The 70,449-nt window shown below is 54.7% G+C and overlaps 2 protein-coding genes across 4 annotated transcripts; both read right to left on the bottom strand.

Annotated features, from left to right (window-relative positions):
• Nucleotides 1-15,285: 15,285 nt before the first annotated feature.
• UBE2G2 (ubiquitin conjugating enzyme E2 G2) lies at nucleotides 15,286-55,193 on the bottom strand. 3 transcript variants are annotated; one of them, XM_042998675.1, is made up of 6 exons: nucleotides 55,054-55,182; nucleotides 38,183-38,218; nucleotides 38,043-38,088; nucleotides 23,003-23,121; nucleotides 19,322-19,462; nucleotides 15,286-16,928 (listed from the first exon to the last, which is right to left on the bottom strand). In XM_042998675.1, the coding sequence occupies exons 1-6, from the start codon at nucleotides 55,094-55,096 to the stop codon at nucleotides 16,816-16,818; spliced, it is 498 nt and encodes a 165-aa protein (XP_042854609.1). In that variant the 5' UTR covers nucleotides 55,097-55,182; the 3' UTR covers nucleotides 15,286-16,815. The 3 variants fall into 3 exon arrangements, with proteins under 3 accessions (XP_042854609.1, XP_042854610.1, XP_042854611.1); XM_042998676.1 differs by lacking the exon at nucleotides 55,054-55,182 and adding an exon at nucleotides 54,167-54,416; XM_042998677.1 differs by lacking the exons at nucleotides 38,043-38,088; nucleotides 38,183-38,218 and having other exon boundaries at nucleotides 55,054-55,193.
• Nucleotides 55,194-57,243: 2,050 nt separating this feature from the next.
• Nucleotides 57,244-68,887, bottom strand: SUMO3 (small ubiquitin like modifier 3). Its single transcript, XM_042998678.1, has 4 exons — nucleotides 68,787-68,887; nucleotides 64,067-64,195; nucleotides 60,541-60,612; nucleotides 57,244-58,608 (listed from the first exon to the last, which is right to left on the bottom strand). The coding sequence occupies exons 1-4, from the start codon at nucleotides 68,805-68,807 to the stop codon at nucleotides 58,531-58,533; spliced, it is 300 nt and encodes a 99-aa protein (XP_042854612.1). The 5' UTR covers nucleotides 68,808-68,887; the 3' UTR covers nucleotides 57,244-58,530.
• Between the last annotated feature and the right edge of the window lie 1,562 nt (nucleotides 68,888-70,449).

Here is a 70,449-nt window from a genome sequence, read left to right as displayed (position 1 = left end):
TAGAGGCTTCTAGAGGCGCCCCATCCCTCGTAGCAGCTCCCCGGCCCCCGTCACGTCTCCTCTGACGCGGACCCTCCGCCCACTCTTATGAGGACCCGGTGATGCATGGGACCCACCTGGATAATCCAGGGTCACCTCCCAGCTTGAGACCCCTAAGTGAATCGCACTCGTGTGAGATGTGAAGACAGGGGAGGCGGCACGTTCAACAGGGCTCGGCTGGGGCGTGGACATCTTTCGGAGACATTGCCCTGCCCGCCTCAGCTTCCCCCTCACTCAGTCACAGGACAGGGACTTGACGGATGGGTCTGACAGCGAGTTTAAATCACAGCTGAAAAGACACGTAGCAGAGTAGGAAATAGATGAGAAGAAAACACGTCCAGAAAGACGTGCGGACGAAGAAGGGACGGAAGGCACCAGGCAGAAAGAGACAGAGGGCACCGTGCGGCGGCTTCTGTAGAGTCCAGGAGGAAAGAGGGAGAGGTGCACTGATCCACAAGCCCCAGAAACGCACGGCTGGGAGCACGGGTCCCCGGGGCCGAGCTCCCGCCCGCCCGCCGCTGGTGCCCTGGACGACTTTCTCCCTCGTGAGGCAGCTGGCTCGGAAAGCGGGGACCCCGAGATGCCGTCACCCGAGGGCACCACTCCCTCCACGAACACGCACACAGCAGCGGCTCCAAGCCGGGCACCTGTGTCAAGGCGGGTGAGACGCCGTGGGGCCTGAATGCTCGTGTCCCCCGAAGCCCCACGCCCAGCACGTGGGTTTAGATGCAGTCATGAAGGAGGGGCCCCCGTGATGGGACTAGTGTCCTTACAGAAAAGAAGAGATTCTGGGTCTGCTTCTCTCTGTGCCGCGTGAGGACACAGTGAGCAGGAGGCCGCCGGCGAGCCCGGGACGGAGGCCTCACCAGAAGCCAACGTGCGGCGTCCTGATCTCGGCCTTGCTGCCGCCGGTCTGTGAGCTCCGTATGCAGCCTGAGCTAAGACACGTGTCCCCTGTTCACGTAGCTGAGTCAGACAAACAAGACAAATGGGGGCTGCTGGGGAGGGTCCGATCTAGGAGTGGTGAGGTCAGACAGCCCGCAACGACACTGGAGGGAAGGAGGCGAGGGAGCGACCACTGGGTGTGCAGAGAAGACAGGCTCAGCGGGCAAACAGCAAAGGTCCTGGGGTGCGCTGCGTCCTGAAAATCAGCCAGGCTCCCGAGGAAGAGGCAGGATGGTTTTCAGTATTTTGCAATGGATTAGAACTACCATGTTGACTTGCCCGTCGTTTCTTTGAGATTCCCCAACCAAAATACAAGTTACTTTTTTAATTTTTAAACTTTACAGTTTTTTCAAAGCTTTTTTTGAGAGAGAGAGAGCAAGCATGCACATGTGCACATGGGTGGGGGAGGGGCAGAGAGCGGAGCGGGGGGGGGGGGTGGGCAGTGGGGAGTGGAGAGAGAGAGAATCCCAAGCAGGCTCCATGCTGCCAGTGCAGAGCCTGACTCGGGGCTTGAACTCATGAACCGTGAGATCGTGACCTGAGCCGAAACCAAGAGTCAGGCGCTTTAACCGACAGCCCCCCAGGCGCCCCTCAAACTTCACGTTTAAATGAGCAGGACTGGAGTGACGGAGAAGAGGGGTGGGCATTCCTACTGCAGCTCAGAAGTGTGGGAAAGTTCTAGATGGCCAATGGCCGGAGTATGCAAGCCCCTGGACGAGTAGGGAGGTCCTGGATGCCAGCCAAGGCCCAGGCACCCACGATCATCTCCCCAGGGCCTCAAGACCCGTTTCCCACCGGGGCGTCTAGGCGAGGTCTCAGGGGCCTCGGCCTCCGAGCTGCCCGCGGCACGGCCCATTCACCCTAGGTACGATCAGGACTGCGAACAAAGGTGTCATTTCCCCCCGGGTTTTGTGGGAGCAGAGGCCGGGGCTCCACGGGGAGGCCTGGCCGAGCGGCGGTGGTGTCTCTGGGGCGGGAGGGCTCTCTTGGAAGGGCGCAGGTGCAGCGCCCTGAGGGCAGTGCCCCCGCTTGCTGCAGACGGGGCTCCCCTGGAGGGGGACCGTGCACTTGCCTGAACTAAAGTGTGAGTGCAGGGACCAGCGCAGGGCAGGCCAGGAGGCGAGAGCCTGGACGGGGGGTGGGTTTACTGCAGCTCCCGCTCTGTGCTAACCTTCACCTTTCCCGGTCGCTCAAACTGGGTTTCCAAAATGAACACAAACTGATTTTGCATTAAGCATTTTAAACTTTTTTCACTTTTTTTTTTTTTTCTAGAGGCCACGGTCACGGTCCAGGAGAGGGAGGGCGAGGTAGGGAGGGAGTGGAGTGGTCTGAGTACACAGGGCGCGTGTGAGAGGTGGCAGGCTCCGAGGCCGCAGGGGCTGCTCCTGGCTCGCAGGTTTGGGGCAGAAGAGCTGGAGGCGGGCAGCTGGAGGGCAGGTGCCCGGGGAGCAGGTGGCCACGGGAGCCAGGCTGGACCCGGGGAGGCGGTGGCGGGGGAGTCTGAGAAGGCCCGATGCCCAGGAGGGCAGGGCGGCTGCAAAACCAATCGGCCTCCTCCGTGCGTCCGAGGCCGACCCCTGGGCGGGAGCCCCAGGCCGTCGGGGAGAGGAGGCGAAACCCCGCTGGCTCCTGAGGGCTTCTGGGCTCCGGGCCTGGCCGAGCCCACCAGACAGAAGGCGGGTCCCAGGGCCCCCGCGACGGGATGTCCCCTACATCCCACGCCCCGGCGAGCTGGGATGCCCCGAGGGCGACGCGTCTTCACGGCCACAGCCCCAACGGCGGGCGGCGCCTGGGAAAGCGGCCCCTGCACTGAGCAGAGCCGGGGGAGCCTGGGGGAGCGGCCAGCAGAGCGGGTGTGCCACACACGCATCCTCTGGGTGATCAGAACCAAACCTGTCCAAGCCGAAACGGGCCGGCAGGGGCACCGAGGCTCGTCTGAGGAGGAACAGAGCCAGTGGTGTGCCCGCACCCACAGAAGCAAAGGCGAGCACGGGCCAGAGGAACAGGCCTCCGGGGAGCACTCGGGACACCGCGCGCGCGGGGAGGCCTCTCGAACCAGGACCCGCAGAGACGACGGCCGGCGGGGTGGAGGCCGACCGGCCTAGACCTGGGACACAGAACCGCCGGACTCACCCTGTAACCCGCCGGGCTTGCTGTGTTCGAAAAGTGGCTGGGAAACCACTCTTCACTTCCTGACGGCCCCCAGGGAGGGCGGCCCACGCCTCTTCCACATGGACCTCTGACCTCCTGGGCAGGGGGAGGGGACATGGGACTGGTCCAAAGAGCCACGTTTGTCACGTGCGTTTGCAAAATTTAAAAGGCAACGATAGGGTTTGTTTGGTTGTTTTTTTTTTTTTTTAACGTTTATTTATTTTTGAGACAGAGAGAGACAGAGCATGAACGGGGGAGGGTCAGAGACAGAGAGGGAGACACAGAATCGGAAGCAGGCTCCAGGCCCTGAGCTGTCGGCACAGAGCCCAACGCGGGGCTCGAACCCACGGACCGCGAGATCGTGACCTGAGCCGAAGTCGGACACCCAACCGACTGAGCCCCCCAGGCGCCCCCGTTTGGTTTTTAAGTACAGCTGAGCAAAATCCGGGCTGGCGGACTCCGAGCTGGAAGACACCCCGATTGCAGGTGCGCCCGCACCCCGCGAGTAGGGGTGTCACGGCCAGGCGAGGGGGGCCCTGAGAGGTGAGCCCCGGTCTAAGACCCGTGTGGGCACCACTGGTCCCCAAGCCTTCCAGGCCCAGGGAGGCTACGCCCTGGCACCAAGCTCCAGTGCGATCGCTCCTGGCCGCAGGCCGTGCTCGAAGTGACCCCCATCCCAGAAGCCCACACGTCAGACTGCAGGTCACAAACAACACGCCGACTGCAGGGCAGGGTGGGGACCCATCACAGGGACTGGCTGCCGCGCCCGCCCCGAGGCCCTCTGCGGCATTCTCCGCACGGCTACCGCCCAGGTCCCGGGGCCACAGGCCGTGTCGGAGCCGCTTGATGGAGGGTCGTGCGGAGTTGTGCGCAGGTGACGAATCGGCACGGGGCCACCGTATCTCGGCTCCACTTAGCATTCTAGCCCGTGGCCTCGAGGGTCCTCAGGGGCGGACCTCAGGTCACCCTGGGCACACTCACATCCTGAAACCCCCGGGACCGGCTCGCACGACAGCCGGTGACACCCTCACGCAGAACATTCAGATCACACGTGGTCTCTTTAAAGCACCTCCAAGTCATTTTCAAAAACTTAAGAGTATCAAAAGGTTACATTTAATAATTTTTATTTACATTTTATATTCATTAATGTAATCTGTGTTTTACAAATTATAATTTGCATTTTTAATCTCAGGATATACATTTAAATGGTTTAGCAGAAAATAACTTTGAAAACACTGAAAAATACTTTTTAATTTTTATATCTAACTTTAATTTACATAGTACATGGAAACGTATTCACATTTGGTATACTTTGGACATAATTATAGTTTTTAAACATATTTTAATTTTTTAAGTTTTATTTGTTTTGAGAGAGAGAGAACAAAGGTGGGGAGGAGCAAAGAGAAGGGGACAGAGGACCTGAAGCAGGCTCCATGCTGACAGCACAGAGCCCGACGCGGCGCTCGAACTCACAAAATGCGAGATCGTGACCTGAGCCAAAGGGGGACGCTCATCCGACTGAGCCGCCCAGGCGCCCCAAGATATTTTAGAGCAACACTGTTAATAGATATTTAATGAAATTCTTAAATAATATAATTAATGATTGTGTTGAAATAAGGGTAAGGAATATAAATTTTATGGGATAAATATATAACATGTAAATAATGCTCATCTACACACAGAAAACCAGACGCGCACGGTAACAGTTAAACTCCGTGTGTTTTCACGTTTTGCTGTCAGGTCCGGGAGTATCTCCGTCAAGATGGGGGATGGGGGGGGGCGCCTGGGTGGCTCAGTTGGTTAAGCGTCCGACTTCGGCTCAGGTCATGATCTCACGGTCTGCGAGTTCGAGCCCCGCGTCGGGCTCTGTGCTGACAGCTCGGAGCCTGGAGCCTGTTTCACATTCTGTGTCTCCCTCTCTCTCTGTCCCTTCCCTGCTCATGCTCTATCTCTGTCTCAAAAATAAACAAACATTAAAAAAAAAAAATTAAAAAAAAAAAGATGGGGGATGGGAACTTATTTCATAGTTTGTTAGCCCAGCGTTTTGGTCTCCCCACGTGCCCCTGCGGTAGCCCCCTTGTGCGCTGCCTCTGAGCCCTCTGCTGTCTCCCTGGAGGGCCACGTGGAGCGAGGGGCTCCACCAGCCGGTCCACGTGGTCCTGTGGGACCCCCGCCCCGGCACAAAGCCCTGAGGTTTGGGGGTGCCTCCGCACGGCACCAGGCCACCCTGGCTGACAGAAGCAGGTCCCGCTGTGGACGCCCCACCAAGTCACACGCAGTCTGGGGACACCCAACGGCAGCACGAGTGGCCACCGAGGCTGGGCCCCGAGACACCCTCACCCCCCCGCCAGGTTCTACACCAGAGGATCCCCTTCCTGGAATGCAGGCTCCTTGGGCCACACTGGCCGGGCGGAGGGCTGGCCCGTGCCCAAGGCAGACCCCCTGTCGTGCGGGAGCTCCGGGCAGGAGCCTCGGGTGTGACCCCTGTGCCGCCCGCGGTCTGCCGAGATGCAGGCAGGTGTGCGCAGGGGTCCGCCTCCCCCGATGGAGGCGGCAGGGCCTCTCCCCTGCGGTGACATTCCCCTGGAAGTCGAGCGTGTGCAGGCTGGCACGCTGCACATGATTCATGTGGCTGATTTATTACGACAAGCAGGCTAAATTTAGGTTAATTACTTTTTAATCATTCTCTCGAGGGTACGTGGAAACACCTGAAGGCGGTCAGGCCCTACCTGGGGGACTGGACACCAAGCCAGGCGCGGTGGTGGCGGGCACAGGGGCGGCCGGCCGGCTGGCCGGAGGCAGCCTCCATCGTGCGTCTCTCGTCCGGCACGCAAAGTGGTGGCCTCCGCGCGGGCCTTTCGGACGCTCAGACGTGAATCCGTGCACAGGGAGCTTGCCTGCTTGTCCAGCCTCCTTGTCCAGCCACCTTGGGGTGGCCTCTCCCGTGGCACCAGCTGGCCCCTGGGCCCCCTCGCCCCTGCCCGGGTGCTCTCTGAGCTCCCTCTCTCCGGCCCCTCCTCCCACCCACCTTTCCACTCAGCAGCACGAGGGAACTTTCCAGAAGGTGGATCTGGGAACGCTGGGACAGGGCACACCCACCCTGGACTGCCAGCGCAGTCTCCCAACCCCTTCTGCACCCCAGCCCCTCACCTGGCCCCTGTGAGGAGGCTTCAGCACCACCCCTCCCCCTGCCCCCCACCCCCACCCCACACTGGCTCAGCCCAGCTCCCTGCAGAGCAGCTCTGAGGGGCACACACAGCCAGGGCCTGCACGCCCTCTGTGCTCCAATCTATCCCCTCCCCCAGCCATGCCGGCAGAGTGGCCGGAAACCCCGTGCCGCTCCCCAGGACCGCACCTCCCGGGGGGCCTGGCCCGGATGGCGGACAACCCCTTTGTGCAGTCCACTAACCACGCCCCCCATGGTCCAGCGGGCCAGGCACAGGCACTCAGTGGCCTTGCCATGTTGGGGCTCGGGTCCTCTTTGCCTCTTTGAATACGTCTGTGTGAGGCCCCAGAACAGCGTGAGTTCATACAGACGACAGTCTAAGCCAAAAATTTGTGTGAAATATACTTCAAAAGTGATCTCAGGGGCACCTGGGTGGCTCAGTCAGTTGAGCGTCCGACTTCGGCTCAGGTCATGATCTCTCCGTCTGTGGGCTCGAGCCCCGCGTCGGGCTCTGTGCCGACGGCTCGGAGCCTGGAGCCTGCTTCGGATTCTGTGTCTCCCTCTCTCTCTGCCCCTCCCCCGTGCATGCTCTGTCTCTCTCTCTCAAAAATAAACATTAAAAAAAAAAAGTGATCTCTACAGGGTGAAAAACTGGAATCAAAACCGTATTTAGGGCGCCGGGGAGGTGGGGGACTCCGACAGCTGAGCATCTGCCTCTTGATTTCAGCTCAGGTCACAACCCCAGGGTCATGGGATCAAGCCCCCGGTCAGGCTCCACACGGAGTGAAGAGCCTGTTGGGGTTCTCACTCGCTCTCTCTCGTCCTCTGCCCCTCTCCCCCACTCACATGCCCTCTCTCTCAAAATAAAGATTTTAAACTTAAAAACAAGTAAGAAAACAAAGCTGCATCTACTTCGGTACCCCCTTCCCAGACCCAGTCTGCGAGGAGGCGCGTGAGCCGGCCCAGCAGCCTGGAACCCGGGCAGAGATGCCCCAGCACAGGGCAGGCAGCAGCTCCACCAAGGCCTGGATCCTGTGTCTGTCCAACTATGAAGACAACACGCATCCGCCACAACAAGCCAAGACGACCGTCCCCGGGGTTCCCGCCACGGTTGTGACGGCGACCGGTCCCGGGCCAGTGCCTGTGCCCCAAACCCCTGGCACACGGGGCGGGCACCGGGCACGAGGGGCCCGGGCACAGCGGACGAGGTCTGGAGGCCGTGAGCCCCAGAGACGGGAGCGTGAGGCTGCGGGTGCCCGGGTCCCTTCCCAGGGAGCTGGACTCCAGGCTGAGCGCGGCAGGCAGGGGTCGGGGCAGAGTGAGTGCGGAGGGCACTGGAGAACGAGCTGCAGGGCGACGGGGCCCCAGGTCCTCGGCTGAGGACGAGTTCCGGCCAACGGGGACACGCGTGATGGAGCGTCAACACCCATCAGGGGAGGAGATCCCAGGGCCGGCACCGTCTCAGCAGCAAGTTCAGGGCACGCGTGTGGAGGGAGCGTCCCGGCGACGGAGGGGTGGGCGAGAGGCACCCCCAGATGGCACAGGTGCAGGAAGACCGGAAGCAGGTGCTGAGGACGGTCAGATAACGAACGGAAAGGAGAAGCATTAAGACAAAGGCGAGCAATCTCGGCAGAGAAAGAGAAGCTAAAACAACGAAAATTCCACTTCTCGGGTCCGGAATACCCGAAATGAAGAACTCACGGGGTGGGCCTGACCAGCACACAGGTGAACACAAATGAGCCAACTGAGGAAGAGGAAACCAGGCCGGTGACAAGTAAGCAGCCTGGGGACCCGGACGATCCTGAACGTCGCATCCCTCGTGTGGCTGGTGGGGCCTAAGGAGAAGGGAATACGAATGGACAGAGAAATACTGAGATCGTGAACAAAACCTCCCCAGTTTGATGGAGAACTTAATGAAGGCACCAGGAGAGAGGGGGGCACGGGGAGGACCCTGCGAGGTGCTGACAACTGGCGGGCACAGCGCGGGTCCCGCAGCAAGGCTGACTGGTGGGACGAGGGCGCCGCTCAGAAGCCGGAGGCCGGGAGGGTGCGCACGGGAGGCACCCGCACGGAGCCGCCACGGCCTCTCCCCCGATGACAACCCCAACCTCACACAGACAGAACGGGAGAAGCGGCCTTGGACCCACGAAGCAGAGCCGGGTGGACGGACCAGGACGGAGTCGGGCTCAGCCGGGACCCACTCACTCACGGGCCCGGCTCCCTCCCGCTCCCCCCGCACCAGGCACGCCCCAGCAGGACTGCGGGCGGGGTGGGCAGGTCAGCAAATCCCCCAAGACAAACCCTCTTTCCAGGCAGAGGTCCAGGCAAAGTCGGCCACGGGCCAAGGAACGAGGGGAACCCTCTCCTCTCCTCTCCTTCCTCGTCCCACCCCACCCTGCCCCGGGGCGGCCCCCCTGCAGCCCCAGCAGCCCAGAACCCAGGAGAACACCCACATCTCTGGCCACAGGGACTAGGAGAAAGGGCTGCGGCTGCCCAAGCTTGTGAGGGAGCTGCTGTTTCCCTCGCCCCCTCCACTCCCTGGCCTGACGGCCGCTCCAGCAAGCTGGCCGCCCGGAACTTCGGATTGTGCCAGGAGGGCGCGGGGGGCCCCGTAGAGGGTGTGGGGACGGCAGAGAGGGCGCCGGAGCAGGGGGTCTGCTGGACCAGGCCCTGCCCCCCCACCCCGACGCCACGCACAGAGCGGGCCTGAAGCACAGAAAATCTTGCGAGCCCTAACGTGGGATGCCAGCCACCCCCCCAGGCCCCTTCTGCCCCCGACACGGCCGGGCCGCACAGCCAAGGCCGTGGGACCCGGGCTGGCCCCGGAGCCAGTGCCCAGAGGCTGGGGGGACTTCAGGGCGCACCTGCGGGGCCGACTCCCCACCTTGGAGCAGCAGACCCCCAGACACCCTGACCGAACCAGAGTCAGCAAACACGACGCTCAGAACATCCTCATACGACTGAAACCTTCCCGCCAGCAGGACACGTAATGCTCCACGTTCCGGCCACTCAAGGGGACATGCTGAGCGGGGCCGAGAGAGATGTTCTCGCCGCACACACATACACACCCCTAATGCTAGAGCAAAAGAGAACACAACACGTGAAACAAAGATTTTACCCTGAGGACTCGACGGCTGAGTGGAGACGGCACGGAGGAGCGTCAGCAGACTCAAGACGGTTGGGATGAAGCATCCGTCCTGAAGGATGAGAAGAGGCTTCCAGGCGACAGGCCTGGCGTCCACGCACAGGGGCCCCAGGCGAACAGAAAAGATCTGTGCAGAAACAACCGTTGAAGAAACGATGGCTGAACACTCCCCAAACTTGGCAAACACAGAAGCCTATGTACTGACACAGCCCAGCGGAACCTCAAGAGGACAAAGTCACCGAGAGCCACGACCAGAAACATCATCCAACTCCTGAAACCCAAAGCAAGGAAGGCGGCCTGCAAGCGGTCGGCGGGCAGGGTGATTACACCGAGGGGGCAGCCGCCGGAGTCCGCGGGCGTCTCTCATCCGAAACCAGCTGAGTGCGGGCAGCGGGCTGCAGCACCGCGGTAGGAAGGCGGGCAGCCCCAGTCCCGGAGGGAGACACCTGCAGGAAGAAAGGCAAACGAGCCCCGTCCCAGTCGACGAAGCACAGAGAATCTGCGCTGGCAGCTTGTTCCCATGCTGAAGGCGCTCGGCAGGCCCAGCACGGGGGGCCCAGCACAGCGACCCCGGCACAGGGACCCCGGCACGATGACCCCAGCACAAGGATCCCAGCACAGGGACCTTGGCACAGAGACTCCAGCATAGAGATCCCAGCACAGGGACCCCGGCACGGTGACCCTAGCACAGGGATCCTAGGACAGGGACCCCAACACAGGGATCCCAGGACAGGGACCCCGGCACGGTGACTCCAGCACAGTGACCCCAGCATAGGGATCCCAGCAGAGGCGCCTTAGCACAAGGACCCCAGCGCAGGGACCCCGACACAGTGACCCCAGCACAGGGACCCCAGCAGAGGGACCTTGGCACAGGGACCCTGGCAAGGCGACCCCAGCACAGGAACCTTGGCACAGGGATCCCAGCAGAGGGACCTTGGCACAGGGACCCTGGCAAGGCGACCCCGGCACAGGGACCTCAGCACGGGGACCCCAGCACAGCGACCCCAGCATGGTGACCCCGCTGGAGTGTTGGCCTTCGGACACACATGAAGAAAACAAATCACAAATATCTCAGTGAGTGTAATATGCTCCTTCCTCCCTCAGATTCTTTAAAATAATCACTGAGAGGGAAAGCCAGAGCATCCTCTGGGGTGGCCCGGTGGGCGCAGATGTGACAAATCCAAAGGCAGGAAAGGGTCCTGTGTGGCTGGAAGGGTCCTAGGTTTTACTTAAACTGGTAAAATAGCGACTCTATATGGACTGTGAAAAATTTCTCTAATCCCTCCAGCAACCGCTACAAGATCAATACAACACCCAATAAAACACTATTTATTTACTAATACAAATAAGTTACATTTAAAAAACAAATAAGCTAAATGGAATACTAACAATTATTCAAATAGTCCAAAAGAGAGTAAGAAAGGCAGAACAAAGTAACAAACAGAAAGCAAAGAATAAAACAGTAGACCAAATCCAAACATCTCAATAGTTACATTAAACATAATTACACTGGTTACAAGATGGAGATTGTCAGATTGCAAAAAAGTAATAAAAACTGGTGTCCCACTGGCTCAGTCGGTGGAGCATGTGACTCCTGATCTCAGGGCTGTGAGTTCGAGACCCACGTTGGGTATGGATTTTACTTAAAAAATACATCTTAAAAATTCAAAGAAAAAAATGAAAGATTTTTAGTACTTTTTAATGTTTATTTTCGAGAGAGACAGAGACAGAGACAGAGCGTGAGCAGGGGAGGGTCAGAGAGAGAGGGAGACACAGAATGCGAAGCGGGCTCCAGGCTCTGAGCTGTCGGCACAGAGCCCCATGAGGGGCTTGAACTCACAGACCGTGAGATCATGACCTGAGCCGAAGTCGGACGCTTAACCGACGGAGCCCCCCAGGCGTCCCAAAACAAAAGAGCTTTAAAAGACCCAAATTTACGCTATCTATAAGAAATCCACTTTAACTATAAGGCTATAGATGCTTTAAGTGTTAAGGAGTTTTTCCCCAAAGAGAGCAGAGCCGAGAGGGTTCACACCTGAGTCCTATAAACTCTCCGGGAACGGGTTGTCCTGCAGGAGCAAAGAACGAACGTCACTCCCCGAGGCCCGTGCCACTCCGGTGCCAAAACCAAGACACGACAAGCCGGAAAGAGCCGAGTCCACACTCACCGGTGCGGACGGACACAGCCACGCGACAGGACACGAGCCGGCCCACGTGGGTCGCGTGCTCCAGGGAGGACGCACCCCAAGCAAGCTGGACGACCCCAGAAACAGGAGGACGGCTTGCACACAGAACACCCGCAGGTGTAACCAACCCACTGGTAGGTTAACCAGGAGGACGAGGGGCTGCGGGACGCGGGCGGGGGAGGCTGGCAGGACGGCACGCGTCACAGAGCCACGTCTCAGACGCTCCCCAGGAACGACCAGGAGCGGGGGTACCCGGGACTCGCCCGGGGGTGAGCGAGGCGGCTCCCTGTGGCTCCTGGGAGGGTGGGGTGAGGCAGCGGGGCTTGTGCTTTATGGGGCCACTTAGATTGCCTACAGCCCCCTCTGCACGTGTCCCCTCAGCCCCGGGCAGCCCCGGCCGCTCCCTGAGGGGCAGCAGCGTCGCAGAAGGCGGTGGCCACGCTCCCTGCGGCACTGGGACAGGGTCCTGCTGCGTGTCTGCTGTGACCCGACACCAGATGTACGTAGCTACGCAACCAGGTCTGCACGTGTGCGAGCGTGCAGGTGTGAGTGTGCACGTGTGAGGGGGTGTGCGTGTGTGTGCACGGTGCATGTGTGCACACGAAGCCCCCTGGGCCCGGGGCCCACCTGTCAAGCACAGCCCTGTCTCTGCCTGCCCCGCCCCCCTCCTGGCCCACTGCCCCTCCCCCATCTGTTCCACAGCAGGGGGAGGGAGGGAGAGAGGGAGGGGTCGTGCCTGAGGCAGTTGAGCCGCACCCCTACCTCTGCCGATGGAATCCGCGGCGCACACACCTGCCCGTTGTGACAGCCAGCCGCGTCCGCGGGCCGTGTCCAGCGGGTGCCGGGGGCCAGGCTCCCCGACCACACCGAACGGGGGTTGTGCCTGCCAGTCTCTCGCCAGAAGCCCCGAGAAGGTGGGCTGACTGCAGGGTCTCTGGCCGGGAGGCCGCTGGCTGTGACGCCCCGTCCTGCTCCCAGGGCGCGGCACGTCGACCCGGACCGAGCCCACCTCTAGTGGTTCTGCTGAGCCTGCCGGGTGCCGACAGACGGTCAGGACCCGTGCCACAGGTGGGGGGGGGGGGCCGGCCCACCGCAGAGACATGACCACCCCTGCCCCCATGCTGGAGCCAGGAACACAGCTCCCCAGGCCCCCGGGGCCACAGCATCGCTACCCAGCCCCGCGGCCTCTGCAGGCAGGCTCGCGATGAGGAAACGCTAAGGGCACGAGTCGTCATGACCCAGCCCCGCGGGTCGCAGGGGTGGTGTTCTTGCCACAGGTGCGTCCCAGCTGCCGCCACGGCAGCAAACAGCACCACGGTCCGGCAGCGGGCGCCGGGTTCTGCTGCTCTGGGGTCCCAGATGGGCGGACCCCCGGCGGGACCCCCGGGCGGGCGCGGCCTCTGCCATCCCTCCGGGGACCGTGCTTCCTGGGAAATGGCTGGGAACCAGCCCCCACAGCTCCAGGGGCTGCTTGCCGTGGAGGAGCGGTGGGTGAGCGCGTGTGCAGGAACGAGTCTTGATGGAGGTCTTGATGGAGACGGGGGCACGCTCGGGGAGGAGGTGCCCAGGGCCCAGCGGGCGGGAACTGGTCCAAGGGAGAAACCCGGGAGAGTCCCCGAGTGGGCTGTGCTCCAGTCCGTTCGCCCATTACCCGGGGTTTCAAGAGCCGTCAGCAGGGGACGGGCCCTCAGTCTCTCGTGTCCAGCGCAATGGGTTCCAACAGCAGGTCCGCTGCCAGAAAGGTGAACCCGAGCACACGCACGCCACGGAAGGAACCTGTCAGCACTGCCTGTCTGCAGCAAGCAGGAGTCCGGGGACCACGGCGGGCACACACAGCTCACCACGGGGGCCGGAGGGGCAGGCCCCGAGCACCCGCCACTGGAGCGTGGGAGACCCTTCCCCTCTGCCCCGCGTGGGCGAGCCTGCGCCGTCACCCTGGCGGGGCCCTGGCAGCTTCCAGGGCCACGACCCCCAGCCGGCAGGGCCCAGCCCCTCTGAGACCCGCTGGCCCCGCTCCCCGCCTTGACAAGGCAGGTGGCCCCACAGCTGCGCAAACTGCCTGCCCACGGCGGGGCCGGCGCGACACAGGGGCTCAGCACCTCCCGAGGCCAGCACGCAGGTCGACGGCTATGGCAGCAGCAGCCGCCTCAAGAGAGACAGCACGGTCCCGCCATCTCCCACCAACTGAGACCCCCGCCCTCCCCAGGCCGTGGCCCAGCCTCTCCCAGCCCCAAGCACTGAGCCCCTTCTGAGCAGGACCCAACGCCCTGGGACTCCAGGGGAGAAGCCAGAACTACAGGGGCCCCCTCGTGTGCGGCTAAGGCAGGGGATCCATGACCTGTGCATCCACTGGGTGGGGGGGGGCACGCGGGGCTGCTGCCCACGAGGGTCCCCAGGCCCAGCCCCCCTCACCGTGCCAGGAGACCCGACTCCACTGGGAATCGGTGCGTTTCGTTCCCTTCGTGTTTTAAACACCGGTTCCTTTCACTTAGAGTGTCCCAGTGTGAGATGATACACTTCAGTCAAAAGGGAAAGTGAGGGCACAAGAGCCTTGCCACACGTGTCCCACGTCCAGCACAGCCACCTGCCACATGCACGAGCTTCCGTGGAGTCCCGGTGTTGACCCCGCCCCCCACCCCAGCCCCAGACATCAGTATCTCCTGGTTCAGGTGAGGAGGCCCGGGGGGAGGGGGGGGCAGGTCAGTGAGGGCTCCCGGGCCCCCCCTCGAAAGCAGGAGAAGCAGGAGCCAGAGGGAGAGGGGCCACAGACACTCCGAGTAGCTTAGCCAGAGGCAGCAGGGGCTGGCGGGCGGGAGGAGGTGGAGGTGAGGGCCCGGCACCCACCTGGGGTCCAGGAGACGAGGCTGGCTGGGTTGCACGGGGCGCTGCGGGCGGCCGCCGTGGGACTCCCTCTCCGAACTGAGGGTCGGCAGGACTCCACACCCAGTGGAGGACACAGCAGGGCTTCTGGCCGCCAGTGAGGCAACTGGGAGGGCAGCACCAGAGCAGAAGCCGGCCAGTGACCAGCCTCCCAACAGGCCTCTGTGCCCTCCACTCACCAGGTAAGTAACCAGATTCGAGGGCCAGCTCGACAGCGACGGTCACCGCAGGCTCGGGCCAGAGTCGCCTGCCTTCTGATGTCTGCAGAACTCGTGTGGTCTCAACGTCACCCCGGCTTCTCCTCACCGCCCAGTGGCAGGAAGCACCGGGCTCCAGGGAGAGGCTGGAGACAGCGTGTCCCCGCACATCCCCCATGTGCCCCAATTCCCCCATGCACCCCCACATGCCCACAGTGCACCCCCCTGTGTCCCACGCACCCCCATGTCCCCGCACACCCCCACTCACCCCCACGTGCCCCCGCACATCCGCACACATCCCCCATGCCCCACGCACACCCCCGTGCCCCCACCAACCACACACCCGGGCCCCTTAGGGAACCCAGAACTCCCGCAAAGGAGCACAGCAGGGGGAGGAGAGGAAGAAGGGCACGGGTCCCCAGAATAAAGGGGCGCTCCGAAGGGCTCCAGCTGCGGCCACGCCTCGCTACGAGGCCTCTGGCACCGACCCCGGGCACAAACAGTTTCGGTTTTCTAGGATTACACAAAATTCTGGAGCGTTACATAAAAGTCCACAAGGAAAAATACGGTACAGAATAGGGGGAAAATATATAACTTTATTTTTAACATAGTAATTAAACTCCACCACAAAGTAAGGACATGAGATTCTCTTTGTTTCCATTTAATAAATACAAGTGAATAAAAATATTTTGCTTGCAAAGAGATCGCCTCTCTCCCTTCTCCAGATTTCATGGAAACCCCGTGGCCACAGCGCCTGCACACCAGCCGTGTCCACGGACCACATCCCCCCACGGACCAGTCCTTCCCTCTCCATGGAGAGGGCCGCGTCTCATTTCATACGCCCGCAAATACTATTCAGGTACAACCCCTCTCCCTTCCTGATCCCCTTCCAAATACAAGTTCTCGTACTGAGTTCCAAATCTGAAATGGTTCCCTTCTGAGAAAGAAAGAATCTGCTTTCCTTACAGAGCCAGCATGGACGGAGCCCCGTCCACCAGTCTCGTGAACACCAAGCAACCCTGTGTCAGGTGTCAGTGAGACAGATTCCCGCCCACTGGACAGCGACTGAGGAGAGAAGGATGAGAAGTAAAACCCACCGTATGTCCTGTAGACTGTCCCCCATTTCAAAAATAGAAATTCCTATTTAGATGTAACCTGTCTGACAGGCCAAATCCTTGATTCTGCAACAGATCTGTTATTGCTTAGAACGGAGCCCCTGGTGCCAGGGCAGGGACATCACACCCCACACTGAGTGCCCCGCCCCCGGCCCCGGCCCCGGTCAAGGTTGGGATAAGGCACGCCTCTGCGCTCACTAGGGGTGCACATTCCCTTCCAGCCCCAAGTGAAAAGAACTGTCTCAATAATGAACGTTCCTGCTGCGGCCACGACGTACAGAACGTCAGAACTTCCCCGTGTTTATGTGGAAAAGACAGACCCCTGTGCGTCCTGAAGACACTGACCAAAACGTCCAGTCTCGCGTGCTCCCGCCCTGTGATGCGCCAGTAAACCCGGCCATCGGTGTACCTCCCCGCTAAACGGGACCAGGAAGAAGCGGTCAGTCCTTACGACCAGCAGTAAACCTCTCTCGTACACACCCCGTTTTTCATTAATCCACATTTTTAAAAAGTATTTATTTCCTGAAAGCATCTCTAAGTGTGATAGTTTGTAATGCACGACAAACAAAAAGCTGTAACCAGATGACAAGGACAACACCCCCGAAGCACTAGAAAGCAGGGACGCAGACAGCCGTCCCCCTGGGGCACGCGGGGAGCAAGGCCAGAGCTGTCCCACCCACCCTCTGCTGCTTCTTCAGAAGGACAACTGATTCTGGCCGCCCCCTGCCCGGCAGACGGAAGGGAAGCCACTACCGACGGGCGGGGCCCCGGCGGGGAGGGGCAGTGGCGAGGGCTCCGACCACCCACCCGAGTACGGGGAAAACTGCGCCCGGCGTCATCATCCTACATAAATCACCATTTCAGAAGAGAAGCCTGTTTGGAGCGGGAAAGGCAGGGGAAAACCAGACGCTGTGCTTCTGCAAGCTCGCCTTTTTGGGTGCCAGCACAGGGTGTCACTGTCACTGCGCGTGTCCGTGTGCGTGCCGGGGCCTCACAGCCCCAGCGACTTCTGCGCCAGCTGCCGGGCGACCCTGCAGAACTGCTCCCGGTCGTCCCGCCACATCTTGGAAGCATCCACGTTGGCGCCACTCTCGTCGTTGGGCTCTGCAAGAGAAGGACAGGCGCTCCGTGTGAAAGGGCGCCAGAGAGCAAGGGCCCGGCGAGGTCTCCCGCTTCCCTCGAGAACACCCGCGATCCTTCTGGAACCGTGTCCCAGACACGAAGGACAGGTGCTGGTGTCTGTGAACCGCCAGGGAAGGAGATCAGCTCTCTGAACGACGGGAGCCTCCTCACCCGGAGACAGGGAGGCCGGAGGCAGCGTGAGGTCAGGGACACCGCGTGAAGACCCGCCCTCGTGACCCCTGCCTCCCGAGGGTCTCCAAGAGCCAGCCTGCGTGCTCAGTCCTGCTCTGGGAACACCGGGTCCCCACCGCGCCTCACGGTCGGTGCTCCGTGTGGCCCACTCCTCCCCACCGCCGCCCACCCGGCTCCCGCCGAAGGACCCTGCGAGGCCAACGTCCGGCCGAGGGGGACGCCTGAGCCCGGCAGGCGCTCCGGACAAATCAGGACGCACACGAAGAGGCAGCGGGGCCTGTGGGGCAGGGGACTGGAATGCCGTGAAGCGCTGCATCAGAAGAGGCAGAAAAGGCAGCCCAGAGGCCGGCGCGGCCGCCAGCACGACCCGGGCGGTTCCCCCGCGCCCCGGCCTGGCTTCCCTCTGCGGGCACGCCGCCTCCGTTCCTCCACCCACAATGACTTTCTTCCTCCCTTTACTCAACAAGCCTTTCCCCACCGGGTCCCGTGCGTGAGGCCTCGTGCAGGGCACCGGGCGTGCGGAGAACACGGCGACACGGGCCCTCAGAGGGCACCGTCTAGTGGGCCTACAGACGCAAATGACCACGCGTGGTCTCAGACTCGGTGCTACCAGGTGGGCAGCGGGAGAGGAGGGGGCAGAGGACCGGCGGTCCCGCAGGCCCCAAGGAAGGCGTGCGCTCAGGGGACCCCTGTCCGGGCCCGCTCCCCGCCCCGCATCTGCGACGCGGAAACCCCAGGGCCCGCACGGCTCGCGGTGGATGGGGGGGGCCTCGGTCTCCTGAAGGGGGCCGGAGGGCGCCGAGCGGGGCAGGCCGTGGCCACGCTGGCTGTGGGGACAGAGCTGGAGAAGAGGGAGGTCAGGACAGAGGACACGTGCTGTGAGAGAAGCGCGTGAGGAATACACCAAAACCTCCAAAGAAACGACGTCTGCGAGGGTGCAACTTACCGCGGACGGCCGGAGACGACGTCGCCTCTCGCCTGGTCGTTCACTCGGCGTGTGAACAGAGGCCGAAGCGCCTCCACCTTCAAACTGACGTCCGCGACTTCGCGGGGACCCAAGGGGCCCACCGAGGACCCGCCGGCCTCCTCCTCCGGGCCACCCACGGCACCGTCGGCCCTCCCCCGACTCGCCTCCGTTCCCCTTCTTCCCGGTTTTCCGCATCGTTCCTCCCTACGTTTCTTTGAGGACTCCTCTCCTCCCGCCTGCCCGCCCTCTGTACCTCATCCCCCTTGTCCTGCCCACCACCCACTGTCTTCCCCAGACGTGACCCCGCACCCTCGCTCCCACTCCTGGCCTTGGCTGAGCGGCTCCTGAGGGGGGACGGCCACTGGGGATGGACACTTACATCCCGGACTCTCCTCCCATTCCTGCCACCACCCCCCCCCCCCCCCGCAGATTCCTGTCCCCAGAAACAGCATTCCTCTACCCAGGCACTCAGGTCAGAAACACAGGCGTCACCCTGCACGTCCGTGAGCCCGTGTCTCCCAGACACACCCTGGCTCTTGGCCCTGCAGCTGCTCGAAGCCCTCGTCCTCTCGCCCGGGCCACGGGGACACCTGCCCAACGGGCACCCGGCCGCAGGGACGGTCGTTCTAAGGCACGGCTGCACGGTCTAACACCCGCACGGAGGCCTGGGCCCCAGTTGAGCACACACTTCCACAGGGCGCCCTGGCCCCTGCCCCCGCTGAGCTCGAGCCGTAAGCGGTCCCGGCAGGGCCCCCTCGAGGCTCAGCTGCCTCCCTTCCCCGGTCACCTCCCACCCAGTCCCGTCGCGGGAGCTGGCCCCACAGTCCCTGCATCTGAGGAGCCGTCGGTGACTGGCAACCACTGCTGGGCCTGCAAAGTCCCCTCAGAAAGCAGGCCTTCAAGTGGGGCCCAGGGTGCACCGAGCCGGACCCCCCAGGGCCCGGCGTCTGCGACACAGCAGGCCCCCCAATAAACACCCACCGCGTGAGCGCGGTGCCCGCGGATCGGGGCGCGGTTAGTTCCGGTCAACACACGATACACACAACGGGAAGGCATCCTTGAGACCCGTAAGAATGACAGGCGTGCGACACGCGGACGAGCAGGTACAAAGAATTCGGCGAGGAAGCAGAAAACCGCCCCGTCCGTACACCGCACGCAGGAGCGAAGTGCACGGGAGACGGCGGCAGCCGCCGTGCCGTGTGGCCGCGGGCCTTACCTGCCAGCATGCTCACCACCGACAGCAGGATCTTCTCCACGCTCTGCACGGGGCTCCACCGCTCCGCGCTGCTCTCGTAGCCCATGGGGTCGTCGCCCGGCGCGTGGAGGATGGAGATACAGACTCTGCCGTCGGGGTAGACTGTGGGGTCAAAACACACCGGGTGAGCCCCGCGGCGGAGAGCGGGCGAGGCGGACGCGCACGGCAAGCCGCGGGCACGGCTGGAGCAGAGCAGGGCCCCGGGCGCCACGCTCACGGCCACGAGGCCCCACTCGCTCCCCAAGGACGAAAGGGAGGATTATCGGCCGTGAGACATTTCACCAAACGAACGCACGTAATCTCCAGAGCTGGTTCCAGAGCGACTTTCCTAACTCCGCCCCGAAAGCCCTGAGCGAGGCCGCGAAGACCTACGTCCGCAGAGCCAGGACGAAGGCCGTGCCATCCAAGGAGGAAGCTGTCCCGACTTCTCCAGGGAACTCGCTCCAAAGGAGAGACGGACGGCCGTCTGCGCCTCTGGAGGTCAGCTGTGTCCGACCTAACCCGCCCCCGCGCACGGCGCCATGAACCAGACGCCCACGGTCTGGGGAGGAACCGCGTCTCCGGCTCGCGGTTGTCTCCAGTCCCGCCGAGGGTGCCGCAGGCGCCGTCACTCCTCCGGCACACGGGGCGGGTCCTAGGCGGCACAGCGCATACGCAGACACGGGGAGTCCGGTCGGGCACACTCAACTGTCCAAGTGCAAGGCCCTCCGGTTATAACGACATGAACAGCAGACAGTTGAGGACGAATTTTAGTAATTCCCCTTCGCTCGTGAGCTCACAACCCCGTGACCACTGAGAAGCCCGGGTGGGTCGGAGCGGCCCTCCTGTGGCACCTCACTCCTCGCGCGTCCATCCATCCCCGTCGCGGCACTCTGCTCCCAGCTGCCTATGGTCGGTGCTTCTCGGACGGAGAGCGCGTGCGCAGCTGTTGTGGGCGTCAGGGGGCCCGGCGGCGGTGCCCACGCCCGGGGCCTGGGCGCCCAAGGCTCCGGACGGCATCCCTGCCGTGAGGTGTCCAATCTCAGCGGACCTCCTCCTGGTGGTGGCACCGAACGGTGACAGCGTGTCACAACACACGGTGACAGCACAAACCCAGAAACACGGAGGCGGCGGCGGCCCTGCCGCCTCCTCTCTCACCGGGCGCCCCCCCGCAATCCCTCCCTCATCGGCACCTGTGCTCGGCTCCGCACCGCTGGCCTCTCTTTCCCCAGGCCGCCGCGTCTGTGTCCCAGCCCTGCGGTCTGTCCTCTACACCACAGCCAGTGACCCTTCCAAGACCACACTGGCCACACGACTCCCTCCCTCACTCTGATTCCCTCAGTGGATCTCCACTCCTCCCGCACAAGTATCAGGATCCTTCTTCCTGGCCAGAGGGCCTGAACCAGTTTGGCCCTTCACTCCTTGCACAGGGCCTTTGCACGAGTCAGACACACTTCCGCCTCTCACACGTCACTGGGTTAACTCCCACGGCTCTTCCTGCAGACGTGAGCCTGACCACCACCTGCCCGGGGCCCCTCCCTGGCCTCCTGGTGTGACTTCCTATTTACCTCTAGGACTCGTCCAACCGTGTTCACCTCTGCCCTCAGACTGGCAGCTCGTGATGGTCAAGGCCCCCACCTTCTATTATCCGATCACCCCTGTATCCCAGCAAGTGTCAGTAGAGGTACTCAATTATTCTTTCAAAGTATTTAGGGACTTATCAATATTCATGTCATTGGCAAACCTGAATAGTTCTCAAAAATGATTTTCACAAGACAGAAATAACACCCATTCACTTAGAGGACAAAGTTTAAAACTACTTGAATTACCTGAACGTGACAAACTCCTCAGCACAACATCAAACTGTCAGCTCACAGCCACATCTGCCTCTAACACCGCATCACCAGCACAGTTCTAGAGTGTCGTATCTTCGATATAACCGTATTACTTTTTAATTGCCCACAATCCTCGTTATAGTTCCGTTTTCTGGTTAATCGATTTGAAATCGCGGACTTCTTCAGTTGACTCCATCTACTGTCACGTATTTTTAATTCTGCATTACAGAACACCCTGAACACACGCCAAAGTCAACAGCAGCGTGACGGATGCCCACGTGCACGTGTCACCCGGCCTCAAAGCCCTGCCACCTCGTGGCCAGCCTTCGCAAAGGAAGGGGTAGTCCTGGGTACCTACCAGGCAGGCAGAATTGCATTAACATGAGAGAGCACTTGAAAACGATCTCTCTGAGGAGGGAACTGATGACCCACACGTAACATCGGCGTAGTGAGAAGTTTCAAAGGAGCGGCAGGAAGCGCTTCCCCAGGCGGGCAAATCCTGAGACCCTTCACTGAGGGCGGCGGGATCTGGGCAGAGCTCTCCCAAGAGGAGGTGCCCAGGCAGGTGCGGGCCAGGGGAGACCGTGCAAAGTGGACTCATTTGTAAGCTGAGAGGTGTCAAAGGCTCAGAAAGTTCTAGAAATGCTCTCATGAGTTCAATTAGCCGTCAGCTATCTTATGTGCAGAGAAGCATAGGAAAAGGAATTCGTTTCAAATAAAATATTTCTACAAAACGGTGTATCTTACTTACTTTTCTTCTCAACTATGAAGATCACGATTTTTAGTAAAATTAATCATTTATAAAGAGGAATATTATCCTAAATATGATCACTTAAAATACGACATATTTTCTTACTAATCCTCCAGGAAGAAATAAAAACCACAGCTACTGAGGAATTCCAATTCCTGCTACTAGACACTTTTCCAACTTAAGTCCAGTGAATTTCTTTAGTGACCGTATTTTCCCCTCTTCTTAAAATATGCGTTTATTTTAGAAAAAAGATTAACCAAAAACAAATAAAAAAGAGATCCCATTATGGAAAGAGAATCACTTTCAACATTTTTGTGTTACACTTCCAGTTATACATATTTACATGTGAATTTTTTTTCAAAAAAGTAAACTGTAGGGGTGCCTGGGTGGCTCAGTCAGTTAAGCGTCCGACTTTGGCTCAGGTCATGATCTCACCATCCGTGAGTTCAAGCCCTGCATCAGGCCCTGTGCTGACAGCTCAGAGCCTGGAACCTGACTTGGATTCTGTGTCTCCCTCTCTCTCTGACCCTCCCCTGTTCACGCTCCATCTCCCTCTGTCTCAAAAATAAATAAACATTAAAAAAAAAATTAAAAAAAAAAAAGTAAACTGTAATAAGCCTGATTGACCTGCTTTTCTCATTCAGTATAGACCAAATACCATTCCATATCATTAAATATTATTCTAGAGCATCTAAAGTCTCTCTATAGCGCTCTAACATATGGACTAACCAGGCATGTGTTGTTGCAAACCTAGTCTGCTCTGACCAGCCCCCGCTGTCGAACACCACACCGTGCTGGAGGCCGGCAAAGCGCTCTGTGCACGCCCGTGCTCACGTGCTCTCATCGGCCCACTGGAAGGAGCGGGAGGGTCAAATGGCACCCAGTGTTAGGTCCACATTTTTTTTTATCTCCGTTACCCTGCTTTTCGGTTGATGTCAATCCCACCATGACTAAGCGACGGAAGTTCAAAACATACACAACGTCTTCCACGTGGCACCATCGCTGAGGGCACCTGTCCCACGCACACAACCCCGTGCCTTGCCCGGTGCCATCAAAGCCACTCCCCAGAGCACTTACTGTTGGGATGAAACATCTCGCAGGTAAATCTCATCTTTGGGGGACTTAATGGGTAATCCAATGGGAAACTCAGGATGGCAGGAAATACACCAAACTCAAAACAGGTGTCTTCTGGGCCCCTAGAAGACAGAAACACAGTGCAAGTAGTCTTCTCAGCGTCTCACTGCAGCGGCCAGCTGAGCAAGTTCCTAGTGTTTCACAAACGCGCGTGGAAAGGTTAAGTAACAGCGATGGGCAAGTGAGCGACGAACCACGGGTATCTATCCCCAAAACCAAGAGCTCACTGGATACACGATAGGTCAGTCAACTTGACAATGAATTATATTGAAAGTTTCTTCCTCTACATTAAAAACAAGTAAATGAATGAATAAATACATGACAGTGATGAACCAATACGTTTTTCTTTTTTTTTTTTTTTAATCTTTATTTATTTTTGAGACAGAGAGAGACAGAATGTGAGCAGGGGAGGGGCAGAGACAGAGAGGGAGACACAGAATCCGAAGCAGGCTCCAGGCTCCGAGCTGTCAGCAAAGAGCCCCACGTGGGGCTCGAACTCACAGACCGCGAGACCATGACCTGAGCCGAAGTCGGACGCTCAACCGACTGAGCCACCCAGGCGCCCCGCCGATATGTTTTCCTGAGTGGAAAATGACGCTCACTGTCCCGCCCCAACCTGGCTGGAGTCCCAGGTACCAGCACAGAGACCACGCCTCAGGCACAGGTTCTGCGCTCACGAAGGTAAGGGCGGGGCAGCAGACAGAGCCTCTCTAGAGCCGGGATCGGAGGAGAGGGCTCTGGGCAAAGCTGCAAAACCCAAGGACTTTGTAAACTTCCTGTATGTTCGCCGTCATTTCACCTTCAAGTAAGGATATGGATTATGCCCGTTAGAGAAAGACTATCATATTAAATGATAGGGGTTAAGAGTTTTTTTTTTACTTCAAAGGCTATTTTTACTTTTCTTATTTTTTTTAAGTTTATTTGAGACAGAAACAGAGCACATGAGCGGGGGAGGAGCAGAGAGAGAGAGAATCCCAAGCAGGCTCCGAGCTGTCAGCGCAGAGCCCGATGTGGGCCTCGAACCCACAAGCCCCGTGAGATCATGACCTGAGCCAAAACCAAGAGTCGGACACTTAACCGACTGAGCCCCCCCAGGCGCCCTCAAGTGTGCCTTAGAAACGGGGCTTCTGTAACCTTCAAGGACCGGATGAAAAGCACACAGGTGATCCCCGACAGGCCCACGCGCACAGCCAGGCGTGTGCACGCGCACGGCCAGCCCTGACCCGCGGGCCTGCACTGGGTGCCTGTCACGCGGCCCACGCCACACGGTCACCGGCACGCCTGTCTGCCTGGCTTTATGGCCTCGTCACGTGGAAAATGGCAGAAATGGAATAAACCGCTTCTAAGCCCCATCAGATTTTAAAACCGTATGTGTAAATTAACACTATTTCCTGGCCCGTGTGCACGACAGGAGGGCAGCAGAGAGGCAGAGCCCCAGCTCAAGACAGAAAGACTCCCCCTTACAAACCTCCCCCAGGGAACACGCGTTAGAGCGGCTGACAGGTTACCTAAGCCTCGAAAATAAGACACCGAACATGTGTGGCGACAGCCGGCCGCGTGTGAGCTGCTGGGCCCGACTGAGTGCCTGTCTAAGCCACGACCTGTAATACGAGCTCTACGACGTCAACACGGCGTGGAGACCGGGCCCTAGTCGCTGCAGGAGGCGCGACGCGGCAGACACGCTGCCTTTCAAGAATGAATGCGAGGCGTGGCGCGGGAGACGATAACTGAAATACGCTTATTCCAAGACAACCTTCATTTTTTTAAAATCGTTTTTTCAAAGCACAAATTTTAAGTCAATGTTATTTCGATTCAGTAAAATAAATATAAACTTGCAAATATCGTGAACGATATTTCTCTCCACAACTGACGGAAAAAGACAAAGAATCCCCGAAGAAGCCGCACAGAGGGCTTCTCTACCATTTGGTGAGGACACTCAGAGCTTCCACTGGCACCACCACAGTGGATGCCAGGATTGCGTCCCTCAGAGCTTCCACTGGCACCACCGCAGTGGATGCCAGGATTGCGTCCCAGGGGAAAGAGGGCCGGGCTCCGGCAAAACAGTCAGAACAAGGACAAGGTCTAACCTGTTAAAGGGGGGAGGGGGGCAACTGGGTGATGCAGTGGGTGAAGCGTCTGATCTCAGCTCAGGCCACGATCTCACGGTTTGTGAGTTCAAGCCCCACATCAGGCTCTGCACTGTCAGTGCAGAGCCTGCTTGGGATTCTCTCTCTCTCTCTCTTTCTCTCTCTCTGCCCCTCACCCAACGGCATGTACACACATGCTCTATCTCAAAATAAGTAAAACTTAAAAAAAAAAAGAACAAGGTAAAAAGTGTTTTTTGGAGTCCATTTTTTTCAACTTAAGAGACCATGATTCTGAAAACCGCATCCTTGCTACTTTTTGGAGAAACCATAATGAAACAGGGGGGAGGGGGTCACGACAGCGCCCAGAGCCCTGGCGTCAAAGCAGGACAGGCGAAGCCACGTGAAGAGGGTCGAGTGTGGGGCCGGGCCGGCTCCGGTGCCGGGACGGTGTCCGTCCAGGGCAGGGCCTGCAGGCGGCACGGGGAGCCAGCACCGCCACCGCCTGGCTGCCGGACAAGGGCCACCGCCTGGCTGCCAGACGAGGCGGTCCCAGGCCGCCCCGCGCCCTGAACAGACGTCCTGGAGGCCCCTTCCTCTGCATGCGGGCCTGGCACGGACCGAGGAGGAGACCACCCCATGCGTTCGTCTTCCGGTAGAGGAGCCCCAGGCAGCCGATGAGAGCCCCCCTTTCATCGTCCCCAGGCCCCCGACGGAAGGTGCCCGGAAGCGTGGCGCTCACGCCCCCCCACCCCCGGGAGGCAAAGCTGGGAGGCTCGACGAGCGGATGGCAGAGCTGAGGTCCGGGGTAGAAGGCAGTTTGAACGGCTAACCCGGGAGGCTGGGCAGACGCTCCCCTAGAAAGGAACCCCATCCTCGTCGGGAACGCCTGCCCACGCACCTCGGGACTCTGGCACGTCCGAGTCAGAAGAGGGAACGTCTGGGTGGCGTTTTGGAATGAACCGAACGGAATTCGCTCAGGGCTGCGTTTCTCACCATAGGGCTTTCTTCAACATTAAAAGAGCCCACTGGGTCGTCCGTGGCCTCAGGAGCGCGACCAAACATTTCCTGAAGCGCTCCCACACCTCAAGCATCAAAGCGGTTTTCAAATGTCCCCGGTCGGCTGCTGGTGCGAAACCAGGGCTTCCTCCTCCAGGCCGCCCCGCTGCCTGGCCCAAGCAGGCAGGGGGCCCGCGTGTGCAGGGGCGTGCCTGCCGACTCCGGAAAACGCCACCGGGCTGACTCCCGAAACGACACCCAGACAGAGCCGGTGCGCTCTCTGGACAAACCCTGGCGCCCCCGCTCCAGGCGGCCCCACTCTCTCTCGCTGAAGGCCTCGTCTCAGAAATCCTCAGGTGAGAAAAAGGAAAGCACAAGACGAAAGGAAACAGATTTATCTAAAGCAAACGGAACTCTTCAAAGGCTGCCAACTGCCGTCCACCAATGAATTAAAATAATGGCTACGCCGTTCCTGAAGGACGTACTTTCACTTTCTGAGACCAGAATCAGAGCAGGGCGTGACGCGTGCGCCCTGCTCCGGAAAGGACACCGCACGTCCGACAGCTCGCGCTGATTTGCTGGCCTGGGTGAATTACATACCCAGCGAGTACTGAGGGGGCAACTGCCCGACCCGCCCCGCGCCCAGGGCCACGTGGCACCAGCAATCACGCACCGTCGAAAACGATGTTACTTGCAGAGTCCGTGAAAATCGGAGAGATGCGCCTTTAGTCTCGGACACTAAATTAAAACGAAAACCGTCGTTCCTTACTTTCCACTTCAAAGCGTGTCCGGATAACAACAGATGCTGCGGGCAGCACGCTGAAGGCACAGGGAGACCAGCGGGCTCGGCAGTGCAACCCAGGTGTGTCCGGGTGTGAGTGAGCCGTGTGCCCACGGGGCGTGTTCCAGGACGGTGGCCTGCACGTCACTCGGCTGTGGCAGGTGCTGAAGAAGCTGCCTGTTCTCCTTTCCAAGTCCGTCACGGCACAAGGACAATGCACACGACACACGTATGACAAGGCTCTAAGTAATGGAGACTGTAAACCACTCGTCAGCACTTGGACTCGAACTGGATTACTAAGGGACGATTATTCCCCAAAGTCACGACCACCTGAGGCCTAAGAGGGAAAGGTACGCTGCTTCAGAGACACCCTCCACTGGCAAGGGATGGGTCCCCGTGGCGCTCAGGCTGCTGAACGTGCACAGGGCACCCAGCAGGCGGGCCAGGAGGGGCGCCACGTCCCTCCTGCCCTCACGCTCCGCAGTCGGCGCCCCCTGCTCACCCGGGCAGGAGGCTGGCCACACACCCGTGCGGGGCACTCTTGAAGGCTGAGCTCCCGGCCACTGGGCTTTAAGCCAGGCACGTGCGGGAGGAGCACCAGCTACAGGAAGGCCCCTCGCCGCTTCAAAGTGAGCAGGGAGGGACCCGGTCGCGGGCCGCCAGCAGGACAGACAGCAGGTGCCCTAGGGAGCGCAACCTGCAGGGAGCGCCCCGGGGAAAGGAGCAGGTGGGCTCGGCCGCCCAGAAGCAGGTGCCCGGGTGGGGTCTCTGGGATCGACCCAGACGGTGGGTTTGTTGCGATTTTGTTGCTTTTTTTTTCTTGTGCTCTGTGCTGCCCACTAATTCCCAGGTACAAAACCAACGGTGAGAAGCGCGGGAAGGACGGGGACAGGACAGGTGGCCTCTGCCTTGGGAAACCATGGCAGTAGCAAACTCGGGTTCTCTCCCATATAGTCTTCTCGGATTCAATCTGTCCAGAAGGAGGCTGCAGTCATACCCTGGGTTTGGTGTATTTTGTTCTGTTTTGCGATATGGACGTCTCTGAAAAAACCTGCAATCAGATATGCTTGAACTATATTAAAAGCAAACTAAATAAGTCCATCATTACAAGAATTTCATAGTCAATTCTGACACACAACTTTTACAACATGAACGGACTTCAACTAGAGAAACATATTTTGGAAAACAGTCATATACGTGAAGTATAGAAAACTCCGCTCCCTCCGGAATCGCCTCCCCAAGGCAGACACAGGTTAAGTGTGGGTTCTCCAAGCCTGTCTCCGTGTGCTTAAACCCACATACCTTCATCCACAAAGTTGGGTTTTTCAAATTAAAAATGTATCATTGCACTGCTGAGAGGAATTCTCAAAGACCTCGCTAAATGGAGAGACATGCCACATGCCCGGATGAGAACGCTCAGGACTGTCAAAGTCCTCATCCACACAATCCCTATCAAAATGCCAGCTGGCTTCCCTGCAGAAATTGAGGAGCCGATCTTAAAAATCAGACGGAATTGCAAGGGATCCGGGAACAGGCAAAACAATCTTGGAAAAGAAGAACAAAATCAGAGGACTTGCACTTTCCAATTCCAAAACTTACCGGGAAGCTACAAGAACAGAGACTGTGCGTGCGGTAGCGGTCCAAGGATGGGCCCAGCTCGAGGGAACAGAACTCAGAGCCGAAACATACACCCCTACATTTACGGTCATGTTGGACCCAGGCGCCGCGGCAATTCAATGCAGAAAGGGTTTCCTTTTCAACAAACGGCATCAAGGCAATCAGAGAGCTGAACACAAATGAATGACTTTGGACTCCTACCTGACGCCATATCCAAAATCAGCCCAAGATGTGTAACAAGAGATGAAGAAGGGCATCATATAATAATTACAGTGTCTACCCATCAGGAAGAGCTAACAATTATAAATGTCTATGCACCGAATACGGGAGCCCCCAAATATATAAAACAATTACTCACAAACATAAGCAACCTTATTGATAAGAATGTGGTCATTGCAGGGGACTTTAACACCCCACTTACAGAAATGGATAGATCGTCTAGACACACGGTCAATAAAGAAACAAGGGCCCTGAATGATACATTGGATCAGATGGACTGGACAGATGTATTTAGAACTCTGCATCCCAAAGCAACAGAATATACTTTCTTCTCGAGTGCATATGGAACATTCTCCAAGACAGATCACATACTGGGTCACAAAACAGCCCTTCATAAGTTTACAAGAATTGAAATCATACCATGCATACTTTCAGACCACAATGCGATGAAGCTTGAAATCAACCACAGGAAAAAGTCTGGAAAACCTCCAAAAGCATGGAGGTTAAAGAACACCCTACTAACGAATGAGTGGGTCAACCAGGCAATTAGAGAAGAAATTAAAAAACATATGGAAACAAACGAAAATGAAAATACAACAATCCAAACGCTTTGGGATGCAGCGAAGGCAGTCCTGAGAGGAAAATACATTGCAATCCAGGCCTATCTCAAGAAACAAGAAAAATCCCAAATACAAAATCTAACAGCACACCTAAAGGAAATAGAAGCAGAACAGCAAAGACAGCCTAAACCCAGCAGAAGAAGAGAAATAATAAAGATCAGAGCAGAAATAAACAATATAGAATCTAAAAAAACTGTAGAGCAGATCAACGAAACCAAGAGTTGGTTTTTTGAAAAAATAAACAAAATTGACAAACCTCTAGCCAGGCTTCTCAAAAAGAAAAGGGAGATGACCCAAATAGATAAAATCATGAATGAAAATGGAATTATTACAACCAATCCCTCAGAGATACAAGCAATTATCAGGGAATACTATGAAAAATTATATGCCAACAAACTGGACAACCTGGAAGAAATGGAAAAATTCCTAAACACCCACACACTTCCAAAACTCAATCAGGAGGAAATAGAAAGCTTGAACAGACCCATAACCAGCAAAGAAATTGAATCAGTTATCAAAAATCTCCCAACAAATAAGAGTCCAGGACCAGATGGCTTGCCAGGGGAGTTCTACCAGACATTTAAAGCAGAGATAATACCTATCCTTCTCAAGCTATTCCAAAAAATAGAAAGGGAAGGAAAACTTCCAGACTCATTCTATGAAGCCAGTATTACTTTGATTCCTAAACCAGGCAGAGACCCGTTAAAAAAAGAGAACTACAGGCCAATACCCTGATGAATATGGATGCAAAAATTCTCAATAAGATACTAGCAAATCGAATTCTACAGCATATAAAAAGAATTATTCACCATGATCAAGTGGGATTCATTCCTGGGATGCAGGGCTGGTTCAACATTTGCAAATCAATCAACGTGATACATCACATTAATAAAAGAAAAGAACCATATGATCCTGTCAATCGATGCAGAAAAGGCATTTGACGAAATTCAGTAACCTTTTTATTTATTTATTTTTTTAATTTTTTTTTTCAACGTTTTTTATTTATTTTTGGGACAGAGAGAGACAGAGCATGAACGGGGGAGGGGCAGAGAGAGAGGGAGACACAGAATCGGAAACAGGCTCCAGGCTCCGAGCCATCAGCCCAGAGCCTGACGCGGGGCTCGAACTCACGGACCGCGAGATCGTGACCTGGCTGAAGTCGGACGCTTAACCGACTGCGCCACCCAGGCGCCCCTCAGCAACCTTTTTAATAAAAACCCTCGATAAAGTCGGGATCGAAGGAACATACTTAAAGATCATAAAAGCCATTTATGAAAAGCCCACAGCTAACATCATCCTCAATGAGGAAAAACTGAGAGGTTTTTCCCTGAGATCAGGAACACGACAGGGATGTCCACTCTCACCGCTGTTGTTTAACATAGTGTGGGAAGTTCTAGCATCAGCAATCAGACAACAAAAGGAAATCAAAGGCATCAAAATTGGCAAAGATGAAGTCAAGCTTTCGCTTTTTGCAGATGACATGATATTATACATGGAAAATCCAACAGACTCCACCAAAAGTCTGCTAGAACTGATACATGAATTCAGCAAAGTTGCAGGATACAAAATCAATGTACAGAAATCAGTTGCATTCTTATACACTAACAATGAAGCAACAGAAAGACAAATAAAGAAACGGATCCCATTCACAATTGCACCAAGAAGCATAAAATACCTAGGAATAAATCTAACCAAAGATGTAAAAGATCTGTATGCTGAAAACTATAGAAAGCTTATGAAGGAAATTGAAGAAGATATAAAGAAATGGAAAAACATTCCGTGCTCATGGACTGGAAGAATAAATATTGTCAAAATGTCAATACTACCCAAAGCTATCTACACATTCAATGCAATCCCAATCAAAATTGCACCAGCATTCTTCTCGAAACTAGAACAAGCAATCCTAAAATTCATATGGAACCACAAAAGGCCCCGAATAGCCAAAGTAATTTTGAAGAAGAAGACCAAAGCAGGAGGCATCACAATCCCAGACTTTAGCCTCTATTACAAAGCTGTAATCATCAAGACAGCATGGTATTGGCACAAAAACAGACACATAGACCAATAGTATAGAATAGAATAGAATAGAAACCCCAGAACTAGACCCACAAACGTATGGCCAACTAATCTTTGACAAAGCAGGAAAGAACATCCAATGGAAAAAAGACAGTCTCTTTAACAAATGGTGCTGGGAGAACTGGACAGCAACATGCAGAAGGTTGAAACTAGACCACTTTCTCACACCATTCACAAAAATAAACTCAAAATGGATAAAGGACCTGAATGTGAGACAGGAAACCATCAAAACCCTAGAGGAGAAAACAGGAAAAGACCTCTCCGACCTCAGTCGTAGCAATTTCTTACTTGACACATCCCCAAAGGCAAGGGAATTAAAAGCAAAAATGAACTACTGGGACCTTATGAAGATAAAAAGCTTCTGCACAGCAAAGGAAACAACCAACAAAACTAAAAGGCAACCAACAGAATGGGAAATGATATTTGCAAATGACATATCGGACAAAGGACTAGTATCCAAAATCTATAAAGAGCTCACCAAACTCCACACCCAAAAAACAAATAATCCAGTGAAGAAATGGGCAGAAAACATGAATAGACACTTCTCTAAAGAAGACATCCGGATGGCCAACAGGCACATGAAAAGATGCTCAACATCGCTCCTCATCAGGGAAATACAAATCAAAACCACACTCAGATATCACCTCACGCCAGTCAGAGTGGCCAAAATCAACAAATCAGGAGACTATAGATGCTGGAGAGGATACGGAGAAACAGGAACCCTTTTGCACTGTTGGTGGGAATGCAAACTGGTGCAGCCACTCTGGAAAACAGTGTGGAGGTTCCTCAAAAAATTAAAAATAGACCTACCCTATGACCCAGCAATAGCACTGCTAGGAATTTACCCAAGGGATACAGGAGTACTGATGCATAGGGGCACTTGAACCCCAATGTTTATAGCATCACTCTCAACAATAGCCAAATTGTGGAAAGAGCCTAAATGTCCATCCACTGATGAATGGATAAAGAAATTGTGGTTTATATACACAATGGAGTACTACATGGCAATGAGAAAGAACGAAATATGGCCCTTTGTAGCAATGTGGATGGAACTGGAGAGTGTGATGCTAAGTGAAATAAGCCATACAGAGAAAGACAGATACCATATGTTTTCACTCTTATGTGGATCCTGAGAAACTTAACAGAAACCCATGGAGGAGGGGAAGGAAAAAAAAAAAAAAAAGAGGTTAGAGTGGGAGAGAGCCAAAGCATAAGAGACTCTTAAAAACAGAGAACAAACTGAGGGTTGATGGGGGGTGGGAGGGAGGGGAGGGTGGGTGATGGGTAGTGAGGAGGGCACCTTTTGGGATGAGCACTGGGTGTTGTATGGAAACCAATGTGACAATTAACTTCATATATTGAAAAAAAAATCAGCCCAAGATGGATCAAAATTTAAAAGGTCAATAGAAGAACCACAAATATGTAATGGAAACCCTTTGTAACCTTGGGTAATGCAACACCAAAAGCATGACCCACAAGAGAAAAACATTGAGGTTGCACTTCATCAAAATTAAAACCTGTGAGCTTCAAGAGGCTCCATTAAGACGACGACCAGGAAAGCTGCAGACTGGAAGAAAACGTGAAAATCACAGGTCTGATAAAGGCCTTGCATCCAAAATATATAAAGAACTCTTAGGACTCAAAAAGACAGCAATCCACATGATCTCACGGTTTGTGGGTTCGAGCCCCACAGGAGGATCTGCACTGACAGCTCAGAGCCTGCTTCAGATTCTCTGTCTCCCTCTCTCTCTGCCCCTGCTTGTTCTCTCTCTCAAAAATAAGTATTTTTATAATGATAAAATTAAATTAAGAAAAAGAAGACAAGCCAATTAAAAATGGGCAAAACTTCTCAAGTTCACCAAAGATACACGAATGGCTAATAAGCCCATGAAGAGATGCTCAACACCATTAGTCCCTAGAAAACGCAGGTCAAGTCCAGGGTGAGGTGTGGCCTCACGCCCAGGGCAGCTCCAGCCACACGGCAGGCGTGGGTGAGGGAGCCCTCCTCCGTGCTGGTGGCAACGTAAAACTCTGACCTACTGTGGAAGACGGCCTGACAGCTTCTGGAGACATTAAAACATCAGCTTCCTCTGTGTCACAGCACCCCCACTCCCGTGGACCTAGCGATGCACCGACAGCGACAACGGGGTGCACGCCGTACGCGAGGGACCGCAGCAGCACTGCTCACAGCGGCCAAAGGCCCCTGGCCTGGCGGGTGGGGAAGAAGGTGCGGCCCATCCCCCCAGGGGTTGGGGTCAGTGGCAAAGACGTAGGCGTGACACCCCCGGCAAGGGGACAGAATCGCAAATGCACAGGAGGGTGAAAGAAGCCGGACACACGAGACCGGCTGCTTTATAATTCCATCTGCAGGAGAAGTCCGGGGACGGCCAACCCTGAGGGTCAAAAAGAAGAGAGGCTGCCTACGGCTCAGGGTGGGAATGGGGACTGACCGGGGGCACGAAGACCTTTCAGGAAATGCTGTAAAACTGTTGTGGGAGTGGCCTCAAAACTATAAAATTACCAGAATCTTCAACTTATACACCTAATGCGGGCAAAACTTGTTTCTCGACCTCAGCACCGGCATCTTGGGCCCGACGGGCCTGTGCTGTCTGCGCGGCGAGGTGCTCCGCGGCTCCCCCCAGACGCTGGCAGTGGACTCCCCTAGTCCCCCAGCTGTGACAACCACGACTATCTCCAGATGCCACTGAGTGTCCTGGGGGCAGGAAATCATCCCCACGGACGGCACTGGTCTAGGCCCGCTGTTCCCTAATCTGCTCTTTCCACCCGGTGACACACGAGGGACGCCTCTCTAGGCCAGCATGGAGATTCTGCCCGAACCTTGTCGGTGTTACACGGCATTCCGACGTCGGGCAGTACGGATGTTTCATAAACTGTGTTGGACAATGTTGTTTCCATTTTCTAATTACTGCAGTGCGTGCAGAAATAAACCTCACGCAGAGCTCTTCAGAACACCGTCTGCTGAAGAGACCCCCAAGGCTGGGGCTGCCGGGTCAGACCGCTCTCGACACGAATTACGAGCAGTGTCCCCCACGTCTGTTCATCTGATGGCAGCAGCCCCGGCCCCCTTCTTGGCCGTTCGGCTCAGCCAAAAGCCATCGGGGTTACCTTCTACTTTCAATCAAAGAAGCGGCGGGGGCAATTTTACCGTTTAGCTCTCCCGTTCCCATCCTACAGCCTCCCTCCCGTTCTCTCGGGGGGAGATCTGGGGTCACCGAGGATGCACCCGCGTCCTCAGACGGGAACCCTAATAGAACGGGCACCCCGTGCTTGTGGCCCGAGCCCCTGAAAAGCGGTTTTCCCCGCCGCACAACTGACAAGAGACGGAGGCCCGGCAGAGGAGCAGGGCGGCTAAGCCGGCGGCACCCTCCCTCCCTCCCAGAAAATGGGGCAGGTACGGGTTTAGAAACGCCGGGGCACAAAGAAACTCTGCAGACAATCAAAGAATAAAAAGAAAGCAAAGCAGAGCTATCACTGAGGAGTGAAATCCAGCCAGCTGTCTGCCAAAAAGCAGGGTGAGCCCAATCGCCGGGAGGACAGTTAATTCCTTAATAGATGTTTTAAGTACATTTGTAAACGGCCTCTTGTTTGTAAAAGGGTCTGGAACGGGACCAAGACCCACAGGCTCGGCAGACCCTGGAGCAGGGGAATCCCACGCGAAGGCAAAAGCCCCATTCAAACACAAAAGCGCTCCAGCTGAGAAAGCCTCATCACCTCCTCTTAAACCGAGGCCTGACCGGGAGCGTTCTGTTCCGGGCGTGGGGCGCGAGGACTCCGGATCCGCAGACGCCGCAACGCGGTCACCCCGGTGAGGCCAGGGAACATCCGTCACCACACGGAGCCACCCATCTTTTTCTCGCGACAACTCGCAAGAGTCACCGTCTCGAAGACTCTCCAACACGCGCCACGAGGTCGGTGACGGCAGCACGTCCGGGACACGCCTGGAGCCGGACGCGGTACCTTCTGTCCGCCTCCGCCCATCTCACGCACCCCGATCCCCTCCATCCATTCATCCACCGGTGGACACCAACTCAGGCCGCTTCCGTGTCTCGGGTGTCGCACGTGACGCTGCGGTACACACGGGGGTACAGACGTCCTTTCGAACCGGTGGTTTCCTCCTCTTGGATAAAGCCCAGAAGCAGAACTGCCGGGTGGAAGGGTGGCTCTCGTTTTCACTTTCTGAGGAACCTCCGTTCGGTCTTCCGCAGCGGCTGCCCGGGTGTGCGTTCCCAGCAGCAGCGCACGAGGGCTCCTCCTTCTCCACACCCTCACCCTCACCCTCACCGACACTTCGGATTTCTTGTCTTTTTGGCGACAGCCATTCTATTCTGACCGGCGTGAGGCGGAATCTCGCTGAGGTTTTCGTGTGCTCTCCCCTGGTGATGAGTGACGTTGAGCATCTTTCCACGGACCCGTCGGCCGTCCGGAGGCCTTGCTTAGAAAAACGTCTGTTCAGATCCTCTGCCGTTTAACCAGACTGTTTCTCCTTTTGCTTTTGAGGTGTACGAGGCGCTTCTATCGTGTGCGTATTAGCCCCTAATCAGACGGGTGATTTGCAAATAGGCTCCCTCCTCCTTCTGTTGGTGGTTTCCTTTGCTGAGCAGAAGCTTCCTCGTTTGACACAGTCCTACTTGCTTACTTTTTGCTTTTGCTGCCTTTGCATCTAACTGCTAACATGGGTTTTCAAAATATTCGTTTTACAGTGCTGATCTAAAGCTAGTAACAGTTATGCCAACAGGTTTTAACAAACACCTTTTTAGAAACCATTCCGAGGGCCTGACGTGTCCCTTAAAGGGCTTCTAAAGGAGTCTGCTGATGTCAGAGGCCAGTGTCGTGTGAGACGGGGGCCCGCTGACAGGAACCCGTGCACCTGTGTCCACGTCAGCACAGAAACGACACACGTGACACGGTCCGTGAAAAATGGCGGTGACAAATCACGTTCATATGATGTAATCTCCTGTCTCCTTAAAAATCAAAGGACCTACAGCCGACACAGCAGATAATGCCATGTCCCATTAGACGCGGGACGCTGCTGACCAGGAGACGCCCCGTCCCGTTTAGAATTGCTTTAGGGGACAAAAGCTACAACACCCTTTTACGTGCCCAGATAAGCTGTAAAGACGTCCCCATGCCAGAAACATTTAAACACAGGAAAAACTGGGTACCACAGGCCCAAGCGATCAGGGTATTACAAATTATCAGGGAACGTTAGGCGTGCTGTATTTCCTCTGGACAATGTTTACTGATGATTTTTAAATATCCTGCTTATCAGAAAAGCCTCCTTTTCTCATCCATTTCCACATTATCAATCTCACCTCCACAGACAACACTTGCCAGCAATGTGGTTCTCGAACACGGGAAGCGGTAAGAACTCGCGTGGCGGACGCACCGGGCATGCACAGACAGCGCGAGGATGTGTGCGGCCACAGCCCCGGTCCCTCCCCTGAGAGCACGTCTCAACCCCCCAGAACCCAGCCTCGACACGTGCTGGCCACCTGAGAGGTCTCATCGTACCGAAGAGAAACCTGAGAGACTGAGGATAAATCCCAACTTCCTAACTTTTACTTAACCACGTTTATTTGAAAATACAGTAAATCTAAGAATGGTCAAAAATGTACATCTGAAGTGGACAGAAGGCAATCGAAGGGCCTGGCTCAAAGGGCCCTGGAACACTCTAGAATAGGGGGTCCATTTGCGGCTCTAAGCAACATCACCAGGTGCAAGATCACGAGATCCAGTCAGGATCTTTCTAGAACAGGGCCAGGAGTCACAATGCTCTCCTTAGAACAAAGCCACGTCTTGGGGTCAGGGACAATGGAAGGCCATGCAACGCACAGGAAGAAAGCAGCAGCAGAGGAGGGGCTGAATGGAGACAGAGCAGGAGGAAGAGGAAAACGCAGGTGCACAGGGGGCAGGGCCGGAGGCTCACCTGCACCCAAGGGACCTTCCCCTCCCCACCCCGGGGGCCTTTCCCCCTTCAAAGCTGCAGGCCTTGGGGCACCTGGGTGGCTCAGCTAAGCATCTGACTTCAGCTCGGGTTATGATCTCACAATTCGTGGGTTCGAGCCCCGTGTCGGGCTCTGTGCTGACAGCTCAGACCTGGAGCCTGCTTCGGATTCTGTCTCTGTCTCTGTCTCTCTGCTCCTCCCCAGCTGGTGCTCCGTCTGTCTCTCTCTCGCTCTCTCAAAAGATGAATACATGTTTAAAAAAAATAAACCAAAAAAAACCCGTGGGCTCCTAGGGACTTCCCGAAGTCAAAGCCACCGATACCGTTTGAGGCTAACCCAGCACTGCCACTCAACGTTCAAAACTTATTATTTTAAAACTCTACAAATATAAAGTATGACAAAACTTTTTTATTGACTCTCAGGAAACATTTTCATTCCTCGGGATATACGTCTCTGCTGTTTTCTACTCAGACCAGCAGGCTAAAAAAGAGCTCAATTTAACAGGTGCGTGAAGCCTTTTCTTCGAATGGAGACTTCTGAGCACAGCCCCGCTGCTAGCTGGATTCCGGGGTCTGATGTCCAATAACTCTTGGAAACTAACAGCACATATAACTAACTTACATGATCAGCGCCTCCCACTCAAAGAAATTCTCTTCGTTCATGGGACCTGCAAAAAACAAAAAAAATTTTCCACAATTAACTTAGAAGGCCACTTTGGCAATTAGAAGTAAATTACAAAGAAGCTAACTTTAGTGCCTTACCCGCCACAATTCCTTCTGGAGGATTCAGCGTCAGTTCTACAAAATGAAAAAGCAAAAGCATTATGAAACAGAACGAGTATCAGGCTGGCATTGTAACCAAACAACAACTGTGGAGTATATACATTAACAGATTAAAACCCCGTCTGTCCAAAGAGAACGCCTATTCCCGTTACGTTTCCGACAACGACTACGTACGCGGCTCTTTACGGCAGCAAAACGCAGAATTCTGGAGCTATAAACCCTTTCATCTGACAAATGAAGAAACCGAAGGGGTCAATTATCTTTCAAAAATACCCCTGCCGGTTGTTTCGATTCAACTTCACACGTCAAGCACAGCGTCTGGTTTTCCGACGGGATGGTGCTTCCTGGCGCTGTGAGCAGCGGCACGGGCCCTTCTGAGCGTGAGAAACGAGGGACCGGCCGGCGCTCGTGAACCAGGACTCGGAGCACGCACGGCACAGCTGTCGGTCCCCGGCGCCACTCTACTCAATCTGTGAGCCCCCGACGTGGCACCCGACGGAGAGTCAGGCCCGAGCGCCGAGAATCCAAAGTAGGAAGAAGCAAGCAGGCGGCACTTCGGCAACCGCCGAAGACCAGTGGCCGCCGGAGAGACTGAGGCCCAGCCCCGCCACCGAGAAACGCCGTCCCAAGTCCTGGCCTCCTCGTCTTCTATGTGGAAGGCTCCAGAGTGAACCCAAACCCGCACACAGACGCGGACGAGTGACGAGAGAAGAACAGTCCTGGGCAAGAAGGGTGGCCACCCGGGAGTAGGGAATCGGGCCAGAGATTCACTTCCTGTCGGGCCCAGGCGCCCAAGACATCGCTGATGTGGCAAGAAACAGACAGACAGACAAAACCAAAAACTGGTTCTCTGAAGGGCCATAAAATTGCCAAACCCTTGCCAAATAACTACAAGCCGTAAGGTTCCGAAAAGTGGAAGTAAAACCATCGTTACTCACAGATGCCACGTCACATACGCCCAAAGTCCGAAAGAATCAGAAGACACACTAGAAGAAGTGAGTTGGCCAACACTGCTGACTACGAGGTCCAGACATGTGACTGAATGTGTTTCTATGTATGAGCAAACTAGAATAATCTTAAAAAGACGTCAACTCTACTAGGAAACACATACAGGTAAGTTTTTAAAAGCTGTGCAGACCTGTAGCCTGCGAGAACCGCCACGGCTCTGAAGGCCTTCCCAAGCAGAGACTCGAGCAAGTTCATGGGTGGAAGCCTCAAAATTACAGTTCTCAATCCTCCTCAAACTGCACCTACAGATTCCGTGCAGCCTCAGCCAACATCCCAACAGGTCTTCTTGCCTGAATGCAAACAAGGTAACTCTAAAAGATACACAAACATGCAAACAACTGAGAACAGCCCAGACTTCTTGAAAAAGAGTTAAGTTGAGGGGCGCCCGGGTGGCTCAGTCGGTTGAGCGTCCGACTTCGGCTCAGGTCATGATCTCAGAGTCCGTGGGTTCGAGCCCCGCGTCGGGCTCTGTGCTGACGGCTCAGAGCCTGGAGCCTGTTCGGATTCTGTGTCTCCCTCTCTCTCTGCCCCTCCCCCACTCCCGTTCTGTCTGTCTGTCTCTCTCTCTCTCTCTCTCTCAAAAATAAACATTAAAAAAAATATTTTAAGTAGCACATTTAATTGTGTGCAAATTTTATCTCAATAAAGCTGACTCCCCCCAAAATTAATTTCAGTTGTTTTATGAAACATAAAACAATAAATAATTTAGACTAACTACAAAGGTAAAGCCAAAGAGCACCAACCATCAAAGGAAAAGATGGGTAAAATTAAGAACGCTGAAACTAAGAACCTCTGCTATCAAGAGACCTTTAAGAGAATGAAAAGGGAAGCCCCAGAGAGGACGGTATTTGCTACAGACATAACCAGCAAAGAGCTAGTATCGAAACTTCTCAGAATCGATAAAAATACATAAACCACCCAAAAGAAAATCAAGCACAAGACTTGAAGACACGTCACAAAATAAAGGAACATGTCACAGGGTGCTCAACTCATTAACTGTGGGGAAACTAAGGCCACAATGGGATGACCGTGCCCCCAGCGGAGCAGCCCAGGAGCCGGAGCCTCCAGATGGGACAGAAGGCCGCCTCCCCCCCCACCCCCCCGCCGAGGAGCCACAGACACACCCTGCGGGCACGAATGTGAACTGGGACCACCGGGTGGGAAAGGAGGCTGCCGGGAGTCGCCGGGAGCCCGCGACCCTCTCCGGAGGACAAGCACACAGAAACGCGCACACGCGTGCACTGGGAGTTAACCTGCCACCTGACCACAAGTGCTGCAGACCCAGGTACCGACCACCTGGCCGCATGCGCAGCAGCCTCTAGCCCCCTGCCACCGCCCTACGGATCAGTCTCTGGAGGAAGACGGGGACGAAATGTCACTGGATGGAAGTAAGGGTCTGACGCTGTAACAGCTCACACTCTCCCTAAAGAGACAGAGACCACACTTCCCACCGTGGGTAACAGCTTAAGCGAGAGAGGCCGAGAGAAGGGCCACGGTGAATCTACACCTTGTGAACACAGGACACTCTTAACTAAATACTTCACCGGTGTCATCAAAATATTGCTCTAACCGCTGGCCTGAAAGCGTGTCACGTCTCTGTTTTGCCACATAATTTGATGTCCTGAAAAGTGCCCAGTTACAATTCTAATCGCAGAAATCAGTCATCCAAATGGTATTTACTTACATTTGCCCTCTGGTCCTATCTGAAGCTTTGAGGGGCCGCACGAAGCCCCGGGGCAGCGGTGTCCACACTCCCCTCGGCCAGCTGGACTAGAAGGGGCCAGCCGCTACCCACGCGGCCGCCGGGCCCCACTCCTCCGGCCAGCGCAGACGCAGTGGTGAAGGAGAGACAAGGCCCCTCCTTCCACGGGCTTCCCTTCCGTTCCAGTGAAGGAAGACAGCCAGTAAGTAAGGAAACACACACGAAAAGACATACTGAAGAACGTAGTGAGGGAGGTGGCAAAGTGATACAAAGACACACGCCCACCTGAGGCAAGAAAGGCCTCAGGGTGAAGGTGATGCCGGAGGGGGGCTCCTTTCTCTCCAACTGAGACAGAATTGACTTACACTGTCATATTAGTCTCAGGTGTGCAACACAGGGAGCCGGTGTTCGTATATATTCTGCAATGAGCAAAGTCCAGCAAGTTAACACCCATCCACACACAATCACAAATTTCTCTTTTGATGAGACCTTTTAACACCTAGCCCCTCAGCAACTTTCAAATACACAACACGGCACTGTCAACTATCATCGCCAGGCCGTACGTGACATCCCCTGGACTTAGTTTATAACTGGAAGTCTGTATTCTGACCCCTTCGCCCATGTTGTCCACCTGCTAACCCCCCATGGCTACACCAACCTGTACTCTCCTTCTGTGAGTTGTTTTTCAGGTTCCATACATGCGTGAGGCCATTTGGTATCGGTCTTTCTCTGTCTCATCCCACTTAGCGTAATGCTCCCAAGGTCCATCCATGTTGTCACAAATGACAAGATGTCATTTTTATGGCCGAGAAATATTCCGTCGTGTCTTTGCTGTATATTTACAGCAGCATCACTCGTAACAGCCAAAAAAAATGAAAACACCCAAATATCTAGCAACAGAAGAGGTCAAGAAACCGTGGCGAATTCATACAGTGGAACAAAAGTGAAAATAAATGACACACAGCTACACGCGACACAGTCATGCAAAAGAAACCAGCCCCGTACTACACACGACACATAACACACCACACATATGCGTACACACCCAGATATATATGCACAACACAGGGTGCTTGGGTGGCTGAGTCAGTTAAGTGCCCAACTCCTGGTTTCAGCTCAGGTCATGATCTCACAGCTCTTGAGATCAAGCCCCGCAGCGGGCTCTGTGCTGACAGCATGGAGCCTGCTTAAAGTTCTCTCTCTCTCTCTCTCTCTCTCTCTCTCTCTCTCTCTCTCTCTCTCTCTCTCTCTCCTCCTCCTCCTCCTCCTCCTCCCCTGCTCTCACACTGTCAACAATAAATAAATTTTTAAAAAGAAAAAAAAGAGAATAGACAACATGTAACTGCATTTATAGATGGATTACATCCATTAAAAAACAGGCACGCTAAACGACAATGTTTAAGAATGCGTGCTTCGGTGGAAACAGAGCAAAGCAGTGATTACCCCACGAAGACAGAGCTGCTCTGGTGGAGTGGGGGCCCCACACAGTGGGGTTCTGGCGGGCTGGCAGCCTTCCTGCTCATCTGGGTGGTGATGCTCTGAGAAGCTCACCGAGCTGAACCTGAACCTGAACCCTATGCCGGCTGTAGTTCAGGCTAATAAACAGTTTTAAGCCATTACTGTGACAGTCCAGGCAGGGAAGGTGACAGCCTGAGTCAGAGTGGCGACTCTGGGGGTCTGTCCCGCAGACAGGGACGAAATGGGTGTGACATGTGAGGACTGGTCCCGGGTCCCCGGCCCAAACAACTAAGGGAACAGCACTATTACCGGGACGGGAGGGGAAGGAGCAGGTCTGAGGGGAAGGCAAGAATTCTCATTTAAACACATTAAGGCGGAGACTAGAAAACAGACCAGCGGAGAGACCTCAGACGAGTCTGAAGCTCAAGGGAGAGAGAACACTAGCAGGAGAAACTTGGGGGCTGTGCGCACAGGGACAGGTGGAGCCGCGGGGACCTGGTGGCAGTTGCTGGAGTTTTCCCAGGGGACACTGGGAAATTCGGGTGCCGCTGTCGGGTGTCCGCGGTGACCGGGGAATGCTACTGCCATTTAGGGGGAAGGGGCCATAAAGAAAGTGCACACGAGGACAACTCTTTCATTCGAAGCACCAGTAACACCTGCTAAGAAACCCTGAGCAGGAAACAAGAACGGGCACGGGGAGAGCCCCGTCTGTCGCCAAGGGCACCAGAGCCCAGCACGCGGGAGGAAGAGGAAGGGGCAGCGAGGGCCCCAACGCGAGGCCAGTGCCGCGGGACAAACGGCGAGGCAGCCAGCACTGCGAGGAGGCAGCAGTCAAGTGCAACGGAGGTCGAGTGCCAGGAAGGCTGAGCCCCTCGGGCGCAGTCACACACACTCCGACCGTCTCAGTCCCCCTTCGGGTGTCTGCGTGACAGCCAACCACCGGGAGAGGGAAGCCCAGAACCCAGCTCACCAGGAGCTACACGCCCAGTCATCTGAAATCCAGGCCAATCACCTTCGCATAACACCGGACAAATTAAAGCAGAGGACTGATAAACTGTTGGGGGGGGGGGGGGGACACTCATCCTCCAGGGATCTGGTGGGGGGGGCTCCCTCCAAAAAGGGCTGCTTCGTTCTTCATCTGTGGACCCACCCCTGGAGCCTCCCTCCCGCGCCCTCCTTCCAGGGCCTTCCAGGGAGGGGCAGCCGGCGGGCTGCAGTCCCAGCCGCATCCTTATTCGACAGCGGCACCTAGTGGTCAGGGAAGTTACAGTAACACGGGGGACGTTTCTGCGACACTCGTTTTATTTCCAAAATACACACCTGCACAGACAGCTTGGTGTCTACTCACAAAAACAGCTTCAAAAAGAAAAACAAAATCCTAGTATCAGAGAAATGTGCAAAAACTATGCCACTGACCCCTTGAGAATGTTAATTCGTTAAAAACATATTTTTAATAGTGGCTTAAAAAGTAGCCGCCGCAGGCTCTGGACTGACAGTACGGAGCCTGCTTGGGATTCTCTCCCTGTCCCTGTCCCTCTCTCTCTGCCCTTCCCCCACTCACGCTGTCTCTGTCTCTCTCAAAGTAAGTAAATAAACTAAAAAAAAAACAAACTGGTAAGATAAAATCATGTTTTTCTTCCACAATTTTTAAAACAAGGCAAGCCATGGTTTAAGGGAAAATATTTACAAAATATCCAACAAAAGACTTGTAGCTACAGTATATGAAGAACTCCTACAACTTAATAAGAAAACAATACACATGATTAAAAATCAGCAAAAGACTCAAGACACTTATGATGGCAGATAAACACACAAAACGACACTCAATGTCATCGGTCGCAAGGGAGACGCAAATCAGAGCCACAAGGAGAACATGGCGATGCAGTGAGACCCTCGGCGCCCCTCCTCCCACGAACATGGAGTCTACAGCTACAAACGGAACAATCTGCCCCCCAAAGCACACTAAGGCCGGCTGGGTCCTAACTGCGCATCAAGCAAATGAGAAGAAAACCACACTGAAGTGGCCAACAGAAGCTGGGACACAATCTCACCATGACCCCCCGCACAGTATCTCACAACCAGGAGGAAACTCAAAACCCAGAGCTGCTTCTTGAGGAGTAAAGGGTTTGAACAGCAGCACCCCAACTTTTAAGACGAACGCTTGCATAGACGAGCCTCCAAATCATCTAGCTTTGAGACCCTATGGGACTCGCATCCCAAGACCCCCAAGACCCCCAAGACCCCCAAGACGGGAGCCATGTGAGAAACCTCCCTTCCAGGGCTCGGGGCGGGGACTGGCCCTCCCCAGGGCCCAGCTCCGAGGCAGCCCGTGGACCACGCCCAGACTCACGGAGGTGCGCCTGCTGGCATCAGAGTGGCCACCGGGGCGCAGGCGTCTGATTCATCACACTCATCGGGAGCCTGGCGGAACACTGTTCTCTGCGGACAGAGACCAGGGGGTCATCTTTGCCTCTCCCTCCGCTGTGCTCCCGGGCACCAGCATCCACCTGAAGGCAGCTTTTACGCGTATCTAGTGCCCTGATTTCTGTGGCTGTCACCTAGGGGACACCTCTTGATCGCTTGGCTCTGGAGGCCAGGGAGACCGGAGCTGCTGGTCCCATGAACCTGTAACAATCAGAGTCACACAGGGAGGAGCTCAAACCGATCTGGTGCCCCAAATTTTGCGACTGCTTCCAGGGGACATCTCCACATCGCCTGGCTCTGGCGGCCACCGGACTCGTGCTGTGGGTCCCACAGGACTCTAACTAATAGAGAAGCAGTTCTTAAACAGCTACCACTCCCGGGGAAAGCAAGAGGCCGGTCTTTCTGGGCAGGAGGGCTATCAGCTGACCATGAGGACTGCAGCCTGCGGGGTGTGCTTCTGATTAGGTGTGCATCTTGGGACCAACCTGATCCCTTCCAGAGACCTCAGCGGGCAGCCGCTATCTTCGCGTTCACCTTCCGCCGAAATCCAGAGTGTGATGTCTCCCAGAAGGGAGTTTTACACACAGCCGGCACCCTGCTTTTTACAGCTGCCACCGGGGGGAGATGTCCCTTGATCGTGTGGTGCTGGTGGCCAGGGGACCTTGCATTCCCGGGTCTGATGGGTCTACCACAGTCGGAGAAAGGGTTTTTGGCAGGCTGCCATCCCCAGGGCACTGCACAGAGGGCAGGCTGAGGCACACTCCCCCATCCTTCCGTGAAGGAGGCCTCTCTGCGTGTCCTGGAGCTGAGAGGTAGTCTTCAGGTCTGGCACACATTCCACGGTCCACAGAGCTGCTCTCTACGAAAATACGGCTATGGCACCACCTTGGCACTCTCCCTCTGCCCTGCACCAGCTCAGCTCACTGGCATCGCCCAGAAAAGAACTTAAACACTCATCTGGAGTCCCGATTTTTGTGACAGCCATACTGGGGACACCTGCAGAGTGCCTAGCTCTGGTGACCAGTGGGGCTTATGCTTAAGGCCCCACAGGACTGTACGTATTTGCACACCTTAAAAAGCTGCTGCCGGTGGGCCTGGCTTCCAGTCACCCTGAATCTGCGTGCTGAGACCCTCCGCTCTGGGACAATGACAAGTCTTGGCACACCCTCCACTGCGGGAAGTATCAAAGACACAACAGGTGCTGGGACAGCACGAAGGTTTGAGTGACAACCGAAAGCCGGGACGGGACTGAATGACGAGGTTCATCTCCTACACGAGGCTGCTCCTTCCAGGCTGGGAGAGGGGGGTGTTCCCAGTTGGTATCGAGACCAACTCAGACAGTCCAGCGAAATGGACAAACAGGAATATGTTCCCAGGAAAGAACAAGATAAAACCTCAGGAAAAAGCATCTCAGTGAAACGGAGACAGTTTACCGATAAGGAGTTCAAAGTGATGGTCACGAAGACGCTCACCAAACAGGAGAAAAACCGATGGACACAAAACCTCAACAAAGAGGTGGGAAATATAAGAACGTACCAAAGAGAAATCGCAGAGTGAACAACAGAACGGCTGAACTGAAACACAGACCAGATGAAGCAGAAGAAAGGATCAGCCACTCGAAGTCAGTGGAACTCAGTCAATGAGAGCAGCAAAAAGAATGAAAAAAAGTGAAGACAGTTAGGAGCTCCTAAGACATCAAGTAGACTAATATTTGGATCATGGGGCTTCCAGAGGAGGAGAGAGAAAGGGTCAGAAATCTCCTTGAAGAAGTAATGGCTGAAAACTTCCCTCATCTGGGGAAGGAAACAGGCATCTAGATCCAAGAAGCCCAGAGAGTTTCAAGGAAGAAGAACCCAGAGAGACCCACACCAAGACACCTTATAATTACCTACCGAAAAGTAAAAGCCAGGAGAGAATCTTCAAAGCAGCAAGATGAAAACCACTTGTAATGTACACGTACGTGATGCTAAGTTATCGGCAGACTTTTCGGCAGAAACTTTTCAGGCCAGAGGCAGAGGCACGATACATTCAAAGCACTGAAAGGAAAATCTCCAATCAAGAATACTCTCCCCGGCAAAGTTACGACTCAGAAGTGAAGGAGAGATAAAGGGCTCTCCGGAGAAACAAAAGCTAAAGGGGTTCATCACCACTAACCCGGCCTTGTTACAGGGAATTCTTTAAGCTGAAAAGAAAGGGTGTTCACGAGAACACATGTGAAAGAATAAATCTCACTGGAAAGGTAAGTATATAGTAAAAACACTGGGTTAATCACTTACAAAGTTAGCATGAAGGTTAAAAAAAGTAAGTAGTAAACATAACTGTAAGTACAAAAACTAGTTAAAGGACACACACATTAAAAAAATGTAAAGTGTCAGGGCGCCTGGGTGGCTCAGTCGGTTAAGCGTCTGACTTCAGCTCAGGTCATGATCTCACAGTGTGAGTTTGAGCCCCGCGTCGGGCTCTGTGCGGACAGCTCGGAGCCTGGAGCTGCTTCAGATTCTGTGTCTCCCTCTCTCTCTGCCCCTCCCCCGCTCATGCTCTGTCTGTCTGTCTGTCTCTCTCTCTCTGTCAAAAATAAATAAAACATTAAAAAAATTTTTTTAATGTAAAGTGTGAATCAAAAACATTAAATATGGGGTGAAGGGAGAATAACAGTATTGAGCTTTAGAATGGGATCAAACTTATTATCAACTGAAAACAGACTGTACAGAAGTTGTCACATGTGAGCCACGTGGTAGCCACAAAGACAAACCCTGTAGCAAATACACAAAAAAGAAAGAAAAGGAACATAAGCATACCACCGAAGTCATCAAAGCACAAAGGAACAGAGAGAAACTACAGAAACGGTCGGAAAACAACAAAAATGGCAACAGGCACGTGCCTGTCAGTAATTACTTTAAGTGTAAATGCACTCAATTCTCCCATCAGAAGACACAGAGTGCTGAACAGATTAAAATATAGGACCCAACTATACGTTGCCTATAAGAAACTCACTTCAAATTTAAGGACACACACACACACACACACACACACACACACACACACACAGAAAGTGAAGGGATTGAAAAAAAGAAAGAAAGAAAAGAAAAAAAAGCTGTTCCACACAAATGGAAACCAAAAGGAATCTGGAGCAGCTATACTCGTATCAGAGAAAATAGACTTAAAACAAAGAGACAAAAGAAAGGCATTACATAACGCTAAAGGAGCCATTCCAACAGTAAGATACACTTGTAAATATTTACACACCCAACACAGGAGCGCCTAAATATGCAAAGCAAATGTTAACAGACCTAAAGGGAGACACAGCAACTCAACAGTAGAGGACATTAATATCCCACTTACATACAAAAATATAAGAAAGCACTGGCCTTAAATGACACATTAGACCAGATGAACCAGAACATTCCATACAAAAGCAGAATACACATTCTTCACAAGTGCAGGTGGAAAGTTCTCCAAGACAAATCACCTGTTAGGACACAAAATAAGTCTTAACAAATGTAAAAGGACTGAAATCATATAAAGCATCTTTTCTGATAACGGTATGAAACTAGAAATTACTTACGTGAAGAAAACTGGAATATTCACAAATACGTGGAGGTTAAACAACATGCTACTGAATAACCAATAAGTCAAAGAAGAAATCAAGAGAAATAAAAAAATACCTTATGATCCCCCCCCAAAAAAAGGAAATGTAACGTACCAAAATTTATAGATGCAGCAAAAGCAGTTCTAAGAGAGAAGTTCATAGTGATAAATGCCTCTGCCAAGAAGCAGGAAAAATCTCAACTAAACCTTATTTTACAACTCAAGAAACTAGAAAAAAGAAAAAACAAAGCCCAGAGTCAGTAGAAGGAAAGAAATAACAAACATTAGAGCAGAAATAAATGAAACAGACTAAAAAGACAATAGAAGTGATCAATGAAGCTAAGAGCTGTTCTTTAAAAAGATAATGGTGATAAACCTTTAGCCAGACTCGCCAAGACAGAGACAAGACTCAAGAAGAGAAACATCAGAAATGATGGGGTGCCTGGATGGCTCAGTCAGTTACGTGTCCAACTCTTAACACCCGCTCAGGTCTCGATCTCAGGGTCATGAGTTCAAGCCCTGCACTGGGCTCCATGCCTAGCATGGAGCACACTTAAAAAAAAAGGAAAGAAAGAAAGAAATGACAAAAGAGATGTTACGACTGACACCACAGAAACACAAAGGACCATAAGAAACTACTATGGACCATCGTATGCCAACAAATTGGACAATCTAGAAGAAATGGATACACAAACACATAACCTACCAAGAGTGAATCATGATGAAATAGAAAATCTGAACTGATTACTAGTAAGGAGATTGAATCAATAATCAGAAACCTCCCAAGAAACAAAAGTCCAAGACCAGATGGCTTCACTGGTGAATTCTACCAAATGTTCAAAACAGAATTAACTAATACCAGTTCTTTTCAAACTCTTCCAAAAAAAGAGAGAGAAAAGAAAGGAAAGGAAAAGAAGAAAGAAAGAAAACGGGAGGGGAGGAAGGGAACATTTTATGAAACTAGGATCACCACAATACCAAAACCACAAGATTGCCACAAGAAAGTCACAGGCCAATATCCCTGGTAAACACAGATGTGAAAATCCTCAGCAAAATATTAGCAACTGAATTTAACAATATATTAAATGGATCATACACCATGATCAAGTGGGATTTATTCCAGGAATTCAAGAACAGTTCAGTATCTGCAAATCAATGTAATCCACCACATTAACAAAATGAAGGATAAAAACCGTATGATCATCTCAATCGATGCAGAAAGGCACTTGACAAAATTCAATGTCCACGTATGATAAAAACTCTACACAAAGTAAGTACAGACAGACAATACTTCAACATAATAAAGGCCATAGATGAAAAACCAACAGCCAACACCATACTCGATAGTGAAATGCTGAAAGGCTTTCCTCTAAGACCAGGAACAAGACAAGAAAACCCATCCTCACCACTGTTATTCCACATTGTGTTTGAAACCCTTGCCTGAGCGCTTAGGCAAAAAAAAAAAAAAAAAGAAAGAAAGAAAAAGTATCCGAATTGGAAAGAAAAGAAGCAAAACTGTCACTATCTGAGGCCGACAAGATATTATACATTAAAAAACCCTAAAGACGGCATCAGAAAATCGTTAAAATAAGTTCAATAAAGTTGAGCGGTACAAAACCAATACGTAAAAATCTGGTGCATCTCTAAAATTTTTTTTTTAACGTTTATTTATTTTTGAGAAGAGAGAGACAGAGCATGAGTGGGGGAGGAGAGAGAAAGAGGGAGACACAGAATCTGAAACGGGTTCCAGGCTACGAGTTGTCAGCACAGAGCCCGACGCGGGGCTCGAACTCACAGGCCGCGAGATCATGACCTGAGCCGAAGTCTGATGCTTAACCGACTGAGCCACCCAGGTGCCCCAAAATCTGTTGCATTTCTATACACTAATAGTGAACTATCAGAAAGAGAAAGTAAAATTTAAAAAAAAAAATCCCTTTTATAATTGCATTAAAAAGATAGAACACCCAGGAATATATTTAACCAAGGAGTGTGACTGACCTGTTTGTTGAAAATGACAAGACATTAATGAAAGACTGAAGACACAAATGGAAAGATACTCCATGCTCATGGAATGGAAGAATTAATACTATTAAAAAGTCCATACTACACAAAGCAATATATAGATTCAATATAATCCGTATCAAAATTCCAATGACATTTTTCAAAAAATAGAACACTCCGAAAATTTGCATGGAACCATAAAATACCCAGGGTAGCCAAATGTGAGAAAGAACAAAGCTGGAGAATCAGGCTCATTGATTTCAAACTATAATACAATGCCGTAGTGGTTAAAACAGTGTAGAAATGGCATAGAAACAGACACATGGATTACAGAAACAAAACAGCCCAGAAATAAACCCACACATATATGGTCAAATCAACTTACAACAAAGCAGCTGATATGCGATGGGGCAAACACAGGTAGGTACATTGGTTCTTCTTAGACATAATGTTATTGCACATTTAACGGATTACAGTACAGTGTAAACATACTTTTATATATGTACTGGAAAACCGAAAAAAATCGGTTATATACGGTAAGAAAATATATATATATCAAAATATATGTATTATACATACCTAAAATATATACACGTTAAAAAAAATAAGCTCATAGATACAAAGAACAGGCTGATGGTTGCCAGAGGCAAGGCAGTGGGAGGGTGGGAGAAATGAGTGAACTGTGATGGTTTGTTTGTGTTTTAGTGTAAATAAACTTAAGGTAAAAACTGAATTTGAAAAACAAGGACAGAGAACGGCAGAATTAAGATGTTTTAAAATAGAAACTACAATGAGACACCATACCACTCTAGAACAGCTAAATATGTAAAAACCCAGCATACGAAGCGTGGACAGGGGAGCAGAATCAGTGGAACTCCTCAATACGCTGCTGGGTACAACCAGTCAGAAAAATTGCTTGGCTGCCCCTTTAAAAGTTAAACACAGGGGCGCCTGGGTGGCTCAGTCCGTTGAGCGTCCGACTTCAGTTCAGGTCATGATCTCACAGTCCATGAGTTCGAGCCCTGCATCGGGCTCTGTGCTGACGGCTCGGAGCCTGGAGCCTGCCTCGGATTCTGTGTGTCTGTCTGTCTGTCTGTCTGTCTCTCTCTCTCTCTCTCTGCCCCTCCCCCACTCATGCTCTCTCTCTGTCTCAGAAATAAACAAACATTTAAAAAAATAAAAATAAAAAAATTAAACACAGAGGCGCCTGGGTGGCTCAGTCGGTTAAGCGTCCAGCTCTCAATTTCAGCTCACGTTGTGGTGTCACAGTTCCTGAGATGGAGGGGTCTGTGCTGTAGAGCCTGCTGGAGATCCTCTCTCTCCCTGCCTCTTCCCTAGTTTGTGCTCTCTCTCAAAACAAATACACTTAAAAAAAAAAAAAAAAAGTGAGTCATCAAGGGTGAATTTAAGGTTTGAGCCCCAAAACTTGGAAGAACACGACTGCCACCAAGGGAGGCACGGGGACTGTGGGAGCAGCAATGGTGCAGGAGGAACAGGAGGTCAGTTTTACACGAGCAAGTTTGAGGTTCTTATTCAACACTGAACTAGGCTGAATAATGTCCCCCAGAATCTCCAGATGTGACTCTGTTTGGAAATGGGGGCTTTGCAGATGGACTGCAGTTAAAACGGGTCACATGGGAGAGGGGTGGGTCCTAAAGCTATGACGGGCACCTCCAGAAGAGGGAAGACAGGCAGAGATGTGAGTTCCGCTGCCACAAGCCAAGGAGCAGCAAAAATTGCCGGCAACTACCGGAAGCTCCAGGAGGCCGAGAGGGACTCCTCCCTAGAGCTTGCAGAGCGTGGCCCGGCCAACACGGAGTCGGGACGCCAGGCCTCCACAACAGCGACAGAGCAGACTTCTGTTGTTAGCCACTTAGCCTTCTTGAGGAAACCCCCAGAACCCAATACCTGTCTGTTTTTGAACCTTCTCGGGAAGGCTGGGTGATGGGTGACGACAGAACGTCAAGCAAAGACACCCGTTTAAAATATCTGGGTTCTTTTTCTGGTTCTCCTTTTTCCCGGCCGTAAGGAGCTAGGCCAATCGTTTCGCCTCTGTTACTCAATTGCCGACACAATTTGGAAAACCAGGGGCTGTACAGAATCATATCCAAGGTTCCGCCCCTCGAAATTTCTGCAGGCCTGTGACTATTCCCAAATACGATAAAGTATGCCTGAACCCTGTCCCAATCCACTGAAACCCCATTTCACAGAAAGGTCGTTCCTGCAAAGTCCACCTTTACAATGAATGAGTCCCCTTACGGAGTGGTAAGACAAACCGGATGCTAATTCACACAAGATGAGAGTCACCAAATGGAATTTACGATGATTCTAAGATACAGCAACCACAGAACCCCCTCAGTAACATACTGCATTCATCTTCTATCGCTGATGGGACAAATCACCACAAACCCAACGGCTTAAAACGACACCCACCGATGACCTCACGGTTTCCGTGTGTCAGAAGGGGCAGGTGGTTCTACTCTCACAGGGCAGCGGTCAAGGCAGGGCACTGCCCAGATCCACTCAGGTTGGCGGCAGAATCCAGTTCCCTGCAGCCGTGGGACGGAGGCTCCCGGTCCTCACCGCTGTCGGCCAGCGACGGGTCTCACGCTCTCGGGCCACCCACGCCCCTCTGTTCCTGGCCACTCCAGAGCCAGCCACGGCAGGTGGAGTCCTTCTCGTGCTCTGCACGTCTCAGACGCCCCCTCCTGCCTCTCCTCTCCCGCCTCTTCTGTTCCGGGGCCTCGTGTGGTTAACGGGTTGTACCCCAGTAACCCAGGATGATCTCCCTACCTGCACGACGGCTGTTTAGTAACCTGTGACACCTGCGGGGGGGCCTTCACAGCAGCGCCCAGATTAGCGTCCGACAGGATCACCAGGGGGGCAAGCTCAGGAGACCTCCTCAGGGCTCTGCCTTCCCACGGACTCCGAGAAGTCACATTAACACATAAAAATGCATACGATACCCTTCTGTGATACGGCTTTGGAAGTCAGGTGTTATTTGTGTTTTATTACTGCAAAATGACAACATGGTTGAAATAACGGATGAAGTTTCTGCAAGTACAGTAAAGGGAAGAGTAACCTTAGCTACCGCCAATATCCTTAGGAAATACAAGTTCAACAATGCAGAGACTGGACTGAAGCAGCAGCCTGAACTTAATTCCCCTTGCAGGCTTAACAGATTCCTTCTCTAAAGACACAAGAAAATAACCTTTTCCCGAAGTCTAGAAACAGGGCTAAACAGCCTAAGACAGACACCGAAGCACGGACGGGGAAGGCAGGAATGACAGGTGTTCCCACACATATGACCCCCGGCCAGGTCTCCCGTGAGGACACAGGCAACGGTGCCCCGCTCCCACCCAACCCTCCGTTCATACTCTGCCCCCAAGTCTCTCAAAGACACTCCCACTGGAGGGGACACTGGCAGCGAGCAGTGTTTAAACATTTCTTTCATGAGCCCACACGTGAATCACCCTGGTGTGCTCCCGCCGAACGCGGACCCTCCGCGTGCAGGGCCACCAACCCGGTTACGGGACTGAGCTCCGTGCATTTTTACCAATTATTTTTATTACAGTCATTATTCTGGCCTACTTTCAACTTTCTTCTAAAGTACTCTCAATGTCACCCTAACAACACCAGCTACCAAAATCAGAGTTATCTATCAAGTATCCTGAAAAGCATTAACCTTCCCAGAGGACCAAAGTGCAGAGGTCAAGGCCTGGGCCGGAGAGCTAACAAGCAGCAGCTGAACCGGGACTGCGGCTGCAGAGACCCTCTCTTACCCACACGCGGGCGACCACCCCGTCTCCACCAGCAGCTCACGACACCTGCCACACATCCGTTTCACCCATGACCTCTCCTGGCAACTCTCCCAACGGGGCTGTCAAAAGGCAGAACACGGAATGTTCTTCGTCTTTCGTTTCTCCCTTTACTTTCCCCAAACATTAAAACCTTTCCCTGGCGAGGAAAGCACAAAGGAGGCTCTCTGGGCACCACCTAGGAAGCGTGACAGGTGGCACTACTCAAAAACTGTTCCGTTATTAAAGAGAAAGCCAAATCTGACCTTTCACCCCAAATGCATCACAATGCGCTTTTTCTCCATACGCTTTTGGTTTCAGCTTCTCAGTAGGCAATTCCGGTTTTCCTGCAAGGCTGGAATGAGGGAGTCCTCTAAATTACTAAAGGAGCCAAAGACAAAAACAAAGGCTGCGTGGAACTGTTGACGCATTGCTAAACTCGTGGAGTAGTGATGCTGACTGTCCTTTTCCAAGGGTTCCCTTTACGAGTTCGTGTATGAAGTCAAGAGCAGGCAGTGGGCGCAGCGGAGGAAGGGGACCGCAGACTGTTAGGGCTCACGGTTTCCCAGGACCAAACTCCCGTCCCCGCGCCTACGCGGGAACAAGCGGGCATGACTCAGTGCTTTCGGCGTCCACGGCTCCCACATCTCCACCAACTCAGGCCGCCACACACGGCCGTGTGCGCCCTGGGCCTCCCCGAGCAGGGACTCTACCGCCGGGTGGGAGCCCGGGGACTGGAGGAGGGGGGCGCAGGGCCCGGGGTCGGCAGAGGGGGGGCGCGAGCTCGAGGGACGCGCGGGACACGGGGCGGACGGACGGGGCGGGGGGGGAGGAGCGGGTCCCCAGACTGGAGGCGCGGACCCCGCACTCACGTTTGTACTCGGCCATCAGCCTCTTGAGCGCCGTCCCCGCCATCGTCCTGGCAACAGCTATGCTGCGCGACCTCCCCTCCCAAGCGCCGGCCTCTCCCGCCCACCGCAGGGCTGCTTCCGGGTCGACGCCGGGACCCGGAAACCCTTCCGGGACGCGGCGTGCGCGTGCGCGGTGGCGCCGTCGCCACGGGGAGCGGCGCAGGTGCGGCGGCCGGGACGGCCTGATCGCGGGGTTCCGAGGTTCCTACCCATCGCCAGGGCCTTGGCCCCTCTGTGGGTTAACGTCGCTCCCGGGGATCCAGATTCCTGGAGGGCCTGGGTCTTCCGGGAGATCCCGGAGCCGCGGGCGCCCAGAGCGGGTTACATCCTACCGGTGGTGTCCCAGGAAGGTCTGATTAAAGGATCGGGACCAGGGATGGAGATGGAGAACTGGAATGAGGGACGGGTAGACGGAGGACGGCGGCCTGGGGGACTTGACGAGGGACAGCACGGGGACAGGACGTTCATGAAGACGGAGGTTGGCGCCTGGGGGACTTGACGGGGACAGCACGGGGACAGGACGTCCATGGAGACGGAGGGTGGCGCCTGGGGGACAGGACGGGGACAAAGTATGGAGACGGAGGGTAGCAGCCTCCATCCTGCCTCCATCACTCGGTGGGAACCGAGGGCAGGTAGACTGATGCCTGAGCAGATTTCATTCCAGGTGTATATTCTTTAAAGAGAACGGAGATAAAAATTGAAGATCCTACCCATCCGTTAAAGTACACATTGTGGGGGGGGCGCCGGGGTGGCTCAGTTGATTAAGAGTGGGACTGGAGTTCGGCTCAGATCACGATCTCATGGTTCAGGAGTTCAAACTCCACCTCGGCACCAGAATCTGCACTGACAGCGCGGGTCCTGCTTAGGATACTCTGCTCCTCCCCTGCTCGCATTCTCCCTCTCTCTCAAAATAAACTTAAAAAAAATTACATCTGTGGCACAGGACCATTTCAGAGTGACTTTCAGGCCCAATGCAGTGAAAGCAAGAAGATCCACAAAGAAGGCATTTGATGCCCCCCTGACTTCCTTCAGACAGGCCTTAGGTTGGAAGAAGACTGGTGCCAGGGTGGTTTTCTTCTGCATCAGCGTGGCCCCACAGGAACCCCTCCGCGAAGAGAGGAGCTCCAGGAAGGCCTGAGAGGGAAAATTAGCAACTCCTCCTCTACCCACCTGCCCACGTGCCAACCAGCGTGGCCCTGAGGCAGCGGCGCCCTAGCTGGGATTGGCTAGGAGTGGCTTTCTCCAGCCACCCCTTCCAGCTCCTTGCTTCTCAGGCTTCTGCACGATTGTGTAACATGGGGATAAACAGCCCTTTTTTTCATGTTATGGTGGTTCTATTCCCAGATGACCCACTGTGATTTGGCAATCTACCTATGTTTCTTAGAACCCCACTGGCTGGCTTCAGAGAAAGTAAACACATTTACTCCTTTATGGCTCTCCCATGCAAAGACATGTACACCTTTTAAAAAACAAGTTTTCATCTCCACATTTACATCCTACCTATTATTCTATAGAACTTGCCATATAATGCCCTATATAATCTATTAGCATAATATAAAATTGATTTATTGTTATTATCTGTCTCCTGTAAATAGAGAGTTTACATGTTCCACGAGGACAAGGAGTTTCTGTCTTTTTTGTTCATGGATGCAGCTTTGGTACCTGGGCATGGTAGTATTTACTGAATTGAATGAAATTAAACAATGCAAACAAACCTCCCAAGTATGCATATTTTAGAGTAAGGGTATACAAAGTATCGTAAGTAAGTAGGCTGTTCACTGCACAAAGGAAAGTAGCCTTGTATTCAAACACCAAAAACTTGAGAAGCCCAGACCAAAGTCCATATTCATCTGCCCCCAAAATCTGCCCTGTCTTTACACACGACACCCCAGAGAGGAAAAGTGCCATGCCGCTGGTTCAGCTGCAGACTGGCAGAGCTCATGAGGAATGAGGGGGTGCCCCCCTCGGCAGGAGAATGCCGGGACTGGCGTGGGTTTAGCTGCAAGGATGCGGACGGCAACCATCAGGTGAATACTTACTTTTCGATAACCGGCCTTCAAGTGTACGTGCCTCGCTGCACGGTCCGTACAGATACGGAATTGTGACATAGGCCCCAATGGCCAAATGCAGTATTTAAGACAAGCCAAGAGACAGAATACCAAACTATATTTACTGTTTACAGTAGCAAAGGACAACAAATAATGTACAAATTGGGGAATAAACACAACAGAGCCAGCAGACGTCCCACCCATGCCCAAACAGCAAAACACAAAGGAAATGCGAACATCTTCAGCAAGATTTCAGGCAAGCAAGAGAGGACGGTCATGGTCACACTCCGGGACTAGAACAAGGCAGCAGTGGGTCCATACAGAACGACAGGAAGAAATCTATCAGGGCTTAATTGGTACAGATCCCAAAACATCTCACAGAACTGCAATCACGTACTAAAGCGTAAACCCCGTAGCTGTTTGCGAAGCAGCACAGCCCAAGTCCAGGAGGGCAACGCGGGGTCACCTTTCCGTGGGCTTCACTGGTAACACACTTGGAAGCAGGTCTTTTACACAAAAACGTTAAGTGCAATACTGAATCTTGCTTTTTAATATATAGACCATAATTATTCGTCCGAAGCAAATGCGAGGAGAAATCTGAGGCCACGGCACTATTACCAAGTGAGAAATGTGGGGGTTCCTTTCGTCTCTATTCAGGGGAAAAGGGTTTTTGCTGCATTGACCTTTGCCCGTGCCGTGGCACCGGGCACCAGGCAGTGGGTGGCGATGGCTCCTGGACCCCAGACCCCGACCACAGGGCCACTCAAGGAGCGGGGCACCCAGCGCCATGTTACTGAAGGACCTGGTTATCCTTCATTTTACCTTTTAAAAACACATTCCAGTATTTTCCCTTCAACTTTACCATATTCTAAAATGCAACACTTAGCATTTTAAAAACCTGTCCTATACGAAATAGTGACACTTTGTCTCCATCGCCAAATTGCCCCCAAAACCTGTCCAATGGAAGCATCCCCACTGTGGTGCTGGGAGTTCTCAGCTGGAATATGCGGGGGCGGGGGGGGGGGTGGCGCTCAATACCTGGGGTAAGATCCCCATCTAGACGAAAACTGAACCTGCAGACCACAGTTTGGGCCAATGTTCTGGGGCGGCGGGGGGAGGGGGGACGAAAATGAAAGCAAAAACAAACCAAAAGAAACCTCGCAACTCATCTTACGCAAAGACAAGTGTGACTGGCCGGGTGTCAGCGGTGGCCCCCTGCAGACAGAGTTCTGAATTGCCCTCGCAAAATGTCAGAGAGGAAAGTAATTTTGGTGACTGTCCTCGGGTCTCTGCAGACTCCTTTGTGACTGGCATGGCCACTTGTTCACTATTCAACAGCAGACGCAAGGCCGAAGACACGGTGGGGACGGTCCTTGTAGAGGCGGCGCCCTTAGCGACAGCGGCTGTCCCGCGAGCCTCCCGTCTGCTGCTGGAACACGTCGATGGTGTCCTCGTCCTCCATCTCCAGCTGGCGGGGGGCGGCGTGACGGGCACGGGGAGAGAGCGACAGCGGTTACTTTCCTCACTGTCACAGAACGGACCCGTCTTCCTCACCCTGGAGGACGCCGTCCCCAAACCCGTCCTCGTGTGTCCCGTGCAGGGAAAAGATGCTGGTTTTGGATCTCCAAGAAGCCCTGTCCACCCCCAAGCCTCCCCTGACGGAACTTACAAAAGAACGCACAAAGCTAAGGACGCTGGTGGAAAAAGTAAGACTCTGGGGCGCCTGGCTGGCTCAGTCCGTACAGCAGGAGACTCGATCTCAGCTGTAAGTTCGAGCCCCATGTTGGGTGCCCAGGTTACTTAGAAAAATAAATAGAACCTTTGAAAGAAAGAAAAACCGCGTCTAATTTAAACATAAACAAGTGTCTAAAATTTTTCCTGAGGGGCGCCTGGGCAGCTCAGTCAGGCGAACGTCCGACTCTTGGTTTCAGCTCAGGTCGTGATCCCGGGGTCACGGGACCGAGCCCCGTGTCAGGCTCCGTGCCAAGAGCGTGGAGCCTGCTTAAGATTCTCTCTCCCCTCTCTGACAAAAAATGAAATAAATACAACTTTTACTGAACATGACGCAAAATCGTTTTCCAATCAGACGCCTCTAACGAGCGGTGCGGAGTCCTGGGGACCAGCAGGACCACATACCTCATGACAGGCGCAGCGGGGTCATGCCCGTGAGCTCCAAAGCAGGCTGAATCTAAACCGCACAAGCGGGAGCACCGCTGGCTGCCCCACTCTGGCCCTTCCCTCTCCCCCCTAGACCAGGGCAGGGAAGCCGCAAACGTTTCCCGCCTGCTGCTGCTTTCCCCCACAGAGGGCACACGACCACCTCGCCTCGTCCGCCCTTCTCTGAACACAAGGAAGCTTCTGCCAATTGAAACAGGCTGTTTGGCTGGAAGCGGTAAGGTTTCCCAGAAACACAGAGAAGGCGCGCTGGGGCCGGCGGGGGGCGCCTCCGGACCGACCCCGGTGCCAGCCGTGTGGCACCCGGGGGCGGGCAGAGGCACAGCCTCTGGCTGCGCGGTCCCCACATGCGAACCAGTCCCACGATTCCCACGACTCCGCAAAGGGGAGAAAACGGGCACCCTCGCCACTTTGCAGACACAGAAGGTGGGGACTCCGCGAGGGACAGTGGCTCTCGAGCACAAGGCCGTCCTGCTGACCTCAAGGCCGAAGCCCTCCTCACCGCAGCGTGATGCACGGTGACGGGACAGGGGTGTGGGGGCTACGCGGAGGAGAAACCGCGTGGCTGATAACGACGGCTGTGCCTGTCCTTGGCACCCATGCCCCGCGTGCATAAATACGGAAAGGGCATGAGAATCAGGACAGTAACTGAGCTGCAAGTTCGGCGTCCAGACGGGGGGTGGGTGGAAACCACGTCCGGGAGAGGTGCCAGGTGGGTCTGCGTGACCCTCGTCCATGACCCGGACGCAGCCGCTCAGCACCCGGTCCTCCTGCCCCATCCCCCGGTGTGGAGGATGCTATGTGACCAAGTGCACGTTTCTCATTTCAAAAACTTCAGAACATTCAGAATTTAAAAATGAAATAACCTAGGGGCGCCTGGGTGGCTCAGTTAAGCATCCGACTTCAGCTCAGGTCATGATCTCACAGTTTGTAGGTTCGAGCCCCAGGTAGGGCTCTGTGCTGACAGCTCGGAGCCTGGAGCCTGCTTCGGATTCTGTGTCTCCCTCTCTCTGCCCCTCCCCCACTCACGCTCGGTCTCTCTCTCGCTCTCTCTCAGAAATGTATGTGACCAAGAAAAGTTAAATAACCTAATAACTAAAACCATTAAGAAATGAAGAGTATTCTGCATGAGCACCCATCAGCAGCTTTCAAGCCCTTCCCAACAGGAGCGGGTCGAGCGCGGTGGGAAGGAGCCAGAAAGCGCACACACACGGAGCTTTCGTACCTGCGCAGGGGTGTCTGTTTCATTAATCGGCTGCCCGTCAAACCTGAATCTAATCTGTCTCATTGACAAGCCCTGAAAAGGAAAACCAATTATTAGATATTTCCAGATAACACATTAATTCCAAAAAATAAGACCTTTATCTCAAAACACCTGAATTCTGAACATAGAGGTTTTTGGTCCACTTGATTATAAAAGCTTGCCAGTGGGCCTACAATCTCTTTCACGTGATGCCCCAGCAGGGATAATTCCAGAAACCACTGCTCTGACACTCTCCAGCTGCTGCGAGTGCCCGGCCCCACCCACCCCCTCATTTCCCTCGAGGAGCCAGCACAATCCTACACTGTTGGAGAGGGGTGCCCTGAAAACTTTCTGAGAGGGGCGCCTGGGGGGGCTCTGTCAGCTAAGCCTCCGACTTCGGCTCAGGTCATGATCTCGAAGCTCGTGGGTTCAAGCCCCGCATCGGGCTCTGTGCTCACAGCTCGGAGCCTGGAGCCTGCTTCGGATTCTGTCTCCCTCTCTCTCTGCCCCTCTCCCACTCATGCTCTCTGTCTCTCAAAAACGAATAAACGTTTAAAAAAAAATGTTTTTTTAAACTCCTCCAAGAGAAGCCGTCAGGTAAGGACGAGGCCTGTGGTCAAGGGCCGCGTGCGGGTGGGAAGCAGTCCTGACCCCCGGGCCCGGAGGGGCTGCAGCAGAGCGTTTCTGTCCAGGGAGCAGCACAGGCAGACTTTCTTCGTCCCCAGGGCACGGCGAACATGGTCGAGGAGAAAAAGCACCTCCTCTTAAAAAGCAATTCTGACTTCGCTTGAACACAACAGGCAGCATGAAAACATGCATCTCTGCTCCCCCTGAACCTCCTGGGAAGACATAAAACAACGAAGGACAAAGAAAACAGGAGAGGAGATGGGCCAGCAGGCAGACAACATGGCTGCTGGCTGGGGGCTGCGGGGCTGTGGACACCAGACCCCAAGGTCAGGGTGGCGGTGGGGGCAAGACAGGGAGCCCCCCGCGGCCTAGGGACCTGCACACGGGCACCCGGAGGCAGAGATGTAGCACGCAGCTGATTTTGGATGACTGCCTCAAAGTTCCTATTGGACCCCCATATCGGGGCCCCCCAAGCCCCAAGCAGCTGGCACCTCCCAAGGGCAAAAGGTCTACTTCCTGGAGAGGTCAACGCTGAGCCCTGGACTGAGGATACGAGGGACGAGTGACGCCAGCCCCGTTTCGCCCATCCGGCTGCACCCCCAGGGCACAGGCAGGAGCCTGGGGGGGCCCCTTCTGGGAGATCTGCTGCCTCACAGGTTGCGACGCCTGGGAGCCCCCCCACAAAACCACCAATCCTGGCAGGTCACCCCGTGGTGGCGAGTGGGTCAGCAGCTGTCTGGGCTGCATTCTTAAATATGAGCAGTTCACCAGGACTCGGGGGGCCGTGTGAAGACAGGCTCAGGCACGTGAGACATGCAGCCAGCAAGGAAGGAAAGCACCAGACCCAGGGGAAGGGAGGGGCCAGAGGTCACACACACTAGAAATCCTCCGGGAGGCAGAAAACGAGCGTTACTGACTACTGGGGAAAGAAACCCTCAGAGAACAGGGAGGAATGAAGACCATTTGGAAATTAGACGTCATGACAGAAGCAGGTCTGTCCGCATAAGGTGGGAACAGAAAGTCGAGAGGAGCTTCCAGAAAAAAAACCGTCAGGAACGCTAAAGCCCGGTCAGTGCCAGGTGGGCAGCGATGATCTCGAGGGACAGCTCCAGAAGAGGTGACTCCAACATGCGTGGGCGTTCCGAACACGGGGGACAGGACGGGAGAGGCCAGTCACGGAAGAACCAACGTAAGTCGTGTTTCCTGAACTGAAAAGTTTCTATGTGGAAAGTACTGGAGGGGCGCCTGGCTGGCTCAGTCGGTGGTGCAGTGGAGCATGTGACCCCTGATCTCAGGGTCGTGAGTTCAAGCTCCACATTGGGTGTAGAAATTACTTTAGACAAAAGAAAGTAGAAAGTACCGAGAAAGTGAAGGGGATGATCGTGCTCTCAAAGCACATGAGGGCGAGGTGTCCAGACAGGAGAAGGAGGTCCCAAAAGCTCTCAGAGAAAAGCACAGTGCATTCAAAGGACAGAGGATCTACGTGCAGCCAAATAGTGAAGTGTGAAGGTTCATGAAAAGCAAATCACTTTCAGAACAGAGTCTCAAAGACGCTGCCCTTGATAACCCTTCGAGTAAGATGCTGGGAGACGGGATGAAGATTCATCCAGAAGACCACAGGATGCAGGCAAAAGAAGCCTCCAGATAGATTCCAGGGTGGCCGGTGTGGCCCGGGCAGGAAGGGGCAGGAGGGCGGCCGGACGCCAAAGATGTGCCCGCAGTGCCCAAGGCCAGGTCCTGTGGAGGTACGGTACTTGTGGAGACCGTGGCTGACACGTTACTGATGGACACCCAGAAAAATCACACACAACCACCACCTGACCAACAGAAACCCGACGTGGACAGGAGCCGGGCCCCGGGGCAGCACCCGGCACATTCCAGGGCAATCTACTGGAAGGACAGGGGCAGGGACGTGAACAGACAGCAGGGTCAGAGAGCTATGACTTTCCAGCCTTCTTGGGGGAAAATAATCTCCACGGCCAAAAACATGAAGAAACAGAAACAGAAACCTATTTACCAAGAAAGAGCGAAAGAAACAGTTGAAGGGGCTGGGAGTGACCGCCTCCGAGGAGCAAGTCTGAAAAGAAGGGAGAAAAAGAGGACGGCACGTAGGATTTTTATAGTGTTTTTTAGAACAAGCCCAAGGCATCATCAGAGCCAAGACGGGAACCAACCAACCACCAGCATTCGCAAAGCATTTGGACAAAGCCGCCTCCCACCAAAGGGAGCAGAGGCCGGGCGGGCCACGCGCCACGGCGATGCCACAGCGATGCCGCCACGTAGGTCCTCGGGTGGCGCAGAGCCCCGGGGCGAAGGGAGCCCCCGAGCGAGAACGAGGACACGGGACACGGCGGCAGGAAGCACAAGCGTTGTGTGAGCCCCAAGTCTGTAGAGACGCTGCTGACCCGGAGGACAGCTACAGTGGCCGGCCCGCCACCACGCGGGGGGTGCCGGCCAATCGCTCCGCTGTGCACACGGCCGAGCAAAGGGAGGGAATCAAGCACTTTCTGCAAACTGCAGTGAGGAGGGCAGCGTGCGCACACACGTGTTCTGGCTGCCGCAGAACCGCACGCGCGCTCACTGCTCTGCAGCTGAACGTGACCCCGGCTGCATCAGGAGGACCCGCCAGACTCCGGAGGAAGGGCAGGCGGTGTGACAGGTGCGCACGCGGAAGAGCTGATGGCGGTGACCGACAGGGGCACCGGACAACTGCCTGCCCCCGAGGAAGACCACGCGCACGCACACACGCAGGGCACGCGCACACACAAACCCATGCACACACATGACACGCACATGCGATGCACACACCCCCGCGCACACAGGACATGCACACGCACTGCACACGCCCGCACGGCCTGGCCCTCGGCAGGGCTGCACGCACCTGCCTCTCGCAGTACGCCTTCATCAGCTTGCTCAGCGGCGTGTGTCTCTTGATTTTGAACTGGACGACGGAGCCATCCTGCCCGGCCACTTTCAGGTTGATGTGGTCGTTCTCGGTCTTCACCCCCTCCTGCAAAGACACGCAAAACCGGGTCTCAGGACCACATCTCCAAATAGCCGCCGTTTTCACACGCGAGTCTGGGGGTAACTGCTGGGGTGTAAGTCTTTAAAACGAACAGAATTCTAGGGGCGCCTGGGTGGCTCGGTCGGTTAATCGTCCGACTTCGGCTCGGGTCACGATCTCGCGGATTGTGAGCTCGAGCCCTGAGTCAGGCTCTGTGCTGACAGTTCGGAGCCTGGAGCCTGCTTCAGATGTCTCCCCCTGTCACTCTGCCCCTCCCCTGCTCACGCTCGGTCTCTCAAAAATAAATAAATGTTAAAAAAAGTTTTTTAATAAATAAATGAAACTGAACTCTTAAAGTTCTCCTGCGATCTAGAGTCACTCCTATGACTGTTTCATTTTTACACACAATTCACTTTTAACTTGTATTTGTTAAGCATCTGAGAGGAAACAGCACAAATCTAAAAAATTTTCAGATTCTAAATTCAAAGGAAAAAATCTGCTTAATAAATCTAGAAAAAAATTCCATCTTTGTTATAAGATTACTCTTAAACCACACGCTCACAGGTTGTATAGACTTATACAGACTGGGAAGACAAGACAACGAAGGTTCACGACGAAGGAGAACCCTGAGCAGCAGGCTCTTGGGGATGCCTGGGTCCCCGAGCCACTGCCCAGAGCCATGGAGGGCGGCCACGGCAGGTGCTGTGGGCACAGGGCCACCTCACTTATCTGGTACTGCCGGGGAAGACAGGAGTCGTTTGTTTTGAACAAAATGACGAAGCTGGCCTGAGCCTTTTCAGAGATAAAGTTTAATGTCAACTGTCACACACCCCCGCCTCTCTCTGGCACGTCCTGTGGGGGGATCCGACCCACGAGGGCTGAGGGCAGGGGGCAGGGCTCCTCTGTACTGCCTCTGCCTCCACGGCCTTTCCTATCCCTCCCTCGGTGCCCAGGCACGCGGGTTGCTAGGGACACGGAGGGCTCCGGAAGAGCAGCAGCCCCAGGACACAGGTGGACGCACTGGTGGCCTCCTTCTCCGGAACATGGACTCCGCTGTGGGCAAGCGGGCAGTGCAAGCGGGTGTCCAAGGTGGGAGCTGGGGCGCTCCCGTGAGCATCCCCCTCTCCCCAGAGACGAAGGATGCATTTGTTGAGCGCTTTTTTTTTTTTTTTTTTTTTTTTCAAATAAAGCTTTTATTTTGCAATTTACAGAAAAGGTGCAGAACCGGGCTCCAGCCGCACACCCCCCTCGCCGGCTCCCTCTCACCTCAGCACCCCACACGCCACACCCATCTGGCACCTGAGAAGCCAGCACTGGCGTGCGTCTCTAGGAACGGGACGCCAAGCTTTCCTGGCATTTTCCCAACGCCCCCACTAAGGTCCTTTTCTGTTCTGGGATCCAATCCGGGGTACCGCATTCATACCTGCTTAGAGAGAGAATTTTTTTTTTCAATTTGTCTTGTGTTAGAATACACGGAACATAAAATCTACTGTTTAACCACTTTAGGTTGGGATGAAATACACTCCTGATGTCCTACAACCTTCACCGCATCCATCCCCGGAACCCTTTTCATCCCGTGGAACTGAGGACCCTTGGGTTGCTTCCACATTGTGGCTATTACGAAGGACGCTGCAGTGAACGTGGATGAACAAGGGCGGCTCGGAGTCCCCGCTTTCGGGGTTTGGGGGCCAACGCCCTGAAGTGGGATCGCAGGGGCATGCGGTAGTTCTATTTTTAATTTTTTTAGGGACACCCATAGTGTTTCTCCAGTGACCACCCCATTTTACATTCCCACCATCAGGGCACAAGCGTCCCAACAGCTGCACGGTCTCACCAGCGACGCGTGTTTCTGTTTTCTTATAGCGGCCACCCCGCGGGTGTGAGGCGTATCTCACTGGGGTTTTGATTTGCGTTTCCCTGTTAGCAACACTGAGCATATGTCACGTGCTTTTTGGCCATTTGCGGATCTTCTTTGGGGAAATGTCTATTCAAGAGTTTGGTCCATTTTTGAATAAGGTTCTATTTTGGTGCTGTTGTTAAGGGTGATCTACATATTCTGGATATTAACCCATTATCGATGATTTGCAAATATTTTCTCCCACTCTGTGGGGTGCTTCGGACTCTACGGATGGTGTCTCTTGATGCATACAATTTTTAATTTTCAAATAGTGCGATTTGTCTATTTTTTTCTTCTGTTGCTGTGTCTGTGCTGTCACATCCAGGAAGTCGTTGCCAAGTCCAATGTCAGGAAGCTTTTGTCCTAGGTCTTCTCCTGAGAGTTTTGTTTCGGGTCTTACATTTGGGTCCTCGATCTAGTTCAAGTTGCTTTTTTGTGCATGGTGTGAGGTAAGAGTCCAACTTCATTCTTCTGCACGTGGGTAGAGAACGCATTTGCTTTTTTAACGAAAAGATATCGACGTGTCAAAACAAACAGACACAGCGTCCAGGACGCAAACAAGCCAGGCGGTGGCTGCAAGTCCAGGAGGAGGAACATGGCAGGAGGGGCTCAGGGAGGGTGCTGGGGGCGCCAGCTCCCTCGGGGGCTGTGGGGGCAGGGAAGGTCACAAGCCCCTCTCCCTGCTTAAACCAATGGCCTGTCCCAGACCCCTAGCGAGTTCCTAGTAAACAGGAGTGAAAGAAAAGAAACAATGACCTCAAATCACTAAGGTCAACCCTCTGCCTCAACCAGAGGGGGCTGTTTTCCCAACTGACCCACAAGGTTTTATCCCAGCACCGTGATGGCTTGGGAGCGTGCCTCCTGCCCTCTCCAGGCTCACAGGGCACAGCCCGGCCTCAGTTCAGAAGTAGTGAAAACAGGGGCACCTGGCGGGCTCAGTCAGCTGAGCATCCGACTCTTGATTTCGGCTCAGGTCACGATCTCACAGTTCATGGGTTTGAGCCCCGTGTCCGGCTCTGTGCTGACAGTGCGGAGCCGGCTTGGGGTCCTCTTTCTCCCTCTCTCTCTGCCCCTCCCCTGCATGCTCTGTCTCAAAATAAATAAGTAAACATCTTTTCTTTAAAGTAGTTAAAACAAATTCACTCAACTGAACTGGAACATAGAAGGCGACCACCTAACAGTAAAGTTTAAGTACAGCAAAGCCACCAAGTGCCGCACGTATTTACGCGTCAGTCAGAGGAAGCCCCAGAGAACCATAAAGGCCTTTATATCTGCCTCACTGAAGACAATCCGCCCAAGATGGGAAACTGGTATAAAGGCTGAGCTGGTAAAAAGCAAAGGCTCCGACCACATCTGGAACGAGGAGGCTGTGCGGGAGTGTGACCTCTTCTCAAGTCACAGCGAGGACGGTGCGAGCTTCCACCAAGGCCTGACGGGGGCTCCGGGAGGGTCCACCCAACCCCAGCTCTGCCTCCTGTGTGTACGGAGGCTGGGCTCGGGTCTCTGTGCAGAGGGGGTGCCATCTCCAGTACCAAACAGGCTGACGTCGGAGGCCACCTATATGCAAAGCACTCAGCTCAGCTGATCTTCCACTTGGGCAAAAAAAAATAGACCCCAACAGTGCAGACAAAAAATACACACACACACACAATAAGAGCAGGTAACATAACGTCGGATCTTCCTAAGAACTGACTGCCAACGCACCGAAGTGAGGGGCCAACACCAGGGAGCCCCAAAAGGATGGGGAGCACACCGCAGAGGGCGCGACGGGAAGGGGGGGAGCACACGTCAGAGGGTGTGATGGGGAGGAGGACAGGACAGCGACCCCGACGCGGTAGGTAAGGGGGAGGTGCACAGTAGAGAACGCGACGGGGAGGGCGGAGCGCACACCGGAGGAGGTGATGGAGAGGTGGGCGGGCACACACTCCGAGGACGTCGATGAATAAGGGAGGGCACACACTGGAGGGCGCAGCAGGACGCGGCTGGGGCGGGCTCGCCGCGGGTACCCAGCGTGCGCCCTCTCCGCGCCCTACGAAGACATAAAGGGGATCGTCCAGACCCCGCAGGGCGGAGGCGCGGACCGCGGGGTCCGAAAGGGCAGCAGCCGGGAAAGGGCTCAGCGAGAAAGGTCCTGGGAAAGCACGGCCCCGGAGAGAAAGAGGTAGTGGGGCAAAGGTCAAGGCTAGGGGTAGGTCCCGGATAGGGTCGCGGATGGGAGGAGAGGGAGGGTGAATCCGGAGGTGGCTCAGGGGTCCCGGCGGGGAGGGTCCGGTCAGGGGACGCGCCCCCCGCCGCTGTGTCCAAGGTCCGCCCGAGCGAGGCTCCGAGAACGGCAAGGCGCCCACGAGCCGAGGGGCGGGACCCGGACCGTCAGGGCGGACCCTGGGTGGGGCGAGGAGCGCCTCGGGGCGGGGCCGGGCCGGGGCGGGGCCGGGGCGGAGCCTGGACGGGGCGGAGCAGCAGCAGGGCGGGGCCTGGGCGGGGCGGAGCCGTGTAGGAGGGGGAGGGGAGCGGCGCGGCGTGCGGGGGGAGGGGCAGGAGGCCCAGGGCGCGGGGAAACCCCGCAGACACCGCCTCCCCTTCCCCCTCCATCCCGAGGTGGCGGAGGGTGCCGGGCGCGGACCGGGGCGGGGGGCGGCGGGGACGGCGCGAGCGCGGGGCCGACCCAGGGGCCCCGGCCCCGCGCCCGCCGGCCCTTACCTTGGGCTTTTCCTCGGACATGGCTGCGCGCGGCGGCGGGAGGCGGCGGCGGGGAAGCAGGCAGCGCCGGAGCGGGCGAGTCACGCTCTCGGCCCGCCGCTCTCCCGCCGCAACTGCTCGCGGGGCCGCGCTTTGCCCCCCAAATCCCTGCGTGCCGGTTGGCCGGCGCGGGGGTCACGTGGAGGCGCGCGTGCACGAGGCGCGTGCCCCGAGGCGTCGGGCGCGCGCTCGGCCGGGCCGAGGTTCCTGGTGGTTGGAAATGCGTCACGGAGCGGCCCCGCGCCATCCGGCCGTTCCGACAGCGGGACAGCACGGGGCACCGAGGGGCCCGGGGGCGCACGGGAAAGGCGGGCGCGCCCAGGATACTGAGGGGCCCTGGGGCGCACAGAAAGGGGAGGGCGAGCACAAGACCGGGGGGGGGGGGCTGGGGGGAGGCTCCGGGGGCGCACAGGGAAGGGGGACGCCCAGGACACGCAGGGGCCCCGGGCGCACAGGAAAGGGAGGGGCGAGCACATGGCACCGAGGGGCTCCGAGGGCACACACGGGAGCGCGGGGGCGCCCAGGGGAACGCCCACAGGCAGGGGTCAGGGACCAGGATGGACACGTTGTCTTGGCGCCTGAGAAGGGCCTCTCCGCCTCCTCGGTGCCCTCGTCCATCGACCTGGTCCTTGGCCTGCTTCTGCTCAGCCGGCCAGGCCCAGGCACGCCCACTCGTTTCGCTAGTGCAGCACGGTTTTTCAGAGGAAAAGGAAGCAAAGGCCAGTCTGGTGAACCATCTCTGGTGACCACAGGGGACCTGGTGAGTGAGTGTTGCCTCACAAGGCAGCCCCACTCCTGGATAAGGTGAGGAGCCACGCGTCCAGTTAAGAGGAGCCGCAGGGGAAGGAAGGAGACCCAAGGCTGAGCCACCTCTCTGCGCCACCGCTAGAGACCGCTTGCAGGCGTTCATTCAGCAAGCCCCCACGCACCCCAGAGCCTGCGCCCTTCACCGGGACAGAGGATGGACAGAGGCGTGTGGAGGGCCTTCTCCTATGGCCACTTATCTCCTGGTGGAGCCAGGCTTCACCCCTAGCTGCGTCCCCCTTCTCCCCTTACCAGTCCCCATCACTGCCTTCTGAGTCTGGTGAGTGGAGGCCCAGCCCCTGGGGGCGCTGGTGGGGTGGGTGCAGGAGGCTGTCTTGTGACCGCTTTCCTGAGGTTTGTGGAATGCACGCTACATAACAGAAACCGAGCGCATAGAGAATCTGAACAACACGATTAATTACATATTAGGTCTCTAAGAGAAGGTCATTAAGTTGTAAGAAATCATACAGGGGGAGGGTTCCGCTGAGGACGCAGAAAGCTGGAACAATAATTATCCCGGTCTGAAAACGAGAAGCTGGAAAACCTATAAAACCATAGCTTTCCTTAAACTATCGGCGAGCTGGGATTGCAGCCTCCCCGTCTTTGAGTCCGGGCCCCTCCAATCTGCCTGCTCTCGGGGACTCTCAGAGTCCTCGGACGGCCGCCCACTCCGCCTGCACCTCACGTCTCTCCTTCAGTTTGGGAAGATATTTTTCTAGGTCTGGAAATCTGAGCTTAAAGTCTTTGAAGGTGTCCCTTCATTGTCCACATTGTCGGAATACGTCCTGGGCCCGGCCCTCTGGAGGTGTCCTGTCCCTGG

Source organism: Panthera tigris, chromosome C2 (assembly GCF_018350195.1).
Source record: "Panthera tigris isolate Pti1 chromosome C2, P.tigris_Pti1_mat1.1, whole genome shotgun sequence".
NCBI classification, from domain to species: Eukaryota; Metazoa; Chordata; class Mammalia; order Carnivora; family Felidae; genus Panthera; species Panthera tigris.
The sequence above is the reverse complement of the archived record's forward strand: the minus strand, read 5'-3'. Positions and strand labels throughout refer to the sequence as shown.

Coding starts and splice junctions, on each gene's coding strand:
- SUMO3 (XM_042998678.1), bottom strand. CDS start 68,807: ATGTCCGAGGAAAAGCCCAAG. Junction 64,196..68,786: donor TGTCCGAGGAAAAGCCCAAG/GTAAGGGCCGGC, acceptor GTGTCTTTGCAG/GAGGGGGTGAAGACCGAGAA. Junction 60,613..64,066: donor AGGCGTACTGCGAGAGGCAG/GTGCGTGCAGCC, acceptor TTTCCTTTTCAG/GGCTTGTCAATGAGACAGAT.
- UBE2G2 (XM_042998675.1), bottom strand. CDS start 55,096: ATGGCGGGGACGGCGCTCAAGAGGCTGATGGCCGAGTACAAAC. Junction 38,219..55,053: donor GCTGATGGCCGAGTACAAAC/GTGAGTGCGGGG, acceptor TTCATTTTGTAG/AACTGACGCTGAATCCTCCA. Junction 23,122..38,042: donor GAGTGGGAGGCGCTGATCAT/GTAAGTTAGTTA, acceptor TCTGTCTTCTAG/GGGCCCAGAAGACACCTGTT.